The 72,089-nt window shown below is 36.4% G+C and overlaps 1 protein-coding gene and 1 pseudogene across 1 annotated transcript; both read left to right on the top strand.

Moving 5' to 3' along the window:
• The first annotated feature begins 43,470 nt into the window (after positions 1-43,470).
• PLSCR5 (phospholipid scramblase family member 5) lies at positions 43,471-61,468 on the top strand. Its single transcript, XM_057739790.1, has 7 exons — positions 43,471-43,483; positions 48,239-48,402; positions 52,724-52,766; positions 54,083-54,303; positions 57,246-57,407; positions 59,044-59,205; positions 61,430-61,468. Exons 1-7 carry the CDS (start codon positions 43,471-43,473, stop codon positions 61,466-61,468), a joined length of 804 nt encoding a protein of 267 aa, XP_057595773.1.
• A 4,563-nt stretch (positions 61,469-66,031) lies between these two features.
• Positions 66,032-67,794, top strand: LOC130855095 (tigger transposable element-derived protein 1-like; annotated as a pseudogene).
• The last annotated feature ends 4,295 nt before the right edge of the window (positions 67,795-72,089 follow it).

The following is a 72,089-nucleotide window of genomic DNA, read 5'->3' as shown; positions in this document are numbered from 1 at the left end:
TAAATTATTTTTTATTTTAATTCTGAACTTGTTTTTCTTTCTTAAGTTACTTCGTGTCATTAAAGCCTATTAGTGTTTTAACTAGAGAAAATTCCATTTCAACTTAATGCAAACAGTTACAATTTCTTTAGTTTAGAAGTTATGTATGGCTTCAGAGCCCATAAGTCCATGATGGAAAGTCTTGTATCCCAGAGAGTGCTTGATTCCCTCATTTCCAAATGGGAATGAGCTTAGGAGGCACTTGCACCAATATCAATGCTGGGTCTAATATTTTCATGAGAAAGCTATTTTTCAGAAGCTATTATGCCTTATGCAATCCAGTAACTTACTATCCTTTAATATATTTTTCTTCAAGAGAAGAAATCTTCAATTAAAGGGCACTTTTCCAAATTGAGCATGATATTTTAGTTTAATTCTATGTTAATTAGAAGAGAATGAACAGAGCATTCAGTCCTCTTACTGAGAACATGACACTTGGCATGTGCTGGTCACTGAACATCTCAGCTCACAGTGCACCTGACACCCTCTCCCAGCATCCGTGTCAGAACTCACGACCAGGTAATCTTCATTCTGACCCTCAGGGTAAGATGCTTTGACCTTTGTACCAGAGATTCTCTCAGCATTCAATATTAAATTATTTTAAAAAATTCTAGCAAAGCCAACCCATTAGTGAATATTGTAATCCATGTCAATGGGAAAAAAAGTTTAAAAAAATGTTTGACCCAGCTAGAAAGTCTATAAAATAGATGAGAAAAGCAAAAGTATTTCAAAATCCTCCTAGGAAAAATGCTTGTTAAGAGAAACTTGAGGGTTTGTTTGTTTTCTCTATTCATCTTCAAATTCTGCCTGAAACATCAAGAAAACATTCTCAAGAGAAAATAGGAAAGATGTAATATTTGAACTAAAATAGCTGGTCCAGAATACATGACTTCCTTTGCTATGCTGATATCTCAGTACATTTCCGCACAGAACTTAGTCCGTGAAACATCCATGGAATGAGAACATTGCAGGGTAAACCGTGATGGGAAGCTTTACAGGATGATTGACTGGTGAAGATCCATGGGGGAGAAGGCTCTCCTCCCTCTACATAAGCAACAGATTAGATGCACAGCTTCACTTCATTTCTCACCTTCGTCATTGGCCTTGTGGATGCACAGTATCAGCAAGAATAAATCCAAAGTTATGCTACCGCTCGTGACCTCAAAGTGCTCAAATAAACAGAGCTTCTGAGAAGTTACACACAGGGCAAACCAGGAAGTCACTCAAATTTTGATTTAGAATTCCCTGCACTGCCCCCCTCCCCCCCACCCCCCAAACACATACACACGGCCTTTCTATTCTCTGCTAACATATACTCATCATACCTCTGAGTGGCCTTAGGGTAACGAAACTCTTTTAGGGCATGAGGCCCGCATTTATCAAAATTATAATAATAAATGTGAAAATTCAGAGTTGTTCTGTTGATGTCAGTTTCTACCTCCTCTTCTCAGAGATATTATAAAAAGGATCTTAAACTCTGATCTTTAAGTCTAGGATCTTAACAAATGAAATCCTTACTATAAAATCAGATGTCACGACAGGTCTTGGGGAGAGATTTGGCGGCAGCCCAGTTCTCCACAAGTCAGACCACATAAATTGCTACCCGCTTAGCACAAAGATTTCATCTAAAATCAGTGCTTTATGAATTACTGTATTGAAGGACCAGGGGTTCCTCCCTCCCAATTCCCACCAGAACAACACTTTTGTTAAATGCTAAATCATGCACTTGCCTGTCTTGGCACTCTCAATTTCTGTACCTCTCTCCTCACGAAAGTGTAAAAAACAATTCAAGGACCAGGCACCAGACCCCACACCATGTAGGATTAACATCATTTTAATTCCTTGTAGCTGTATCAGCATCGAGGACACTTTATAAGGGAATTAGTGGTGCCCAAACTTTTAACTATGCTTAATTGTATTAACTGTCAGCAGAAAGGAAATGTAGTGTCCATGCTATTTTAAGTAACAGGGTTTGCAATACTATAAACAATGAAGTGGAGTACATGAGCAGGCTGAGGAGGAACTCATTTTACAAAGTCTTAGATGTCAGTTCTAATCAGAAGTGACCCTCTTCTGGCTGTTTCCAGGCAGCTAACTCAATCGCTTGCCAAGCCAGGAGCTTTTCTTGACCAGATACGGCTATAGCTGCCAGAGTTAAAAAAAATCAATAACCCTTTTCTAAAGCACAAGTAGATTGGAGATGGGAGATAGGTGTACATTTTGATTCAAAAAGCATTACAATTGAAAAGTTTTTAACTAATAATAATAACTTACCTTCTTCGAGTACTACATACCATGTATGCACCAGGTTTGTCCTACCCATGTCTTCTACCCTTACAACTTTGTAGCTATTATTCTTAGTTTATAGATATAGAAACAGAAGACTACCAGCAATGAAATTCTATTTCTATTTCTATCCTAATTATATTTCTTTACAAACGCATACACACACAGACACACACAAACCTTTATTCTCACTTCCACGCCTCAGACAGACACAGGCTGCCCAGCCCTTTGTCTCTTCACTAGACAACAGGCAATGTTTAGCACAGTGACTATAACATACACCATCCAGGACTCCTCTTTCACCTTTTGGCCAAATTCAGAGTAAGGGAAAGGCGAAAAAAAAAAGAATGTTAAGAAAATAAAGGGTAGTTCATACCACCTGATGGGAATTCTTTAATATTTAATAACAACAGATTTCAGCAGGTCCATATTTACTTTAGTTTTTATTATCCATTATGCCCTGATCTACATGTTTGAATGTAAGGTTGGAAATGTTGGTTTTCTGAATAGCCCATTTATCTTGGGAAAATACAATGTGCCAGAATCTGTATTTCTGAGGAGTTCCTTAAAAACATCCAGTATAAATCATTCATTTTCTGTAGTTATAGAATGGCCACTACCATTATGAAAGGAGCCTATATATATATTTTTTAATTTTGACCTCGTTTAGCTTACATGAGTTTGGTTGAAGTGTATTCATGCTGTTATGTTTATGGTATAAAGCCAATCCACCTGCACACTAAACATGTGCAAACAGACATTCAAATTTCTTTATAAAAATGAGAATCTATAATACTAAATGACTGAAATAAGAAAACTTTCATAATAGTTCAGTGGTTGGGGATGGGACATGGGGAAGGGTGTGAGGGAAGGACTACAAGGGGATGAGAGAAAACTGGGGGGGCGGATGGATATGTTCACTACCTTGACTTTGCTCATAGTTTTATGGGGGATATATACATACATATACATGTCAAAACATCAAATTGTACAATTGAATATATGCAATTTACTGTATGTCAATTATGACTCAACAAAACCACAGAAAGAAGGAAAGGGGGGAGAGAGAGGGAGAAAGGAAGGAGGGAGGGAGGGAAGAAACCTTTCATAATTTCCTAAAGGGCAATCAGTTCTGAATTAGATTAGGAATGAAAACAATAAAATGCCAAATTGCGTATTCACTGAAGTTTGAAACTTAGAGATGACCATTTACATGATGAAGAAACTAGCTGCGTTGATAGCAGAAGTAAGCTTTGTTTGCCCTTCTTTTAAATAAAGTAGAATAGAAATCCACATTAATGAGCCCTACATTTTATAATGAATTGGAGTGAAACTGATGATTTGTTCAAGTTTGTTCACCAAGTTCATTAACTTAATGTAATATACAGTGAAAAGAACCTTATCTACCATGATTATAATTAAAATGTAAATGTTCAGTATATCCATCTCACCCCCAACTCTAAACATCTAAAACACACCTTATGGTATAATTCAGCTACTTGCAAAACTATGCAAAATAATCTGTGTAGAATGATATTATATGTGGCCTGTTATTATTTGGAAACTATTATCTGTCATAATCATAAAAGTATAGGTTAAAATAAAGAGATAGCTTTTGGTATTCTATAGGCTTTGTTGTAATTGGAATTTTTTCTTACTCAAATCCTAATTTCTTTCACATACTCTTCATCTACCTCTTTGGCTAAACAGGACATCAACAGGCAGGAAGACAAGAGGTAAACGAAAACTGAATTTTCACTGAAAGAAAACATGAGCATTATCCAAATAGCAAAGAATAAAGCCCAAACATCCCAAAATGTCCTTGTTTTATTTAATTCCTAACAAGACACCACACCTGTTAAATTTTTTTTTTTTTACTTTTATCAGCTCATTTCCATCTCTTTGGCATCTCTGTTTAACTGTAAGAACAAGTGCCTAGTAAATGGGATTTGCAAAGTTTACTTGGCCAAGCCAAGTCCTCTGGCTATAATACTCTCTTCTCTGCACTCTATGTATGTGGTAAACATTTGCTCTCTCCTACCTTAGGGCAATTATAGGGACAGAACTTTAAGTAGGATATACGTTGATATGAATCTAAATTGTTGCTACATTTTCTGGTAAAAAACAAAACAAAACAACACAACACATTAAATCCAAAGGCTACTTATTTGACTTACTAACATCTTGTCCTGCTCTCTGCCAGCTGGAGGTGTTAGATGAATAAGAAATAGGCCCTGCACCCATATGTCCTTATTGGTTGTTTTCAAAGTAATACATACTTCCCTACTGCCTGGAAAATAATCACTGCTATTGTTCTCTTAGTGCGTCCCAGTCAGCCAGGGCTCTGGGACACCCTGTAATTCCCTGGGATCCAGCAACTAAAGGGTTAATGGCAAACACAGATGAGCTCCAAGCCCTCACTGCTGCACTTGGCCAGCATCTGTACCAGTTATTAGACATTTTTAACACCAACCCTGACCATAATGTCTATTTTTAAAGACTCTTGTTGGAGCCCAGAGGAGGAGGCGATTAATTCCAACCATGGAGAAATAGGAAGCTTATTGAAAGCAGATGAAATGTGAGTTGAGTCCATAAGTGACCAACATAAACCTTGCATCTCCTGTCTAGCCTTTTCTCCCTTGATGTTTCTAATTGCCTCTATATCAGGAAATAAAGCCATTGGTTTGCATATTTTGCTTGTTTGTTTGTAAGAATAGTGTGCCAAGTAAGAGAAAGGAGCTTCTGATCAAAAGCAGAGGGAACCTCCTGAAGACCACACAAGCCAGCAGCTTCAGTTGTGCAGAAACCATTTTATTTCCTGGCCCTCAGGTGTTTTCTGGATGGTTGAGATTAGAGAGCCAGGAACTTCCTTGTAAGTGGATACTAAACGCCTTTTGAAAATATTTGCAAGTAAAATGACTACTAAAGGCAATTTTATGAAATACAAGCCTTCTGAACTCAAAGTGTATTTGATATCTAGCTTTTTTATGCTATTGTACTTACTACCACATTTAGAAATGTTAATGACAAGATTTTATCCAGTATTTCCATTAGACCCATATCTTACCCAATGAGATTTTGCTTCTATTGTTGTTGCCTTTCAAATATGACTTAGAATATAAAAATATTAAAGTAATAATTATAGAGAAAAAGTAAGGAGACAAAAACTTTAAGCATAGTACCTGAAAGGTTCTATTGAGTAGAGATGTCCAGTATAAAAAAAAAAGCCATATTTTTACACAATATTAAAACAAGAAATCTTCAATGATAGTCGCTTAAAATGTCTGCAATTATATGGGATTCATAAGGGCCACCCCCTACTGTTTCCCATTCAAATGAATGGGAAGCACATGGGTAAATGACCGCCTGCAGCGCATGATAGCGGCCATAGTAAGCAGCTGTCACTGTAGCCCTGTAATTATGCAAGTATCCTTCCACTATTATATAATTAGAAAGACCTATCTTTCTTTCTTCCACTAGGTAATGTTTTTGTTGGTGTCAAGAGCTCCAAACTATCTCTACTTGCATCTGAGTTGAATATAATCAGGACAACATTACTGGGGACATTTTTTCAATATCATTTCTTGGGCCCTCTGAGAAATTTCTATCATAATAAAAAAAGCCTGTATTATTCCAGTTAACTTTTATTAAATAAAAAAAAAAATTCAACTTTTTCTATCTTTTGCCCAGTGATCAGCTCAGCTGGAACCTATCAAGGTGGGAGTTAGGAAAGATCAAACATGTTGAAAAAGTCTTTCAGTATCATAAGTAGATGAGCGAACCAAAGTAAAAGCTAAAGCACAGCTATTAAATATTTTTTCATGTCACTGTTATAATTCAGTAAATAGATTTTAAAAATCTAGAGGTTAATAAACCTTTAAAAGGTGAAATATTTCAAGATCACTGAGGAATGGAAATTTAATTGAAACTTAGAATATATCAAAAAATAAATTCACTTGCCAAAAATTAAAACATGACACTTTGTAAATGTTTACGGCTATCAGAAGGCACTTGACTAAAAAGATAAATGCTTTCACTTGACTCAGAGCTAATCAGCAATATTTGCGCATAGTGACTGAGCCACAAATTTATGGGTCTCTTTTATAAGAGGAGCAGAGCTGGGTGGTTGGTTGATCACAGAGAGCCAATCAGATAAGACTGTAACACTTGCATAAATATTAATTGCTATCAATCTATTTCTAGTTAAGAGCCTAAAATGTATGTCATCATTTCTAGTCTCACTAAGTACACACTAGCATTTAAAAGAGATGTTTTTAGCTTGTTAGAAACATCTTTATCACAAGTCTTGTTAAACACTTCACCTCATGCATTACTGAATGCATGTTGCTTTCATTCACTCAAATTCAACTGTGCTGAATGCAGTGAACTAGTGAATAGTTAGAAACATCTTTACAGCGTTTTTTTTAATGGGGTATAATTGACATATAACATTATTTTCAGGTGTACAACATGAGTCAATATATAGACACTAGCATTTCAAATAAAGACTAGCTAGAAAGGTCACATAGCAAATTAAGGAGAGTCACTTTCAAATACTGACAATCAGGTTACTGAAGATTTGAACTTAGCATATCTTTAGAAAAAAATAAATTTCATAACAAGTACAATATTACATGCTAATAAAATGTATTCATCACTTAACACGATCAGTTAATGATCAGACTGCTTTTTGATATTCTTAGCTTTTTTCCTATCTCTACTTCTTGTGTTCATTACATCAAAACAGGGCCATGTTCACTGCAATGTCTTTAATTTGAAGCTCTGCATTTCCACTGCCACTGCATAAACCCCAGCCCTCAAATATCTCCTGCCTGTATTAGTACCATAGCCTCTGTGTACCATAAGGAATTTTTGTTTTAAAAATAACCGAAAATCTTAACCCAAACAGGCTGGATCCAAAAAGGTCTCTACTGCTTAAAGAAACAAAAAAGTCAGGAAGATGATCTGTGTTGGCTTTGTTTTCAGCCTGGCAGTGTCCTTCAAGTGCTCACATGGCTGCTACCAGTTCTAGGCTTCTAACACACAGCTTCATCAAAAAGTCCATCAAAAAAAAGATGTGCCTCATTGTCTTTGGTTAAAATTGGGTTATTCTTTCCTAAAAAGATGAGATTCTGTTCTGATCGGCCAGCCCTGAATCACTGCCCACATCCAGGGTTGGAATAGAATCAAGAACATCAAAACCACATGGGCTCAGAATGAAAAAGAGATGATTCTTTCTAGGGCAGCACTAATAGAAATGTAATGAGAGTTACTTATGTAATTTTAATGTTCCAGTAGCAACATTTTAAAAGGTAAAAGGAAATTGGTGAAATTGGTATATTAAGATTTATTTAACCCAATATATCCAAAATATTGTCATTTTAGTATGTTATCAAACTAAAAAAGTATTAATACTTTGCTTTTAAAAAAAAGTTGGAGTAACTTTTCAAAATCCAGTGCATATTTTATACCCTCAGCATAGCTCAATTCAATTAAAACTTCAGTTCCTCAATTGCTCTACCCTCATTTCGAGTGCTGAAGGCACTGTGCCACTCCATAAACTCTTTCTTTTTTGAGAATGTATTACATTTTTTCTGTTAAAGATGAGCATTTCACTTGGTGCCGCAACTCTGTTTTATGGGCAGTACAGGTCCAGAATCTAGAGGGCACTTGAAGTGTAACATTATCCAAAGAAAAATGAATGCTATTGGTTAGCAAAACAGCAGATACATACTATAGCATCCTGATTGGGTTCCTTGTTTTCTGTCTGTCCATATTCTTGTCCTATCGATAAGCAGATCAACAATATGGCCAAGAAGTTAAACAATGTAGACTATAATTTACATCCTTTTATCAGTCAATCCTGATTTTTCCTAAACCTAACTTGCTACATTCACTATTTCTGGGTCTAAGTTCTGCCCTAGCCTGGGTTTTCATTACTGTACATGCTTACTCATCCTTCTAGGAGTGGGTGTCATTTGCAAGGGATAAAATGTCCTAGGGAACATTTGGAAACATGTTGGGGGCACATTAGTGGTTTTGGTGACTAGGATTTGTGATTGTGGTATTTAATGGGCAGGGGCCAAGGATACTAAACATTCTGCAATGGATAAGAAAGCCTTGTACAAGAAGACTTGCTCTACCCAAAGTGCCAATAGTGCACCCAGGAAAAAAATACCACTGGTCTATTGGGAAAAAAAAGCTCTCTAGGAAAAATAAATAAACAATAAAAACCATCCAGATTTGTAGAGTTAACTGATTTCCATGGTGTAAACATTCCCACCATGGCTGATTTCAAGCTGCCAACATGAAATTTTTAAACAAACGGATATAAAAATTATCTGTTAAATATGGCTCCTAATGCCTAGAAATATGAAAAAAAAGATATATCATGGTCACTTTTACCTGAATCATTAAAAATTCAGTATATACAACAAATTCACAATGATGATTACGTTCATCTAAAGAAAAGCACTGAGCTTGGGAAGCATAAAGTTGACTTTGGACTACAATTTAATGTTTTAATTTTTATGAACAGAATGTAGTAATGTAATACTTTTGTGTATGTGTGTATGTATATGTATATAAAACAAAAGAAAGCATTGACAACTCATAATATTTTGGATGGAGACAAAAATTGTGGTCCTGAAAGTTTTCTTCTCTTCAGTTTCCTTATATTTGCTTGAAGAAACATGAAAATGAGGTTTCTATTAAAAAGTACATTTTCTTCCATACAAAACCTTCAAATTTTGAACCTGCATATTTAATCTACTAATTCCTGTTTTACACTATATTAGGTCTGAAACTTAAATCCCACGTAAACCTTGAAAAAGATAAAATACTCAAAAGTCATATACTGAGAACTACCTAAATAACTTCAGAAAATCAATAACTTTGCAATTAGTTTTTGTTTTAACAATTTACATGCTAGTTGTCTAAAGATGTCCAAATTTACATTAAGAAAATAGTTTCATGATTTTTAACCTTAAATTAAGTGTAACTTTAAAAATATTTGTGCCCGTGGCAATACATAATGAAAAAGAGTGGTTGAAAAACACTTGAAAATGGCAACATTCTCAGTTTAGTGAGGAAGCAAGCCAAGTTAGGTTTTACAACGATTATATCTGGATTAAATATAAATTGGTTTCCATTTTTGTACCAATTTAGAATTGTGTGCATATATTGAAATAGTGATAAACGATATCATATTTTCTCTTATGAAATTAGATCCACCACAGATATATAATGAGGCTCATATTCATTGCCAGTACTGTCAAAATAAAACAAATATGCTTTTGAATTTAGAGAAATATTCTTATTAAGAAGAAAACCCAGGGTTTTTACTATGAAATAAAATACTTGCCTTCCTAGAGAAAATCAAAAACATGACATCATAATGCCCCCTATTGTTTAAAACAGGGTATGCATTCTAAATTGTTTCCACATTATATACAAATAAGTGAACATACTGGTAACTTGTGGTGACTTTCAGAGCAACAACAAATGTTAAAAAATAAATAAATGAATCTCCTAGTCTCTTACGAGAGCACTTCCAAATAGTTTAAGATTTGTAACTTGAATAATCTGCCCACAAAAAGGGAAATCCTAAGAGCTCCAGAAGATACAAATTAAAATCTAACTGTGACAATAACAGTAAACTTATTTTCATGTCTATATTAAATTAATGTGCTTTATATTTATTTCATTAAAATAATGACCCCAATAGACACCATATCTGCCCCCAAATTCTTAAGCATCACATAAAAATAGCCCAAAATACAAGCTACCTCAGAGGAAAGAGAAAGGTGTAATAGATGGACTGGCCACATGGTGGCAACATTTCACCACACAAATGAAAATAAACCAGCATTCAAACTGGAAATCCCCTGGATTTAAAGAAAAAACTTAAAATAGGGAGTAAAGGCTCACTTTCTTTACTCCTTTTATAATACTACGTTACTTTCTCTATAGTAAAGTAAATATTACCTAGAACCCTACCAGTATGCAGATACTAATTTTATTTTGTGGTTGAGTATGTCATTTCCCACGTTTAATCTGGTTTACATGCAATTTATACTTTATTTCAACTTTTTAAAGTATTCCATTAAATGTAAATTTCAATGTGTGAGGGATTTCTTGATTTTTCCCCTTGGAATAGTTATGTATTATTGAAGCCTGTTGTGGAGTAGGGCTGTCTCCGTAATCTATTCCAAATCTATGCCCCTGCTCAACTACTCCTGCAACCCCTCCCTGGTGGGAGAATACTACAGAAGCCGTGTGGACTCCACAGCTGTTCCTGGCATCCAAGCTGCAAACAGCCCTAGGGTTGGAGGAAATCTGATTATGCTTTAGTGGAAACACCTAGAGTGGGGAAATAAGACATTCCAGTTCTCTTGACAGCTGGGCCCAAAGTGGTTTTCTAAGAAAATCTCAATTGTTTTTATTATTGACAATTAAACAATTAAGTGCACAGCATTTAAAAGAAGCAAGAGGTAATATTTGATTTAAAATGGTGATAAAGATAAAACCAAGTGACGTACTTGTTTACTAAGTAGATACCTTCAGGTCACATGTTTATCTACAGTGGAAGTTAAGTCATTTTCTGAAGTCTCCTAAAATGTGTACTAGTCATTCATGCACATCTAAAAGACAATAATGAGTGATAACCTATTTATCAGCTTGTAGACCAGATCAAAGACCCAGTACTCTTAGAAAGTAACTGCCACCCTTGTATTATTCTACGGTCAGAGAGTAGGGCTCCAACCCTCTCACAAATGGGTACCCTAAGTTATTAGAAAGGTAGGAAAAATAGCAATATCTTTTTTTACAAACTCAACACTGCTACTGGAAGAGCAATCCAACTGCCACATTCTTAAAAACTGACCAACAGCAACATTCTGGCTGCAAAAATATCTGTATCTTATCACACAAACATGAATTATAAAAAACAATAGGTGTAAAAAAGTATGTAATGGAGACTAAATTACAGTTTGCATGACAAGTTAATAATGGCTCAAGAGGATGTCAGTAACGCTTCCAAGTATGCATTCCTGGGAAATACTTAGACATGAAAAAATTATGAATTGCCACATAACAAGTAACTTAGGATATGTGAACATCACAGTCAATTAAATATATATATGCATAATTATCTATTTATAATACATAAACCCATACATATATCTGAAATTACAGAGCAAAGATTAAAGAAAACATACTGAATTATTCATAAAATTTTTTATTCATAAAAATCTGTGTACTCCGACCCTACTTTTTCACAAGATTTTAATACCAGTACTCCCAGAGAAACTGATGGAGCAGGTATAGTACAGTGATTCAAACATTATAGAGGACACACACACACACACACACATATGAAGTGATGGTCTATTTTCTGGTTGCCACTGATGTTGCAAAATATTCCTAAAAAGTAAGCCCTGAGGAAAATTTGTGTTATTAGTAATTTATTTTTAATTTGTAGACAAACAAAAATTTTAAGATGCTTGGCCAGCCTTGTTCTATAGATAGTGGTCTATGGAAATATCAATAACCTTAATCTACTTGCTGGACAAATAAGATGTAAGGAAGCTAAGGTCAAGTTTTGCACTGCTGGCCTGCTGTAGGGAGAAGATGGGGAAAGGACATAAAAGTTTTGTACAGGAAAATTTTGTTGGCACTAAGAAGCACACACATATAAACATTGGTATTCTCATCACTTACTAATATTATATATGTATTGCCAAATAATTATAATTAAATTATAATTTGTATTTTATAAAAATAAAATTATCACTTACCTCTTAAATATGATTTCACAAAATTGCTCTGAAATCTCAAAATAGTAATTTTTGTCTCCATAGCGCATGCTTCTCACTACTAGGTAGCTCTATTCTGAAAGTCCCCCCCTTAATTATGTATATTTATTGTTATTTTCAGTGTATCCTATGAAATAGCAAAAATAAATAATAAATAAAAATTATTTATTTTAATATAATCAATATAGATTTTATCAGAATGACATGGAGAATTTCTTTATTGCTTGTGGAGCTCCCACATATCCTACAATCAAGAAACAGAAAGAGATGAATAATGCCTGATCCTCAGTTGAAACATTATGGGAAATAAATGCATAATGTCTATAAAAAGTCAAGCAGTCAATGTAAAAGCATGTAAATTAGAGATACAAAATAAATTCCCAAAAAGAAAAAAAGAGAAAAAATTAAAGATGATCCTCACTGGGAATTAGGAAGTGGGAGTGGGGATTCTTTGATAACACAGAGTAAAACGGTAGTAATTTAACTTGTAGTAGGGGTTTCCTCTTCTCTTTCAAATATTCTATATAGTTTTATTTCCCTATTGTGAACTGCTCAACAGTAGCATCACCTTGCTCTTAAATTTACATAAAGAAATAAACCTAAAATAATTGGGAAAAATAAACATAGTCTATGAATCTGCCCTAAGTGTAATCATGACTTTGTAGCAAGAAAATATTTGGGTGAGAAATTTTAGTTAACTATTTATAAGCAACCATTAAATGATGAAATAGTAGATGCAATGAAGGAATAAAAGGAAAATTTCAAAAATGTATGACCGGTGCTCATTACGTGAAAAGTCTAAACCAGCTGGACCTCAAACACTGTGTGATGTTCCTCAAACTCATGTTTACCTGGAGTAGGCTGTTTATTATCTTAAATACACTCTTAATGACTCATCTTGTTTGATGAAGTTTAGGGTGATGCACAGGAAAGTTTATACAGGATAATTAATTCAACTGTTTTGTAGCAACTACTAGAGAACCAATCTTTTACCTAATTACACATCTGTTAGGATAATTTGGGCTACACATTACATGGAAGCCAATTCTTGTCAATCCAAACAAAAAGGATGTGTGCTGGCCTGCGTAAAAGGTAGTCCAGAGTTGAAAAATCTCTTGCTTCTGTTATGTCATTAAAGACCTGCTCTCTCAGTCTCTTCATTCTGCTATCAACAGTTTAAACCTAAACTGGCTTCCAACCTTCTGGTTTTAAGGTGGTCACCGGTACTGATCGAACCACATGTTTCCTTGCTCATGACAAGCTCAAGAGAAAGAAAACACCTCTGCCCTAACCGCACAGCGTCATTCCACTCTATTGGACTAAGAGATTACATGCCCATTCCTAAGCCAATCCCTGTCACCATGGGAATGCAACGCACTAGCTGGCTTAGGCCTGCGTTCCTGACACTCAGAAGAGGAGCAGGATTTTCACGACTGCCTTGGACTTCGAAAGCTTTCCTCTTGAATTTAGACAATTTGATAAAGTGTATGACGGCTACACTGGGCGTGAGGGATGCACAGGTGTTTGGAAGTTGACAGCAATCTTGATTCCCCCACTGAATAAAGACACCAGCTAAGCTTAAATTGCCTACCATTCATACTCAATATTTACCATCTCAAAACTGAGTCACTATCTTTTAATATGTTTTTGTTTAGAAAAGGACTTTCCTTTGAAGGATTTTCTTCTCAATAAAAAGTGGCCGCCTGAGCATATCCTTTTATAATATAGAGATAAATAAAATATACATCCAATTTGATGAACAGACATGAAGAAAATATTTAACTTTCAAAGTAGTAGACATTTAATTCTATTCTACACATACATCATGTATTTATTTGCATACAAATTTTTTCCCAAATATTTAGCTGTTAAATTAATTATCCTTTCTAGGTAACTTTCTTGTGCATCACCCTAAACTGCATCAAACAAGATCAGTCATTAAGATAATAAACAGCCTATTCTGAGTTTGGAGGGGCAACATTTTGAGCTTCAGCTGGTTCAAACATTTGCACATAATGAACACTCATCACATTTTTTAAAAATTTCCTTTTTATTCCTTTATTGCATCTACTATTTCATCATTTAATATTTGCTCATAAATAGTTAACTAAAATTTTTCACCCAAACATTTTCTTTTTCAAAGTCATGATTACACTTGGGGCAGATTCACAATTTTTATTTTTCCCAATTATTTTAGGTTTATTTCTTTATGCATATTTAAGAGCAAGATGATGCTAATGTTTAGCACTCATGATGAAAAAAAAACTATACAGATTTGAGAGAGAGGAGGAAACCTACACATAAGTTAAATTACTACCTTTTTACTCTGTGTTATCAAAGAATCCCCTACTCCCACTTCCTAATCCCCAGCGAGAATCATCTTTAATTTTTACCTCCTTTTTTCTTTTTGGGAATTTATTTTGTATCTCTAATTTGCATGCTTTTACATCGACTTCTTGACTTTTTGTTAATGTTATAGACATTATGCATATATTTCCCATAATGTTTCAACTGAGGATCAGGCATTATTCATCTCTTTCTGTTTCTTGATTGTAGGATGCATGGGAGCTTCACAAGCAATGAGGAAATTCTCCATGTCATTCTGCTAAAATCCGTATTTATCTCTCATTGGTACTCCATAAAGGGAACATTTGGCTTTATCACCATTCAGCTCTATTAGGCATTTATTTTTAAAGGTAACTGAGTAGCCCAATGCTGGCTGTATGGTGGTTTGTCTAAGGTCCATGGTCCTAGTCTGCTGTGACCCTTGTAGAAATTTGCTCAGGGACATTCAACAATTATGCTTGTAATACCTGGACTTTTTCTTTCAGTTGAAGCTCTGAAGCTGAAAACTAAGAGGATAATTCTTCCCAATTTTAAAAGAGGCATCAGAGAAGCTGTGCTGAACTTGATAAGTGATGATCTAAACACAGACACCTTAGCCCAGCACCCATACAGGGGTAGATAAAAGGTAGTGAGGAGAATGATTCAAGGATGACAAAGAGAACAGATTTGGGGAGAGAATTTTCAGAGGTCCAGGAAATCTTCCAGTCCTATGAGGTAGGGAAAAATGTGTTTCCTACCGATTTCAAAACAAGTAGGAAGGATGTAACCCAGCAAGCTGGAGAACTTGATCTCGGATTTGCAGAGTTCATGGCATGCTGGAGCTGGTGCCTAATTCTCAGCTAGAGATGTGTTCATGTTAAAAATCTATCAGGAAGTATTTTGACACATGAATGCTGGGTGTGGGAAGCACCTATGTACTCCCTGTAGGCCACAATGACCCAGGGAGATCCCCAAGTGGTGGAATATGAATTGTTTTCAGAAGGATGCAGCAGAAAAGTTTGGTATGTTCTGTGATATAGAAGCTAAAGAGGAGTCTAAATTATCAGGAAAGAATGGCCTTTCCATTCTCTGTGCGGTTATGCCACTGATAAATACACAGATTCATTTATTGCATTTTGGGTTTGACTTTTAAGGATTCCATTTTCAAATTTAAATTAGTTTCTTAGTTATTGAAATATATAAATAGTTGAAAAGTCAAATCTATGGAGCAAAGTATATTCAGTGAAGTCTAGTTGTCATCTGATCTTTTTATTTTATGGCCTGCTCCTACATCCAGGTAGACGGATGGATAAATAGATTGGGATAATAGATAGAGCTATAGATATAAATACATCTCTATATATATAAATGCACATTTATGTTGTATATATCATATATACCCACCCACATAATACACACACATATGCACTTACACACACACACACATTTTATAGCTACGTAGTACTCCATTGTATGGATATATCATAGTTTATTCAACCATTCCTGATGGATAGATATTTGGTTATGTCCTTTTTTTTCCCCCATTACAAATAGTAGCTGGACTTAAGGTAATACTCAGAGAAGGGAGAGGGATGAGTCTGGGAACTAGGCAAAAAAAAGGAATACGTAAGGCTTCGAAAGCCATAGTAAGAATTTTGGACTTCATTCTAAGAACATCCACAGTCATTGAAAAGTCTCAAGCGGAGGACTGACATGCTGTTTGTTTTGCCTAGGACTGTGCGAACTGAAGAAAGGAGGCTCAAGAAGGTGACTACTGCATGAATTGCAAAAGCAGTTCTCTGTTTGGAAGATCATTACTATTTATGAAATATGTACTTTGCTTACCCTGAAGCCTACAATTTTAAATAATTTCCTAGGGAAGCAGGTTGCTAGAGCCAACTAGAGTCTGCAAGATACTTCTAAATAGGTTTCCAAGATTAAGATTTTAAATTTATATTGCCTGGTCTCAGGGCATATGTTTACATAGCATTTTAGAGTATATAAAAAATCCCATACAGATTATAAATTAAGAAAATACAGAGTAATTTCTATATGTTCACAAAGACTGAAATCTGAAATAGCTTTGTGTTCAATGAGAGTCCTGAAGATCATTTAGTTTTTCAGAATCTGTAAAGCTTTACCAAAACCATGCCATCAGCTCTCCTGTGGTACTGCACATTAGAGCTAATAACACACTTATGGCTCATGTAGTTAAACACTGATATTGCTTTTTCCCCCAGAAGGTCTTCTTTTTAGACATACAGTCATCTTCATTGTGCAGGTGTATAGAGTCACATTGCAGCAGCTGAAGTAAAATTATCAATATAAGTTCTCTATTTTACTCAACGCCAGATTTTCTGTCAATTAACCAAGTACTGAATTTCATTAAGGCTCTAACCTATTTTAAAAGAACATATAGTATTTCCAGGCAAACACTCAGGTTCTTTTTGTTTTCCAAGTGGCTTAAAGAAAACCTATAAAGAATTTTTTGTTGTTGTTTCCTTTTGTTCTTTTCTTGTTAGTTCTCTCATCTTTTGCCTTGTGGAATACGTGTAAATTCTCTTTCTCTAAAACTCGAAATAGTTACATTTTAATATTCTAGCTACAAATAATAAATCTTATGGGATTCCTGGTAAATGAAGTAAACCTTTATACTACAGAGGAGGAGGAGGGAAGAGGAGGAGGAAGGACGGAGGAGGCAAGAGGAGGAGGAGGAAAAGGGAGGGAAGAGGAGGGAAGGAGGAGGAGGCAGGGAGGAGGAGATTGGGAGGACGGGGGAGAGGAGGGAGAGGAGGGGGAGGGGAAAAAGAAGAAGAAGGAGAAGAGGAATCTATCTGAGCCCTTATCATATGCCAGGTGCTGTGCTGTCACGGTACTAAGGGATTTTAATAATCATGTTTTACGCTTAAAACACTTTTGTGATATATCTATCACTATTACTGTTTTAAAGGTGTGAAAACAAAGTTAAGGAACTTGCCCAAGAATCACACAGCTACTTATAAACGAAGATGTGCACCCAGGTATGGTTGACTCTAGAGAGAAAGTTACAAACCAGCAGCCTGGGGCAGTATCTAGGAGCCAGGTATAACTTCTTTTGTTGCATAACATATAAAATAAATTACTTTCCAATACTGAAAAGCTGGGATTATTATTTTTAAATGTATTTCTACCTTCTCTTAAAGATCAGAAGATTAGCAAATTCAAGTCCTCTTCCCCCATGGCTACAAACAGCTGGAGCTAAATAGTGATGTCCCCCGAGACAGAGGATGTGCACTTTACCTCTCCTGCTAGCCTCTGTGACACTGAAACTGAGGGTTCATGTCTTTTGCTTCTCCTGTGGGCACCATGGTTTTCTTACCTTCAACCCAACTCACACATTCATTGTCCCTGCCACGCCCCTGTATGTACCTTCCTGTCTGTCTCCTGCTCTAATATCAGTGCTGTTAGCCAACTCAGTGTGCTGTCAATACTTTCATCCATTCTTCCTTCTCTAAAGATGGCGAAGACAATAATTCCAACATCCAAGCACTTGGAGCTGAACAAAACAATTGTAAGGCAAGCAGTTCTTTTTGTTGTTGACATACACACTCATGAATACTAGTTAGCAGATATGGTGAGGCTTAACAGTTACTCCTTTTCCTTTCACCTCACTTCTCTGGGTTAGTGCAACGTCTTCATTTGACAGATTGCAATGGGTTCAGTTCAAAAAGACATCTGGGCCAGAAGGTACGAGCCTTGGCAGTTTTATCTTTTTCTGTTGCATCCTGAAGAGAAAGCACTATGTTGTAGCGCATGGAAAGGCAGACAGGCCTGGGATCACCTGACTCCCACCCTGCTTGCCGAATGCCCGCTGTTGCCTTCTTAGCCTCTGACACTCAGGTAAGGCTTTATCTTCAGGACACTTATTTCCACCAGCCACGTGGCTAGTTGCATGGTCCACAACACCTGTACCTGTACTATGCCTGTACAGAGAGGTTCTACACGACCAGCTGAAAGAGGAGGAAAAATCCAGATCTTGATTTGTTAATGGGTTAGCTTTCTATGTCACTGTAAACTGAAAATGGTCAGTGGCTATGTTGCAGCCATATTCATGGGTAGTCTTGGAAGATATTTTGGATGAAAATCTTAAGGGGCAGATCAGCAAGGAATGCATCTGCTCATCTACTTTGTGTGAGAAGTAGCCAAAAGTGAGACTGTATAGATTCCCAAGCAGTAGCCAATCAGCTGACCTTCTGGTCAGGACACTGGAAAGGACTGAAAGTTCAAAAATAAAAAGGTATGGGGTAGAGGTACATATTTGGACACATGGAGTGGACAAAAAGTATAAACACTTTGTAGCAATTTTAATGCCCACCAAAAAACATGCACCATGGAAAAGGGCATGGACAATTAAGTACACAAAATTAGTTGACCCACTGATATTAGCAAATCTCACCAGCAACTTCAGATTTAGCATAAAGGGTGCATTAAAGGAATGGTCACAGTGGCAGAGATGGAAGCTATGGATGGCACAAGCGCATGGACTCCCACTCGCCAAGTCCCATGTAGCTACTTCTGCTTCTGAACCTGTAACTTGTTCAGTAACAGAGACCAACTCTGTGCATCTGATTGTTGAAAACAAGTCTTCGCGTGTTTCGCATATGCTTGAAGGCTTTGCCAGCAGAGGCACTGGCCACTTTTGTTCAGGACTATCTTTTCAAGGATATTTTGTAGTGAATAGCCTTGGAAGACAGAGATCGTGTCTTCCACTGGAGTAAGGACAGGTTTGCTTACTATCCACTACTATAGTGGGAGCACCTCTTTCTGGGGAAAAGACACAAACTTACTTCCCATTATAAAATATGTGGGTTCCCTAAGGTTGGGGTTCCTGTCCTGCCCAACTCACTGCATAGGTATTCCTCTTCACAAACCCCCTTTGGGAACTGGGCTGGGGCAAAGGTGATGATACTCTGACTACTGCTGTTGCTGTACATAACAAACGGCCTGTTTGGTCTGATTCAAGAGTCTCGCATTTTCTGGCAAAATCCATGAAACCATGGCAGGCTAACGCAGCTTGCAAATAGAGTAAAATCTCAGCTCTTTCACAGTTCTTGACAACAATATGTCACTGTTACTTGAGGAGACCAATGGACCACTTGGAACATGTTGGCTACACTGGCCCCTTCCATACTAGAAAGGCCAACAGTCCTTCCCTCCCAGAGGAATAAATACCTATTCTGAGTATGGATTTGCCATTCTGACCTGCATAGTTTCAGTGAGCACGACTATCTAGGGGTTTGTGGGTTTCATATGGCATGCATCAGATAAGGCAACCTACAAACGTGGGCCCATGACCGTGGAATCCAACAATTATATCACGTACCAAACCATCCAGAAGCAGCCAACCTCACAGAATGCTGGAACAGCTTTAAAGGCTCAATTTCAGCATGGGTTCAGAGGCAATTCTCTGAAAGCATGGAACACCACTCTTTGGTAAGTATTAGATGCATTAAATCAGAAGCATCAATACGGCATTATGTCTCCAACAGAAAAGTACACAGATTAGAGAACTGAAAGGAAGAAGTAAGAGTGACCATATATATACCATCACTCCCAATGACCCAGTGGGGATTTTGTGTTTCCCATCCTACAATTCTGTGCAGAAATGGAGGCCCTGAAAGCCAAAAAGAATATACTATTATCAAGGTAATCATCAAAAACTCCATTACATTATAAGCTACAGCTGCCACCAAGGCACCTTGTCCACCAGGACTCCTTGTGTCCAGAGACCAGCCAGCAGACAAAGATAGAAATCACCATACTAACAAGGGTAATTGACTCTGAGTGGCAAGAAATGGTCAGGCTGCTTTTACACAATGGGGACAAGAAGGAACACGTGTGGAACCCAACTTATCCACTTGGGTACCTCCTGGTACTTCCCTTGCTCCATTGAACAGATACATGCAGCGACTCAGGCCTGATAAGGGCATGATCATCAAGAGTTCAGACCCTCAGGAATGAAGGTTCACGTCACACCACCAAGTAAGTAATCAAGATATGCTGAGGTGATAGCTGAGGGCAAGGAAGATTTAGAATGGATACTGTAGGTGGAGGAGGATGAGTACCAATGAGATCAACTGCAGTGACTGAGGCTGTAGTTCATCGTATAAATTTCTCTCTTTTCAGTTTCCCCTCAGGAAGACAGATGCATGTGAACCATGGAGGAGCTCCTCCCCAAAGAAGTGTGGAGCAGTAAATCTGTGCAGAGTGTGGCAGCCATCCAAACGGACCACTCAGATCTGTTGCTGGACGAAGTGTAATTGATTGGTGGCCCAAGCTGTTGCATTTGGAATCCACCAAAATAACTGTGCTGATGCCACACTTCCCATGTGCTGCTTCCAGCCAAAGACTGAACACAGAAGGGACTCCTCTGATGGGCAACTTTGGCTCAAATACTCTCTACTGGCTTAGCTGAAATTTTCTTCAAACTGCAGTGTAAGACCCTCCTTCCTTCCTTCTCTCCTTCACAGGAGTCAGAACTACATTAGAATCAGAAGGCTTTCCCCACTCCTCCAGCCCCTTTTCATTTGTCCCTCACAGATGTTTCCTTCAATATATCTGTCACACATCTAACCCCATCTTGCTGTCTGCCTCTTAGAGGACCCAAACTAACACAGAGGCGTCATTAATAAGTACATCAAGAATAAAAGACTTTGTTAAGTCAGCACTACCAACAGTGATCTTCCATTAGCTCTCCTGGATGTACTCGTTAGGAATTCTGTGAATCTGTGTCAGAAATAGAAGCTGAGTACTCTATCTCACAGCAATTCTATAACTCAACTGTGATACTGTACGGCAATTTTCTTGCGGTCAGAGCCAAGATTAAACTTTTTGTGATCAAGAAGAACTGCCCTCAAACACTCTTTTTGAATGTTGAATGAATTTGGAGATTACCTTTTGCTGTAGACTTGATAATATTTCTTAATTAATTTGACCTAAATTACAAGGCAAAACTATAAGTACGGACATCAGTACTTACACACAAAAATTACACTGCAGGAGTGTCAGTTTGATGACAATTAATATTGTTTGAATCATAAGTAACGTCAAGTTGGTTTATAAACTGTCTAGGTTGTCAAAAGTTAAGATAAAAAGAAATACCTCCGTTACCACACAATTTTGAAGGAGCTATACTTTTCAAGCTCAACCTAAGTTCTAATACTAACAGTTCCAAGTTCAAAGGAAATTTCCATGTTTCAAAATTCATTTAACTATGTAAGTGAGGAGCTTCCACCTAACCTTCAATTGAAAGGGAATAATCTGAAATGTAATGACATATACTAACAGGCAAATATCTAGAGAAGAATCTAACAGAATTCTGAGTGCCTTTTATGTGCTCATGGATTAATATCAGTGTTTGGCACAACATATCTCTGTGAAAAGATATTTTCAAAGATGAAATAATAAAATCTCATTACAGATCATCATTGACAGATGAACACTTGCAATTGATTTTGATGACAGGAAACACTGACTTTGAACTCAATTAATGAAAATTATTCTTAAAGGAGAATTCCATTTTTCTCATTAATATGCTAGCATTACCAAAAATTGTCTTCAATTATTATGTTTTGAATGTCATCAATAAGATTTGTGGAATCCTGATTTCTCACTTGTTGTTTACTGACCTCTACAATCCTCTCACTTTTGCCTCTTGGCCCACAAAGCCTAAAATATTATCTGACCCTTTCCAGTGCAGGTTTTCAGTATGAAAGATTCAAAAACAGAAACCATATGCGAAGTCATGATTGTTCTTCCTTGTATTTTGATATTAACTAAATATACTCTACTTTCCAGGATGCTGCTTGAGAACAATTCTATGATGTCTTCAAATACAAACACATTTGCAGCAAAGCAGATACGTGAGGGGAAAAGTTCTATGAGGAGTTTCAAATGATGCCATTTAGATTTTCACAACCCAGTTCCCTTAATCTTACACAGCCTGAAGCCATCATTTGTGGTTTGACATAAGACAAAATTATTTGAAATTGTTCAACATGCTCCCTTATAGTAGTACTCTTAATGACATCGGATGCACTATTAATCTAATCGGTAGATTTTATTGGTGCCTAAAATGTTTTAGTTGTATTTAAGATAAGTTTCAAAATACAAGAAGATACCAATAACAGGTATCTAGGGTAAAATATATGACTATGGAGAAATTCTATGTTTGGGCAGAGCAGGAAGCTCTTCACAGATTCTACCTGCCTTGCTGCATGGTCATCCCTTGTGGCATACCCAGAAACTTCCATAAGTTGGCAAGAAAAACAATGGGAGTGAGATAAATATGCAATTTATACTCAACAGAACATGTAATATAAAATATTAAATGAACTCTTGCTCACATTAATAATCTTTAAAACATACAATGTTAAAACTATGGTACCACTACTAATGAAGTTTTAAAAACATATGCACACCCAAGATAAAGCTTTAAATGAAAAATAATGACGATTAGTTATATTACTCTTCAGGATGGAATTTAAAGTGTTACTAAAATTATAAAACAAATTAAACCCAGCCTGTTAATGCTTTAAAAAATTTTTTTTTTTTACTATTTTAGAAGATAAATGCTTTGTTAGAATTCATTCATCTCAAACTTATTCCTTCAGCATGCTAATTAACAGAACAGGATCATGGTTTTGTTAATTAAAATAAGAAACCTCGGGGAATTGAAATTAATTTTGAAGTCCTAATAGATACTCTGATATCAATAAATCTCCCAGATGTTTTGTTAGCATTATATGAAAGTGGATGAAGGCATTCTTAGCTTGACTTTGGCGAAAGTGAGAGGGAATGATCCATTTTAGGCTAATCACAATGCATGAGGTAGATTAATGTAGTTTTTCATTAAGACTAATCTCCATGGATATGTTAGAAATTTCAGAATAAGCTTTCAAACACTATATATCTAAGTCGTTTGTTCAAATGCGATCCAGTTTAATAGTTACTGAAAGCTATAACCATCTGGCAGATGTTTTCTGGCCTATGTGAAATGAGTTGAGGGGCTCATTTCTGTTTCCATTGAACACATGTCCAGGTCACCAGAAATACCACCACAATTTGCACCCTAATTAGCATGTTGTGGGCTGCACGGTAATGGAACATGGGCTACTCTCCAAATTTGGAAATGAATCTATTCAGATACAAATAGAAATGCCCTTGTAGGGTCAGCATCAAGAGAGCTTACATTTCTGTGTAGTGTAAATTTCAAAAACAAAAAGATTTTTTTTTTTGGCTTTAGGTATTCATTTGACATTTTCTCTGAAAAATTCTTCTTTCTCACTAGTAATTTTTTTATAAAATACAGAGTAAAGCATATGTCATTTTGGTTCTTAACATTTTGGAGAAAACAGACTCCTCTGAGAATCTGACAAAAGCTACAAGAGCTTACCCCATAAAATTAACTGATGTATATATACCAACATTTATAAACAATGTCAAAGACTTTACAGATTACCATCACCCTAAAACAAGTAAACGATCTTAGAAACTATGATAAAGATTTTCACTGTTACGTGTAGAATAATATCAATAAAGAAGTTCTGTCATTACAATAATAGTCCCAATAAAAATACATGGTAAGAATTTTTAAATAAAAAGATTCAATAAAATTTTTAAATAAAAAGATTCAAAAAAACTTCTTTCATATGGTAGTGGGATGGTAGCCACAAAATTCCAACACTTTCTTAGGTTGGTAGGTCTCTAATGTCTGAGGCTACATTTCTATAAATATATTTATTTGGTCCTATAGGCCAGAGGTCTCCAACCTTTTTGGCACCAGGGACCGGTTTCGTGGAAGGCAATTTTTCCACGGACCAGGGTGGGGGAGGATGGTTCAGGTGGTAATGCGAGTGATGGGGAGCAGCAGATGAAGCTTCGCTCACTGGCCCTCTGCTCACCTCCTGCTGTGTGGCCTGGTTCTTACCAGGCCGAGGACCAGTACTGGTCCATGGCCCAGGGGTGGGGGACCCCTGCTATAGGCTATACGTCCAGCAAAAGTCACTGCATTTTACATGAGCCCTTCCATTTTGTTTATAAATATCAAGTACCTGCTCTAAAAGACCAAATGGAATGTCTTTGACCTGCAAGCCGAATAATTATATAAGTTTGAAAATGCAACTCAGGAGAGAAAACAAGAATTTTCTTTGAACATCAAATTTATATTATATTTAGGTGGGTATTCTATGCTTGAAAAAAAGTCCGCTTATTTAAGTCAACAAATCTATGTTGAGTTAAAAAGAGACAAAAACAGGATAGAAGGAGTTGCTGTCCTTTGACACAATGAGTGAGAGATGAACATGAGGAAACAGGCAGAGATAGCACAGCACCGGATAAGCCGTGGTGGGGAGGAACAAGATGGCCCAGTAGCCCTTCAGAGGTAAGCCTGAGTGAGTGCTCAGGATCTCCGGACCTAGAACTCCTGGAGAGCCATGTGTGTGTTTTGTTTCATTCTAATTCTTATGTCCAATATGATGACTGGCCAATAGAAAGGCACATAATAGAGATTTTGTGTTGAAAATTCAATTTGTCATGGAGTTGATGATGGTGGTGGTAGTGTGTTTATACAACTTAGAAAACGTCAAAGTTCTTTGAATAATCAATATGTATAATTATTTATACAATTTTTGCAAAATGTGTTATACAAATCAAGAGATCAAAAGAGAGGTATGGACTAATATTATGAATTTGGGAGTTAATAGAAATTAGAGTCCACATGTAGATCAGATTGTTCAGGGAGAGAGTATAGAATGAAAAAATGAAAAAGAGGACCAAGGATGCAGCATAGGTTAACACCAAAATTAAAAGTTAGGGAAATGCAAGAATGCCCTTAGAGTCATAAAAGCAAAACCAGGAAGAAATAATATCAAATAAGTCAAAGAAGGAAAGTGTTTTGAAACAAGGGAGTTGTCAACCCTGTCAAGTGCCAACAGAGGTCAAGTGAATGAGAATTTCAAAGCATATTTAGGTTTGGAAACAAGAGGGCCATATGTTACCTTGGAGACGGCTATTTCAGAGACGTGATAGGAGTCTGACTCATAAAGCAGAAGCCAGATTGTGCTTGTCTAGGTAGAGAATGGTGGGTAGTGGGTGGGGCGAGCAAGCTGAGGAGGCAAATAGTGAGGTATGTTTCAGGAAGCTTCCATTCAAACAAAGGAGACAAAGACTCTGGCACTGCAACTGACACAGACACCAAAGAGAGAAATATTGCTCCAGATTTTCCTTCGTGTGACACGTAAATTGCCGCACAAAGGATTTCACACAGATTTAAGAACCCTCTGCCAGGAAGGGGAGGTCAAATAAGCATTACAGTGAAAGACTAGAAATGGTTTCTGGAGTCACCTTTCCTCCAGGTTTATCTGTCCAAATTGCTTGTAGAATGTGCCTGAGGGTTAGGAAATGCAGCACCTAAGCCCTGGAGACCTTTTACAACTCTGTAGCACTATTATTATTATTATTTTTTAACTTTAATTAGCCTTCTGAGGAGCAACTTAGAAAGGTCAATGTACCATTTCTCAGATAAGTCCTGGTTATAAAGAATATAAAATATGAGGGGAAAAATTAAACACGTATGACATAGAAGTCCTTAACCTCAATTTCCTAATCTACAAATACTTGCACCAAATACTACTACAGTGTTCACATTCCTTCCTTGCCATTGTTTTATTTCTACTTCACTTAAATAATTGGTTTTATTCTGTGACTTCTCTTGTACACTAATGCATGCAAATAAAAATGAATTAAATCAGCCAAAGAATAAAATTAGATGAAAACATGTGATTCCTTCCCCCTCCTTTTTTTGGCTAAATAGGACAACTTTTAAAACTGAAGACTCTCAAATTTAGCTTTCCCCCCTTTGTTTACCTTAAACTAGTAGAGGATCTAAACCTCTCCTTTCCTCTGGCACACTAACCAAAGGGACAATGTGGGCCTCTGTGAGATCCCCTATGGTCTCCTACTTTGTAATCCTATTTTAGTTACAAACACAAGAAAACGCTGTTTTGGAAATCCTGCCATTTGGGACAACATGAATGGAGCTTGAGGGCATTATGCTAAGTGAAATAACTCAGACAGAGAAAGAGAAATACTGTATGATATCACCTAGATATGGAATCTTACAAAGCTGAACTCAGAAAAACAGATAGTATCATGGCTGGTTACCAAGGGACAGGGTGGAGTGGAGGTGGGGGGGGGGGAGGTACTGGAGAGATGCTGTTTAAGGGTACAAACTTGGAAACAGTAGATAAATAAGTCCTGGGAAGCTAATGCACCATATAGTGATTATAGTTAACCATACTGTACTATAATCTTCAAAGCTGCTAAGAGACAACTAAAAAGAAATCATTGTGTGATGTGAAAGAGGTGTTAACTAAGGCTACGGTGGTACACATCAGATTGCAATATATACATGTATCAAATCATCACTGTGTACACCTTAAACCTACTTGCACAATGTTATATGTCAATTATATGTCAATTAAAAAGATTTTAATAAAGATGGTTATATGAGGAAATAAAACTGCTTGGAATTATTTTTCCCTTTCTTTATGCTCTTGGTGACAGGGTGACTTAAGGCTTCTGTGTAACTGGATAGGCAGGCTTCACAACTCCACCTGCCCAGGGAAAATTACAGATCCCTTCTTGACTCAGCAGAGGCATAGAAAAGCAATATTCATACAATAACTGGACAGGATATGGTTGCTTATTAATGCAGTAAATATCTCAAAACTGTTCTCTCGGTAAATGTAAGAGGGTGATCAAAGAGACCCAAGAGAATCGATGAATGCCAAATCTTAAGAAGGAATGTGAAAAGAATCTCTAGTCTGGGAGGTCACGTTCTACTCTGTTTCTCACTTTCACTTTCCAAAAGAACTGTTTGTATCTGATCACATGTTTGTTTAATGAAGTGTCTGGCTTTAAATGAGTTAATGAACCTTTGTTTGTGGAGCAAAATAGGCAATGCTGGTTTTTATGTGAATAGCAAGCTGATCACTGCTTCATTTCTCCTTAATTTTAACACCGTTTGAAAGCTTTATGCCACTAATACATTAGAGGTGATTTTGAGGGAATATTAAGAAACTGATTACACAATTTTTAGAATTTCTATACCAGCTGTTAAGAAAATTCTGAAAGCAGATCAAAGCAAAGCTGCTCTGTTTGAAAGGAGAGAAGAAGGAGTCCAAAGTCTCCCTGCCCAGCCTCACGTATACCCCTGGCCCCACTGTGCACCCCCCACCCTGCCCCTCACACTCAGAAGCCCCTGAAGCCTACTCTTGGAATGTGAGGATTTCCCAGGACACATTCAGAAATTCACTGATCTAGCCTATCACCTTCTCACATTCCTCTCCTCTCCTAACTCATTATCACCTTCAACTGTGTAGCAATCAAAGAACATTACTGGAACCAAATTTTGTAGAAAACATACACAGCACTTGTAAAACAGAGAAGATCACTTGCCTTATCAATTTCCTGTGATGAAATTAAATTAATTTCTCTCATAGCATCACATACAAAGATGATGAGTATAAAAAATTAATAAACAAAAACCTCAGTTAAATGGAGGGGCAGCCCTCATGCTCTGCCATGACAGCAGAGCCTAAGAGGAAGAAGAAAGACTCCCCCTTCTTGCCCGGCAAGATTCGCAGCCGCTGAGAGACAGTCACAACTCAGCGGATGAAAAGCCTGGACATTTTGTTTACTATAGCCCTTCAACTTCCTTTTCCCCCTGTAAAAGAGCTGTCCTCTCCATTCATGCTGGGAACTTCCACACGGCTCAGCATGGTTGCAGACCCCAAATTGCAATTCTTCGCTGATCCTGAATAAACTCTTTTTTGGCAGAAAAATAACCGGCGGTCCCTTTGTTTTATGTTAGCAAGACCATGTGAATTCTCTTCCTTCCCCTTTTCCTCCATCAAGTACTCCCTTTTTTCAAGTGAACCAAGGACTCCAGTGATGCCCCAGATTTTTTAAAAGAAGAAATCTTTATTTAAAGTCATGATTTCTGCAGTAAGAATCATTTTTTGTGTGTTTCTCCAACCATAGGAATAAGTATTCTAAATAAGGGCTATAGAAAATGGAATTCAAAGGAATTCTCTGATAGAGTTTTGGGACCTGAAGTATCTTGATAGCTTCTATGTTCTAAATTCTATCAGTGTGACCTTGGTGATGCAAGGAAATTTAAATACATAGTAGCTTTTACTGGTTAGTGTTGTATTATTAATAAAAGATACCAATAATGGAGTCTTTCTTTTTACTCTAACATAAGGCAGCAACGCATGTGTATGATGTCACCATATCTAACAAAGGCCATACATATTATAGACATGGTAGATTTGTATATTGATTACAACAATTTTTCTGACAGATGAGAGTAAAATCCTCATTCTATTAGAGGACTGGGGCAGGGAGGGTGGGGGGGACTCGAGGGGGGGGAGTCAAGGAAGGGAGGGAATACGGGGATATGTGTATAAAAACAGATGATTGAACCTGGTGTACCCCCAAAAAAATAAAAATAAAAAAATAAAAAATAAAAAAAAATCCTCATTCTATCAAAATCACAAAAGGGTCTTAAGGTGGGAGTTTTATGGCAGATATTTTCCTTTTGCCCCTAAAAATCCATTTTCTGTCCATCTCCACCTTTCCCTATCTTGCTGCCTACTCAGAAAAACGGATTTCTTTGTTCTACAAAACAGAAACCCCTGTCTTCTTGTTGGAATTTAGCCAGAGAGGAGCCAGGAGATGGGAAGGTCAAGGAAGGGAGAGGTCAGAGCAGCTGTTTCCTTTTTACAACCCCCTCATGTCAGCCAACCCCACCCACGTCTCTCTCTCTCAGTTCTTGTTGTAAGTCACACACTTGTCCCTTTGGGGCTGACTAGTAGACTAAGGGGTATTCGTCCTAGGTCCCTACACCTCCAAATTTAGAAATAATGGCTTTGTAAATAAAGAAATATTTCTGACCTTGTTCTATTTTGAAGGTGCTTCTGTTTCCTCTTGGTACCCTGATCGCTGGGGGTCCCTTCCTCATTCATATACAAGCAGGGCACGTGATGGCCCTTCTTTGTGCTCATGCTCCAAATTCAGGGCCTCAGGTCCACTGATACATGCCTCTGTACTTCCTCCCTAAGAGAAAAAAGGAAATAAAGGGACAATCTGAAAAGAAGAGAAATGGTTACAGGGAATAGGACCCTCCTAGAAAATCTAGTACATGTGTTTATGTTCATTGGAGAGAAATAGAATTTGGAGAGAAATAAAAATTCTTACACATTCCTTTTTACTGTGAAAAACACCTTTCCAAAATCCAGAACAACAAAAATCTCGATTTGCTATTTATTTCAAATGCTTAGTGCTTAAACCATAAATATCAAACCATACAAAAGTTTCAAAATAGGAGTCTTATATACTAACTTCCAATCCCTGGTTCCATGCTCTTTTTAACATTTACATTTTTTTCAAGATGGATATCAGAAGTTATGCTTAAGAATATTCTAAAAACATTCAAATATCTAAATATATATATGTAAAAATATTTATACAATTATTCTAAAATATGCTTATGCTTTAGCTGCCTGATTCATCAATTTAAATAGTACCTCTTGAGTCAACAATATTACATTAGCTATTTAATAAAATCACACTTGCTTTCAGCAAACATTATATGGATAAATACATACAATTGCTTTTATGCTTTCAAGGTTTCTAAAATTTACCTTCTGTCATTTATCTATAACCATGTCCTCTGTGTTTTATCCATAAGTTGATTATAAAAACTGACCAATAATAGCATTTATCATATGGCATACAATACTGCAGAATCAAGTTATATAGGGGAAAAAAGGAAACAAATAACCTTAAGCTGCTAAATATATGCCAAAGGGAAAATATTCTCAGCATCAAGGTCAAATTAATTTTCCTTTTAGGTACTCAATGAATAGCTCAAAACACTACCACATGACTGTGCTTGTTCCTCCATCTTGAATCATAAATTCAGTTATATGTAATTTTAAATGAGAATTTAAAAAATCATACTCTAATCCATAAGTTATACACAAATACAGTATTATTTCTGCTCAACTTTCAATGTATTTATTAATCCTGAGAAAAATTGTTAATGAGAGTGAAATTATAGCTTCAGGAAGGTTACCTTGGTAACAGTTTGGCTTGGTTTCCATGGTTACAAAGAGTACAGCTGAGAGGCTCAAAGAATCACAATTTCCTTTGATTGGTAGACTCTAAAAAATGATGATTTGGAAAGTGACAGGGGATTAAAAAAAAAAGAAAGAAAAAGATTTCCCTCATGAGGAAAGAGACATTAAGTGTAATAATAGCACACTGATGGTCAGACACAAGACAGGGCTTTGAAATTTAATGAAACCTCCCTTCGCCTTTTCATAAAAAGAATTGGACAGACTATCTCAATTTATAACAGCATGAATCTGCAAACCAAAATTCCTGCCCCGATTAACTGGCCAAAATATGTTAGATGGTTTATGAAGAATTTTTGAAAAATTAGTTTAAAAATTTACTAATTGACTTAAAAATGTAAATAATTCAAAAGACTAAAATACATATTTTTGATTTCTCTTTATTGTTTTCTGGGTTTGAGTAGGAAAAAGTAATATGGTGTAATAGAAGTATGGTGAGTGATAAGGGTATTAAGAATTCAGAGTCAGGGATATCTCTGTAGCTAGTTGCATGTACTTAGGCATAGCATTTTATTTGCAATTATCAGTACTTGCTATCAAAAATAACATAGAAACTGAATAACTACCTAAGCTACTTGTTGGAAAATACTATAATACATGATTTTAAGATCTCTTTCTGTGGCTTGAATCCTTTGATTCTAAAATATTTCCTCCCAATTTGAAAAGCCCACTGAAGAGATGTGTGAGCAGCCTAGTAAAAATGTGGACAAAAGCTCTAGACGTTTAGCCCCTCCCTACTGTGTCAGAGCCTCATAGGAAGCAGGAAAGATGTCTAAGACTCTTCATTTAGATTTTCCCAGCAGGAAGGGTGTTTAAAGGAAAGATGGAATGAACAATCTTTCCCAGAGTTAACTGTCTCCAGCTGGAAGGGAAAGCAGTCAAAGACAAAGAACTTAAAGAGCAAGGCAGATCCTCTGAGAGACAGGAGTGAGGCCCAGCAAAATGGATGCACTAAAGGCCATGGGTCTAGACACCTTGATGGCAGTCTCCTGGTCCCCTTTACCAGGCAATGCCCCAACCCCTCAAACTCCAACCGCTCAGTTCATAGACTAGTCATTCTAGAAATTCTGTGGGCAAAAGCAACAGTTTCCAATTGTGTTTCTCTTCCTGTGCTTGGCGAAAATGTGGAAATGGCAGCTGGAAGAAATGACAAGAGAACGACCCAGCCAAACCTTCTCAGAAGCAGAGAAGGGCTCTAGGATCCCGATTGACTTTGGATACAAGGGTATCCACCACAAAACAGAAACAGGATACACAGCCAACTCAGGACATTGAAATGGATACAAAATATCTGACAAAAATGGAGAAAGAAATACGAGACCAAATCCTGTAGATAAGGTATCACAGAGTCCAGGTTAAATTCTACTCTTGAACTTCATGGTCTCGGACTACATAATAGTAATAGATTGTGAAGAAACAAAATGTAAAACTGGAGCTCTGTGAATTTTATATCTGGTCAGAAAATAAAGTCATGGAGGATTTATCCACACTACATCTAATAGATTAGAAAATCTTGGTAGAGCTGGATAAAAGATAAAAGCATTTTAACACTGCAAAGATGCTATTGGAAGGAAAAAGGAAGGAAGGAATGAGAGAAGAGAGAAATGAAAGAAAGAGAAAGAGGAAGAAAGAATCTGGCTGAAAGGAAAATTGGAAGAAATGATAACCATGCAAAAGTGAAGTAAAAAATTAACTCTTGAAGGAAAAATTATCTAAAGAAATAAAAATTTCTTCCTTTTCCTTGCCCAAAAGTAATATAAAGAAAACACAGACCCAAGATATCAAGATACTAAGTTTACAGTGATAAAATAGCTGAATAAAATGTAAATGCAGGGTTAAGGACCAAACTGAAGGGGCAAAAACAGCATTACGGAACTAAGAAAGAATTTGAAAATAACAGGTAATTCCAATAACTAGATTACACTAGGTAATATAGGTAAAATAGATAACATAAAAGATAATACAGAGAGTCTTGAGATGATAAGGTGAATGCAGAGGAACAGAACAAAGTGATGAAAGCTATTGGAAAGAAGACTAGATACAGAGCAGGTAATAACAATGAAACCTAGGATAACCCTTGAATCTGAAGTAAAGAGCACAATGAATGGAACAGAGAAAAATACTTTTAAAAGAAAAATTTTCTCACATAAAAGAATAAATGAATGTGAACCACGTGGCTTGCAGGATCTTAGTTCCCCCACCCAGTCCCCTGGCAGTGAAAGCACAGAGTCCTAACCACTGGACAGCCAGGGGATTCCCAAGATTATGTGTTTCTAAAAGAAGTGTTACAATACAATTAGCTTCTAACATGACAGTTAACTCCTTGAACTTCAAGGCTAAAGAAAATATTCTTCATTCACCTAGGTAAAGAAAGCAAGTCACTTATAAGGCAGGAAATGTCACTGTCCTTGGACAACCACACAAATATTGAAAAAACCATAGAGCGGAGTCTACAGAGATCCAAGAGGAAATCAAGTATGATCTAGGAATGTTATGCACAGCCAATCTGTCAAGCAAGTGTAAAGATAACAGAAAGAAATTTTCAGATATGCATGATTTCAGGAAACATGAGCACACAAGGCCTTTTTTAAGACACAACATCATGACAAATACAGCCCTCAATAATACAGGGAACCTGTGGTAAAAAGCTAACGGTAAACATTGAAAATTTTATATATAGAACTAAGACCAAACATTAAGATATGGTATAGAAAATAACTTTAGACTTTATTACATACACATGACCAATATATAAGTTTAGGCTTTATAGAATAGAAAAAGAATCTATAAATTCCAAGCCAAGAAGGAGAAGAAAGGGGGGTTGCATAGGAATATTAAAGGGGGTGGTTAAGATAGACTTCATATAAAAAGGTGATATTTAGGTAAAAATGTAAATGAGATGAGGGAGTTTACCTGCAGATATCTTTCAGAAGAACATTCCAGATAGATGTTATGAGCAAGGGCTCACTGCCTGATCTGCAAAGAAGCCAGCACTATGGCACCAGCTTTTCAGAAAAGAAAACTTTATTTTGAGGTTGACCAGCAAAGAGACAGGAGGCAAGCCTCTCAAATCTGTGTGCTGATCCAAGGTTAGGGGTGAAATTTAAGGGGTTAGGGGCACTCTCAAACTTGGAAGCTGATTGGCTAATATGGAATTAGTATGTATAAGCTAGTCATGCTGCTGGAAGCTAGATTTTCCTTATGGAAGGACTTCTCACTTTGTAAAGGGTTCCAGTGGCAACATTTCTATTCACTGAGTTCCATAGACTGAAGATTCCTGGCTCTGGGGTCATGCTGGAGACAGGGTTTCCTGTCCTGCACCTACGCAGTGCTGTCTATGTAAAACAACTCAAGGTTTGATTTATCAACAACCTATTTAAGCAGGCAAAAACAGTTTAAGATAATGCTACTTCATGGAGGGAACAGTTTAAGCAAGTCCTAAAGTGGAAGACTCTCTGGCATGTTCCAGGAATAGCAAGGAGGCCAGTATGACGAAAATAGACTACAGGGTCTGTCGAATTCATTCCAAAGTTTGAGGAACAGGATGATATCATCTAACATATATTTTCAAAGGATAATTCTTGCTATTGCATTGAGAATTAACTGTACGGCTCAAGGGTAGAAACAGAGAGTCTATTTATGAAACTACTGCAATAATCCAGGCATCGAATTATCATGGCTGGACTAAGATGGAAGCAGTGAAAGTAATAAGAACTGGTGGAAGTCTTGATATATTTTGAAGAAAGAATTTCCCGTGTGAAATATAAGGTGTGAGATAAAGAGAGGAATCAAGAATGACCCACAAAATTTGGCCTGACTGGGAAGATAGGGTTATCAAGGACTAGACAGGTAATTGAGTTTGAGATGTTGTCATATAAGTAAAGAGTTCAGAACAGTAGCCTAAGCTAGAGATATATTTTGGGGTAGTCAACATTTCTATTGTATTTAAAACCATGAAACTAGACAAGATCACCAAGGAGGTGAATGTATAGGAAAAAATGACTAAGGACTGAACATTGGGGTACTCCAAAGTAAACATCTGAAAGAAGTGTCACCAGCAAAACAGACTGAGAATGAATGATCAGTAAAAACCAAAAGAAATGGGATATGCTAAAGCCTATTAAGAAAAGTGTATCAGCAAATGAACCTATCTATACAATAGACTCACAGACATAGAGAACAGACTTGTGGTTGCCAAGGGGGAGGGGTAATGGGGGAAGGATGGATTGGGAGTTTGGGATAAGCAGATGAAAACTATTTCATATAGAATAAACAACAAGGTCCTACTGTATAGCACAGGGAACTATACTCAAATTCTGGGATAAATGATAATGCAAAAGAATATGAAAAAGAATGAATATATATGTATAACTGAGTCACTTTGCTGCACAGCAGAAATTAACACATTGTACATCAAGTAAACTTGAATAAAATTTAAAAAAAGAAAAGTATGTCAGGAGGCACACATAATCAACAGTTTCAAGTGTTATCAGTAGATCAAGCAAAAGGAAGCTAAAAATTGACCACTGGATTTCAGAACATGGAAATTATTAACCTTAACAAAAGTAGTTTTTCGTGGAATGGTTAAGGCAAAAGCCCAAGTGGAGCAAGTGAAGAGAACACGGAAAGAGAGAAGCCAGAGGCTGTGAGTACAGAAATCTCTTTTGAGGAGTCTTGCTACTAAGAAGAGCAAAGAAATGGTCTATAGCTGACAGGGGATTTGGTCAAAAAAAAAGTTCACATGGAAGTTATAACAGCAGTCTGTACCCTGATGGACATGATCCTGCAGAGAGTGAAACTTGATCCTGTAGGAGAGAGAGAAAGGAGAGAAGTACTGGTGCAGTGTCCTTAAGTGTGCCTGAGAGGAGAAGATGCAGTACACACGAGAAGTGAGCAGCATGGAAAAACCATGTAGGAATACACAGGGGAAGGCAGGCTATATGTGTGTATAGTTGTTGACAGGTGGATGATATGGTGATAGGAGATTCTGAAGGTCATCTTTGGATTGCTTCATTGAGAAAACGATGCAGTGAAGAAGGATGCAAAGTCATAAGCTGCGAAGAAGGACAGGATAGGAGGTGTCGATGCTTGTTTAGAGAGAAGCATGAAACTGTCATCTAGGACAGTGGATGAAAGGGTAATCTGGCAGCACTGAGAAACCACTTGATTTTGAGGTCATGAATAAAACTGAGAATAATATGCATTGTTTTGTGTGCTTTGTTTATGGTAAGGTACAGACCTTTAGTAAAAGTGTTGGAATTAACCAGGTTTTTTTGTTAGTCGGTTGGTTGGTTTTTGCTAAGTGCTATGAAATAGGAAATATGTATATTCAGGGGTGTGATTATAACAACTCTCCATAGAATTTAGGCTGAGTAAACAAGCAAATGAGGATGTCAAGGGGGGCAAATGATAGGCAGGATGGGAGGCCTTGGTGCATCAAAAGGTTGTTTCATTGGAAGTATCAGAGAGAGCAGCCCAGAAACAGAGGAAGGAAATAGAGGATAAGACACATGAATTTGATATTATGGAAGGATTGCATTCACTAGTCACAAAAAGTATCTACTTTATACACCTATAAAGGGTATATCTTTTTAAAAAGTAAGCTGAGGTTGAATAGGAAACAAACTCACCAGAGGAAAGTAAAAGGGCAGGCACTGTTGGGATCATTTATTGTATATTATATTTTCCAAGTGTTGAGATAAAACTAGTATTGAAACAGGTGACAGAGAGTCAGGGTCTAAAATCGTTGAGAAACGAAAAGCAATTATCAGCAGATACCAACAAGGGAGTAAACTCTGTTCTGTTTCTCTTTTTTTAATGAACACTTTTACCACTCATGATGTGCAAGGGTTTCTTTGTATATACCTGGACATGGAATCACTAGGGTATGAAGTTTGTGTCTCTTCCAATATACAGTTGACCCTTGACCAACACAGGTTTGAATTGTATGGGGCCACTTACACATGGATATTTTTTCAATACTATACAGTCACCGCTCTGTATTTGAAGATTTCGCATCCACTGATTCAAGCAACCATAGGTTAAAATTTCCATCTGCTGTTCATTGAATCCCTGAATGCAGAACCCATGGATATGGAGGGCCAACTGTACTCACTGTACCATACCAGGTTATAAAAGGGACTTGAGCATCTGAGGATTTTGGTTTACTTGGGGCCTCCCAGAGCCAATCCCCTCTGCTACCAAAGGATGACTATACTAAATGATGCCAAACTGTTTTCTACATTATTGTGGCAATACACACATTCACCAACATTGCATAGGAACTAACACTGGTCCATGTCCTGCCAACACTTAGTATTGTCGGTCCTTTTAATTTCTGCCATTTCAGTGTGTAATAGTATCTCGCTTAATTTTCTCTGTTTACTACTGAAGCTGAACACAGTACAGGTCTGTTTGTATAATATTTCATATGTTTAGAAATCATTAATATATAGTCCCATATTATAAGCATTTTTTAACCTAAAAATACACACATAAAAGTTAATAGTAATGATCTGGGGAGGAAAGGAGCTGGTGTGGGAGGAGAAGATAATATTTTACTTTTCATTTATCATTTTCAGTATAAAGCACATATATATTTAAACAAACACATAAGATTAACACACAACTTTTAATCTGTCACCACCCAAGCCTTTCTCTGGATAAATATGCCAGAATTTCTATGTCCAATACAGTAGCTGTTATCCACATGTGGTTATTGGGCACATGAAAACTGATTAATGACACATGTTGAAATTATGTTTGAAATAGTTGGTAAAATAAATTAATTTCACCTGTTTCTTTTGTTTTTAATGTGGCTCCTAGAAAAATTTGTTACATATGTGCCTCAAAATATATTTCTATTGACAACACTGCACTAGAATCTATTTAGTAAGCATAGAAAAACATGACTAAGGAGATTTCCAAAGAAAAAATACAACTATACAAAACATAAATATACTTCGCTTTAAGTCAACACAGAATTATTTCTAGATATGTCAGAAACACTAAGCATACTTGTATATATCTTATTCAAATCATGACTGACTATAATTTGAAGTCAGGAGCAAGATCATAATTCTCATCAATTTTCACAGTTCATACATTTGCTCGTAGACAAAATAAGGAAAGGAAGATGTCCCAAACCACAAACAATGCTTTTGGTAACATCTATTCCCTCATGCTTGGAGTTAATATTTCACGAATGCCTACAATGGGTCAGGACCTTGCATTAGACAACAACAACAAGAAAAAGGATGTTTACTAATAACAAACACAGGCCTTCCTTTTCCATCCCCATTCAGAGAAGCAACATTCTCCACAGCTTATAGGACACATCCCACTCTTTCAGCCACCACTTTGCAAAGCATGCATTTAAATCCAGTCACATTTTCAGGATGACCTAGCCTATAAACAGCACCAGAAGAAAACACCAAACATGCACTGTTAAGCATAAATTAACTCTAACGTGTGTTGTCTATGTGTTTAATGTATATTTGTTTATAATAATTATCTCAATTTCTTGGAAACTTTGCTCTTGGGGGGATCCAAGCTTGGGGAAGCTTATTTTTGAGGCTGGAAATATGAAGGAAAGGTGCTGCAGAAAACAACTGGTGTCCTCTGGCGGGCACTGAGTTGCAGCTGCACTGGCTGTGCGTGATATGGCTGCTGTCAATGAAGGCAGTTGTATGCAGAGCACTGCTGGGCTGTCAGCTGCAGCAAGCGAAGGGCTGGCTGCAGTATTTTGGTAATGTCTGAAGATGCAGGCAGATGTTGGGAGGACAAAATGACCACACTGAGCAAGGCATAAGAATCCAGGCACGAGGTAAGTATATTTAAAATAACGGTAGGAACAAAGAGATTTTAAAAATGGTAAAGCAGTTCTTGGCGGGGACCATAGGGGTTTCTGAAGATTTTAAATGTCTTCTTAATTCTCCCTGTCAATCTACTTGGTAGCTCCAATTTCCTTCCTTTCTCTCTCTCTCTTCTCTTCTCTCTCTCTCAGAGACACACAGAAACACACACCTTGAAGGACATCTAAATAAATAATTGTTGATATGTCACATGTCTGTAGAGTACAGTTTTCTGCTTGTTGTGCTCTTTTTCTATTAACGTAGCCTAGAATGAGCCAGAACTCCTGAGAATATTCCCATTACTTTTACACCTTTTAAAGAAAAAAAATGCCATGATGAACTGTTAAAAGTTTACATTATGCATAACAGGTCAGGCAAATGCCAGAAGTCAAAGTACAATAAAGACATTACTTCAAAGAACTCCATTCAACTTAACTTCATCTTACCTGAAGAAAAGGTATAAGGCAGAAAATTTTAAAAAGAACTTCTATGACAAACTAAACTTTTGCTTCTGCCTCAGGCTTTATAATCTACTGATTACAGGACAACCTTTGTCCCAGGGAGTCTGTGCACAGGACTCTAAATTAAAAGTCTTTTTTTATGTCATCTTGGTGAGTGGGGACCCTTCTAGATATATTTGCTCCAGAACCAGCTTCTCTTAGTTTTACACAGATTCTTCTCTGTAACTAGAATTCTTTTCCATTTTTTCCTAGTCCTTTAAATCAATATCTTTTTAAGTAGGCAGAAACAGAGAGTGTAAGAAATCTCTTATTAGCAACCAAGAAGCATGACCCAGTATACTATTCTTTCATTATTTAAGAAAAAATATCTTAACAGTTTTTTTTCTATTTTAAAGTCATGGAAGAAAGGAAAATTAGACATGTACATGTGAAATAAAGAATTGCTCATTTGAATGATGCTTTACTGATCCTGATTAGCTTTGCTTTTCAGACAGAGAATGAGTTACATCATTTTATTTTCAGGAGGTGGTAACTGACTCTTTAAAAAAATAAAAGGAGTATTGCCTCTCTATGTTGTGATCCTCCATAGAGTGGAGGCCATATCATTGCATCTCAGTAGGCTCCGTAATGATATGCACCTAGTAAAAAGTTAATAAATGATTATTGAAAGAACGAATGAAGCATTGTATCAAAAGGGCAGGTTGGATAAGACAGTAAAGAAATGCACTTTGATAGAAGGTTTGCAACGTGTGGATAGATGGCTGCTGAAATAGGAGTTGCACATTCCCAGGGAAGAAACATCCAAGTTTACATTAAGGGGTCGATATCTCACATTTAACGGTGTAGCTGCAAATCAAATAACTCTGGAAAAAACATTTATACAATGATATTTCTTTCCATATTTGTTTTAATTAATGAATACACACCCTGCATAGTTTCACATTTTAGTATGGAAAATTACAAGTCCAGAGATTAGACTTATGCATAGAAATGCATCCCTTAAGTGCTGCAAGGTTGCTAAAAGTGGATTCACATTTTAGCAGACCATACTATGAGACTCACTGAATGAAAGGAGTTATTTTATCACTAAATTACAGTCCATTTACATGGGATTTCCCACCTGTAGCAGGGCTTTTATGACCAGCTATTCTTAAAACTTGTTATTATTTATTCTTGTATGATATAGCATGATAGGAAGAGCTGAAAACATAAATACACACAATCATATTTACATTTCTCAGATTATAATGTACTTAAAACTTTTAGATGGTGCCTTCTCATAAACTAATACTTAGGAGTCCCCAAGATATCCCCACTATGATGACCAAGCAATGTTGAAAGGGATACGTGGAAATGGGAACTCTTATTCCTTACTGTTAGGAACATAAATTGGTACAAGACCATTGAAGATCAATTCAGTGATACCTAGTAAAGATGAAGATCTTCATATCTCATGAGCCAGCATTTTTATTTCCGGATATATATCTTCAAAAGGACTGCTATGTGTATAAGAACCACTGCCTTAGGTAATGGAAGTAACTAAATGTATATTAAAACGGCAATAAGCAAAAACTGTATTCATTACACTCATAAAATGTAATAACATGCAGTGACTGAAAACAATGAATGTTATGCATTATCACAAATTGTTTAAAATGTAATTTTCAGTGACAAAATGTGTTTTAGAATTATACCTAAAATAATATTTATAAATTAAGAAAAACAAATAATTCTCTCTCATTTCATATATATATGTATATTTAGTTATATATGTACATATATATATTTATGTATGTATGTATATAATTTCTAGGAACACATACTTTTATAGTAAAACCAGAGGCAGAACAGCCATTAAGCTAATGAAACAGCCTCCAAGTCAGTTCATCACAGTCCTTGGTCCTGCCCCAGACCTGTAGGCTTACATCTTAATCCATTCCACATTCTTTCCCCAAAGGATGTCATCTGGAGCATACCGCTGATTTTGTTTTATTGTGTAACAGGTAGCTTCTTTTGTCACTATAAAGGCTTAAATAAATTGGCAGTCTCTCCCTTTGTACTGAGAGAGACTATTTTGGGGAGCCCTTTCAGTCATGAAAATTTAAGTCAAACATCTAACAGCTAAATAATTAAATAGTTGGGGAAGTTCTGAACAATGATGTAACAGTCAATAGATGGACCTTCCGAAATAGCTGTGATAGGTCCTGTGAAAAGGCCATGAGCAGGGTTGATTGTGTCAAGATTATGATAGAATTTGTTTCCATTTCCTTTTGGCTGAAACTGAAGATGGGGGATACAGTCTTTTCCTTCAGGGGAGACAAGGACAGGCAAGGCAGGACATGCTGAGTGGATGAGCATGAACGAGCAGCAGAGCAGCAGAGCTGAGGCTCAGGAGAGGGAGGCTCGTAGGGAGTTTCCTGGGAAGGGGGCAGGCCCAACGACCCTAGGTTTTCTGATATTCATTTTCACACCTCCTTTTTTTTGTACTGCAATCCCACTGTTATCGTCAAGTCTTGGGTTATGTCTGTTGGACATGTCCACCTTGTATTATCTATATTTCATGGACTCGAGGGAGGAAACTGAAAATACTGCAGCCTGATGGCAAAATAAAATTGATACTGCTTGAAAAAGCCCAGGGCTTCATAGCACAGAGCTAAGAAGTTGGTGTAACCATTTTGAGTATTGAGCGCGGTCCCGGTTCTTCCATAGAGGTGGTAGGTGTTAGGGGAGGTGGAATGAGAGCACTGTGAAGGTGAATGGCAGCAGGAAAGCAGCAGGAGTGGATGTGAAGCCAGCTCGTGGAGCAACATCTCCTGTCTGCAGGAGCACTCAGCAACAGGACACTTGAATCTCTGGGAGGTTACCTTAAGGAGGGTTTACGAGCCTCTCCTTGAGAAAGGCTGGGAAACAGAAAGGAATGGAGGAAATGGGAGACCTCAGGTTTGTATCTGCTGGGCGTTCAAAAGAAAACATAATATTGGTGCTGTCTTTGGCAGGACAGAGGAAGAAAGTGTAAAGGAAGAAACGGGCAATGCCTACACTTCATCAAGTTAGATGACCTGGAAATCTTTGTTGCAGGTCAAATATTGAAAGTGAGTCAAATGGCCATGTCCAAATGCATAGATGGTTGGCCTTATATAGGCCAAAATATATGTTTAATTCACTTAGGTTTTTCTATCTTGTTTCAAAATTGGTGCTCCACTGAAAGTCAAAATTAACTGGTCCATTATAACCATAATTTAAAACACCATGTTTGATAGCGCTGAGAACAACTTAGTTTCTTTGGATCAAAGATTTTCCAAATCCCCATGGCAAACATTAAGAAATTTAGGAAACATATAATTTAATTTTAAAATACTAATCATATCTGTATACCTTTTCTGCAAAATGTTAACTCAAATAATGGCAGCTCATTTCAGCCTCAAACACTTCAAAACAACAACAAAAAGAAACATCTTTTCGCAAAGTAAGAAGAACCCAAACTTTTGGCTCTCTACAACCTGTGAGCTGACTTTACAATTCTTCATCACTATCCATGCCTTCTCAGGCCACTTAACTATTTTTAGAAGTAGACAGTGTTGCTGATAATGCATTATATCCTACAAGTTCAACCTTTGCAAATCATGCCATCCAGGGCAGCTGACTTGGTGAGCAAACTCTCCATGGTCATTTAGAAATATGACCTGTCTAGTCAAGGTTACAAAGAATTTTTTCCCCCTCAGTACACAATGCAGTTAAATATTACCTGTATGTTTCACGTAACTTTGTGAGATTATTGAAAGTTTGTATTTTCAAATTCCTCTGACTGATCAAATTCAAATAAAAATGAAAATAAAGGTTTATCTATGTATGTAAATACTAAGAAATAATCCTTTTTGTTTTGTTTCGTTTTGTTACAGGAAGAGAGAGTGGGGAGAAATTCTGAGAAAAAATGACTTTTGCTGTTCATTTTCAAAATTTAAAAAAAATTATTTAGAACTATCAGAAATTTACATGTGATAGAATGTTTTATCACAGACTCTGGTACAGGAGATTTCTAGAAGTTAGAAAAATAGAATATTTCTGATGTAGTAGTGAAGGCAAAAATATATATTCCAAGAATTTTTAAACACTAAGTAGAAATAAAACCCATAAAAATGAGTATTGCACATTTTCCTTCCTGGTTTTTATTATTTTGAAATTGGTCCTTCAGCCACCAAGTGGGATGATGGTTTCTGAGTAGTGTTTACTTTTACTTTTGATGACAGCTTTGTCTCCCCCTGTTGTTCAAAATAATAAAATACTGCACTCTGGAAACAGCAAGGCTCTCCCTTTCTCTGGTATTTGTAAGCTGACAAGTAGACAGACACCCTCTGAAGTTTTATGCCTGCTGTGTTTTCCTCCTTGCTGCAACAAGAAGAGCTTTTTCTTTTAACCTCGCTGTCTTTGAAGAAGTGACTCAGACATATTCATGGCCTCTAAAGGTAAGAGTAAATATAGGCAGCTATTAATTTTTTCCTTACATTATTACTGAAAATATACAGTTGTAAGGGTGTTTCAGTTGGTAAGACTGTCATTTAGAGCTTCTGAACGTTGAAATTTTTAACTTTGAACTCCAAGGAGCATGTTGCATTAAATTAAAAAAAAAAAAACTCTATCTGATAGAATGTAAAAGTTAAGATGTAAACAATGTTTTCGTTATCATACATATAAACCTGGTGACAATGAGAAAAGCTGCAGAGCAAAATTTAAAGTGGGAATATTTAATGCCAAACATAAAAGACAAGTTGATATTTCCAGTTTAAAGGGATTTGTAGAAAACTTTTCACACATTACGTTAAAAAGTGTTAAAGTACAGTTCAATATTTTTAAATGTCCCATTGTTGTTTAAAATATGTGACACAGCCATTTATTATAGAGAATTAAATGTGTTTTTGGGTAATCCTAGTAAATTTTAATTCACTAGAAGTAAACATTTCTGAACTATGAGGCAAAAATCTTTCAAAATTTCTTTGATGGTAAGTTATATCTAAAAAGCCAACAGAAACTAACTAAGCAAGCAGATTAATTAAAGACTTTGGGAGGGGTAACTGATAAGTTGTCCTCAAATCCCTAAAACGGTATACATATCATTAGTGTTGCGTCACTTAAAGAACTTCTCAGAAGACAAGGGATGTGCTTCTTTTAGGTAATGGGTTGCAATCTCACAAGAAATACTTGTGAAATGATATAAAAATGAAATGATAATGTATTTTCTTTCCATTATCAGAAGAAACCATTAAACTCTAGGCTCTAATGAAAAGTTTTACCACGAAGAATTATGATTAGTATAATTGGTGGAAATCTTTTAACTAATTATAAATAGGATAATAGAGTCCACAATTTAAAATATCCTAAATGAAACTAATGATCCATTCAGAGAAACGTGTGCTTATTTGCTTCCTGCATCAAAATAGACTCAGATGCTATTTAATTTGGAACAAAGGAAGTAATTTTTTCACTTTTTTGTCAACATGTAGTGTATACCAGTCCCTGAGTACCACTGGGGAAGCTCAAACTGTAAAATATAGACATACAACATCAAAATCATGAATTTTAATATATGTGTGCTTCATTTTTATATTTGAAAACAAACAAACAAAATCTTGGCAAGTTCTTTCTTTCATTTAAGACTGACACTACGACTTAGTCCAAAACACTTCATCACTATATCAAATAAGAGTTACAGCAACAACTGTAGCTGGTAAGGTAAAGAGTTGCAGAGTACGTGAAATATTTATAAGCTAGTTATACATTTTTAAAAGAGTAGATAGAAATTCAAAGCGGGGTAGGAATTCAAAGGAGTTCCTTCTTCATCTGGTAGTCTGAGTCTTTGAAGAAACTTGTGACTAGAAAGCAATATTATGATCAAAATATGATTAATCTACCAAAAAAGCAGTGATGTTCAGTAATGATAAGGGCTCAAGACTAAACTTAGAGGTAAAACTTCAGGTAGGAAACTAACATTCTTTCTGCAACCCACTCAAAATATTTAACAGGTGAAGTGGGTTAAATATCTGTGAGCGGTCCTATACTAAAAAATGAAGTTTCCTTTTGATTTAGAAATCTGGTTTTAGGGGGCAAGTCAGTTTATCATCATTATTTACCTAACCTAATTTTATGTCTTTATTATTATTTTGTGTCTTTATTACTACTATTTGAATATATTTAAAGACATTATTTATAAACATTATAATGTCATGATGTTCTCTGGCCATGAATCTGTATTTGCAATTAGCATTTTCCCAGGGAATACAGGCTAATTGGACATTTCACACATTTCGTAGCCAGTTCAATCAACACCACTAAATCAAAGGACAGTCCAGATACCAGATGCCATTAGAACTGAGGAAATATTTGTGTGGTTTGGAGTCCCCTGGTTTAGTATAAATAAACACAATTTAAGAACAGGTTGGTCTCAAACTTTCTTTTAAGTTTGAGAAAAAAAAAATAGGAGTTGCCAGGATGATTTAAACTAAGCAGAAGCTTCAGTTTAGATCTTCAAAGGCTGTGCTGCTCCAATGTGAGCTTAAATCCCAGGAGAGCAAGCAAGTAACCTCAGAATGGTGATCCCAGCAGTCTCTGACCGAGCCTCTACTCCCCAAATAAAGACTTTGGGCTTGGACATGATATGCTCTGGGCCCCAGTGCATTAATGCCTCTGCACCTGCCGTGAAATCTAAGGACCTAAAGACCTGGGTCAGAAACGTAGAGCCACTTGTCAGACACTCGGTAATCTACCACATTTTTCACAGCAAAAGAGTTTACAAGATAAAATTGGACTAATCTGCTAATCTTTTCAACAATAAAATTGGCAATAAGAATCTAATAACATTCTATCAGTTATTATTAGAAATTAATCCCTACATGTTTTTTTTTCATTGAAGGATAAAGTCTGTATAGTTAAGAGCATAAAAGGCACCAAACTTAAGCTCTATGATTTTTAACATCAGGATGAACTTGTGTAACCAAGGTCAAGATATAGACCATTTCTGGCACCTCATAAAGTTCCCTTTCTCTCAATAGCCACACACCTCCACTCCCAAGATGAACCACTATTCTGAATTTTATCATTATGAACTCGTTTTCCCCAGATCACGATTTTGTCTGAAAGTCAATGATAGCAGTGCTTTTGGCACGAATGCCAAAGAAAGGTGTTTGTTGCCTTTTACTATTTTCTGGTTGTGATTGCTACAGTGGCCATTTGCTCCTCTTCCAAATCCGACATGGCGTTACAAAGTCTTCCTCTCAGTTTACTCAGTTACTCGCTTTTGAGAAGGGGTTCTCAAGAACAAGAGGCATTCTAAAGCCTGTATCCTTTGGTTCTGCCCCAAATGTGAGAGTAGTTCAGGATGGGGGCCTTTGGGGAAGCAAATTGCTAGCATATTATCAGTATGGAGTTCTAATTGCATGGGCCCAAAAAATGTTTGTTTCCATTTGGTTCTACCCCTGAAGTACGTCCAAATTCTGAATGTCACAGACCCATATAATCTTAAGAGATCCATCTCAGTCTAGTCCCACAACCTTACGGTTAAATAAATAAATGAATCATGTGGCAATTAATGTCCCTCATTAACACCAAACGTACACAGGACCTTAAAGAGCCAATCATTACTAGAAACAGTTCATGCCAGTGTCCAAAGGACCACTCCTTAGGTGCCTGTTTTCCTTCACCAGTGTTTGTTTTTTTGTGTGTGTGTTTTTTTTTAATTCCTCTCAGGGCTCATCCAGGCGATGCTTGGGAGGCGATGGATGAAGAGTGCTTATGCAAATCTTTGTGCTGTTGTTATAAATTTCTTCCTCATACTAATCCAGAATCAGTTTCCTTGTCCTTACCATTCATAGGTCTTTAAAATAGTCTAAATTACTTATCTTCATAATGTCCCCTCTGATATGTGAAAACACCTATTATGAACCTTGCTCCACACCCACACTGAATCTAAAACAGCAAAGTGTAAACCAAATGAATGCACATGTGAGAACTCTATGACAATTTGGCTTAATAAAGATGAGAAATGAAAACACTGATAGTCTTTGAAAAAAATAATGGTATCTACTGAGAGAGATGGACAAATGGCAGTCCTGTGAGAAGGGACAAATAATAGTAGAAAGGTAATAAAGTATATTTTTAACAAAGAGTTTTGCATGCACCACTTACAGGTCTTATGCATAATATCACAGAGGCTCCAGACTAATTCAGTGTAAACAGTAAGTGTCCAAATTTTAACCTAAGAGATAATTGAAATAGGAACAATTTTACCCAGCAATAATATAGAAAACAGGTGATTATGTAAATAATTAAAGCCAAACATTTTAGAATTCTGTAATTGTTTTATCCTTTGTAGTGCTGGGTGACCTACAAAGGGATTCACACTGTCAAAAATTTTTTGGATGATTTTATACCAAACACTGAGAAATCAAAGCTAAATTACATATTACTGCCCTTAAGAAGCTCATAAATTAGTTACAAATATTCTCATAGTATATAGAATTAACCCATTAGTTCTCAAAGTATATATCATCAGATCAGCAGCATTAGTTTACCTGGGAAATAATTAGAAATGCAAATTCTCAAGCTCCACCCCCACTCCAACAACTGAATCAGAAAGTCTGGAGTGTGGCCCAGCAATGTGTGTTTTAATAAGCCCCCAAGGTGGTTCTGATGCAAGCTAAAGTACAAGGACCACTGAATTAAATCTAGCCATACAGTATGATTGATAAAAAGAGACAACAATCTTTGGAAATTATGAGGCACCTTCATAATACTTGAGGAAGGGAGAATATGCTTGAAAGTCATAATTATGACTCAAAACCTATGTCTAAGGTTATCCTTTTATGAGCAGAGTATATCTAGTTCCTTTTGCCATTGATTTTCCTTTTGTAGTGTATAATCTTTCAGCTCTTTGAACAGAAGTTTCACTTGCCTTCAAGAAATAGATTTTCTAAAATCATTTATTTTGCCCAAATTATCCAACTTTTCTCACAACTACCTCTGGCAGTCTTCCCCATTCCTCTGTCTCTGCCTTCAGGGTCCAGTGGTGGTGACAGTGACGTAGGGAAAATGAAGGAGAGAGCACTAAAATGACAGCCCACTGTAGGAGATACTCTACCCTCAGAATTAAGAAGAAGCAAGTATTATAAGACAAACTAAATAAAGTGGCCTACATTTAAATATAGGCTGGGATTGTCCTTCTCTTGCAGATGCACAGAACCAAAGAAGCAGAGGGCTGCTTGATTTTCTTCCAGGAGCTTCAGACCCAGACCGTGGCCTTCACATCTCACCTTCCAATCAAGGGAACCAAGTATGGCAGCGGGGTCCCCCTCCACCAGGGAGTCTCCCTCCTGGTCTAGAATATTTAAGCCAGGTGCTTTTATCTCTCTATCTCTATGAAGTTTTTCCCCTTAAAATGAATTTACACTTGGTTTCTTGCCTTGCAATCAAGGTTGAAGAACTTTAACAGAAAACTTACTGAGAAAAGCATGAAATTATAAAATCTGTCTTTTATTTATTTCTATTATTTGGGAAGAAACTTATGTTTTATGACCACTTCTAATTTCCTTATTTATTTGACAGAGGGAAAAGACTAAACATTTTTGATTGAGCTGTTTAGCACATTTATCCTTTTTCTGCTCATTGCTCAGTGTCAGCAAATTTATTTTGGAGGAACTAACATGTTTAGTCACCTACAGCTATTTAATTAAACGCTATTGAGTACCTGTTATAATCAAGGCACATAAATGGTATAAAACCTAGTCCCTCTCACCGAAACGTTCTGCAGCCGCACTGGCAAAGACAAAAAATGTTGACAAAAAATGCAAGACTGGGTACTACAGCCAGATAAGCACACAATTTTAATTTGTGCAGGTGTACAGAGAAGAGAAAGGTTGCTAAAGATCAGAGTACTCAGGAAAGATTTCTGCAGTGAGCTGAGAGTTCAATATCTTCAACTCAATCTCAAAAGGGGGACAGAAATCCAAGAGAAGTCAAGCTATCAAGTTAGCATCATTGTCTTCTGATGCTGTTGCATCTCTGGGCCAATTTGCTTGAAAGGTCATATTATTATCAGGTATAGTCACTGTTTTAGTCATTGGAGGGTAAGCAACGATTCAAGCCTTATAACAAATCAATCAAGAAATATCATCATCTGAATTCTATGGCATGTAAATAGCAATTGATATTTACGTATATTATTGTTGCTTTGTATTCATCCTACAAAAGATTAGAAATACACTTACACTAATATTGAGATGTCAGCACATCTGCTGCAATTTTCAGCTTATTTGGCACTCTTTCAAACTATAAAGTCTATCTCCTTTATCAAAATCAAATCTCTGTGTTAATTCCCTTAAGGTGCAAGAGATTTCTGTTATGCCTGATAGGGTTTAAGCTGCACGCAGCATATGTTCCTGGGAAAATGTTTATAATTGCAGATGCCTTCTCCAGAAACCCACTGGCAGACAAATGTACTTCAGAGACTGGAGAGCTCAGGGAGATATGTAAAAGAGCTGGAAAAGCTAACCTACCATCTTCCATCTGCAGAAAGGATCAGCTGTAATAGCTGACTAGAGTTGATTAACTGCTGCAAGCTGTTTGGGAATGTTGTCAGACAAGGTTTCGCCAAGTATAAACATGATATAGCAGTGCCAGAGGGCTGAGGTTTGATGATCACATATGGTCATCACATATTCTTCTTCCATCCATGAATGATGACACACCCGCAGCCAGATGCTTGACATGAATACGCTTTTTTCGTATTTGATAGAGAAATGAACCCATTGGCCTCAGTTCTAAAATGAAGTCAATTTTCCAAACGTATACCTTTGGTAATCTTTTTCAGAAAACAAAAATATGCCACAAATTGGGGGATGTTTTACTTCAAAGGGAAAGAAAATTTACAATCTTTTATTAAAAGAACACTTATTTGCTTTAAAGTGGTGCCTATAGGACAGGATGAATGCACATTTTAAAAGTGTAATGCTACTAGTTTGTAAGAAACATATATACAAAGAATCTTGTGAGTTAACTTTCATCTAAAACCACAAGATTAAATAAAATTATGAACATTTGAAAACAGTACATGCTTCAATAAACAAACAGGAAAACATTCGATAAAAATCCTTCTAAATTAAAAAACAATGTAAAATTTTTAAAAATCGTCTATTCTCCTTTAATCAAGACTATCCAATGGCTACTGAAAATAATGTTTCCATTAACAATTTGAAAATAAATTCCCCAATGGAGCGTATATATACATTTATGTGTGTACATGTATGTATATACATATATGTTGTTCATGTAGGTTAAACCTAAGAATAAAACCAATACATTCTCTTTCCAGATTGGAGTAACATGTTCATAATAGTCAATAACATTTTATTCTATAAGCATCAAAAGATTATTATAATTTAGTCACCTATAGGTGAGAGTAGTGAGTTAAAGTCTACAAAGATACATGTAAAGATCCCATTTATTTTGAAGTACATATATTAAATGCATCAATGATACTTGTAAACCTGATAAGTTATACATGAGAATTGATTCTTAGCTACACACCCAAGGCTGTAATTAGGTTTCCATTCTATAGCTTTCATACTTCAGGAGTCCTTTACTTGCCCTGACACCTGAATATGTGACACAATCTGCTTAGACTTCCCAACAATTCCTAGTTCATCAATTAATAGCAAAAGATGAAATGGACTCTTTTGGACCATGGTTTATAAGTGGCCTGGGGCTACTTAAAGGAAACTACAAGAACAACCAAAACTAAGACCCTCAAATCCGGGAGGTTTGCCCACAGCGACAGATCCAGTCAAATGTTATTACAGAGGATGGGTGAGTAAAAGAGTAAACAGGGAGGAAAGGTACTCAGAAGTCCCATAGCATCACTTAAGAACTGTTTCTCCCAGTTGCCAAGATTAGTTTAGCGAAGCTAGTAGAGCAGAGTAGAGAGCACGTCAAAATCAGCGGCATTACTGCCTGGGTTCAAATCCCAGTCTAAGCACTTATTGGTAAACGCTCTGTGATCTTGAGCAAACTACTTTCTCTCTTTGGGATTGTTTCCTCACATGTAAAATGTAATGATATCTAGCTTTCTGATGTGAGGACTAAATCAGACACTATGTCAAAGTATCTGGCACAGTGACTACCTCATGGTAGTCATTAAGTAAACAATTGCTATTATTAGATATTAGAGAGGCACAACTTCCCTTTTCAATTAATAGTCCCTAAATTTCAAGGCTGAAACTTGACCTATGACACAATTAGCCAAAGTTCCTAAACTCAAACTTTACTTCTGCCCCACTTCTTCCTCTCTAAATTACTCCTACATAGATCCACTGCTAAATAATCGTACACATCCTTTTTGAAGCTTACCTCTTCTTTTTCCTCAACACTCCATTTTCCTCAAAAGAGAAGAGAACTAACAATACTACACAACAAAGACCAATTTGAATATTTTTTTTAAGTTTTTTGTCATAGTTGTTAAAATATCTTAGAATATCTTAAATCATAAATTTTGGAAAAAATATTTTTGTGAATCTTGAAAAGGGGGCCATGTGCATTTTTATCAATAATTAGATTAAAGAGAAGAAAGTGAAATTAGTTTTTACCTCCACCTCAGAATGTACAAGCAGAGTGAAGGAAATAAGGTAACTTCATATTTTCTGCATTTGTGATGCCCAATCAATTCCAAATGTTAGTAATGATTACTTTCACTTAAAAGTTATCAGTCAGCTTACTAATGTGAAGGAAGAATAAAGTAAAGAAAATGTTAGGACAAAATAGAAAATGAAGCATTCAAATGAAGCACAATAGCAACAAACAGCATTGTGTCCAGTGTTCATGATTTTACCTTAGTGAATCTTCAAGTACTGAATATCAAAATTTAAATATACACAAATAAAATTCCTTCTAAGAACCTATTAAATATTTCCATTAAAAAACAATTAGTATCGTATTCTGTTTAATAAGTCACTTCTCAACTGTGGCTACTTTATCTCTATAAATTAACTTCATTTCTAATTACACAGGCAAGTTTTACTATGTCACGCATTTAGTGGCTTAACTCTTTTCTGCTTAAATTGGTATTTTGTTGGCATCGGCAGGAGTCCTGGTTTCTTTTCCCCTAGTCCAAAGGAAAATGTGAACGAGAAAATTTTAAAGAATAGCCTTTTGCGGTTTTAACAAAGGCATTTCGTCACTGTGAGGACTGAGTTACTGCATGACAGAGTGAAAGGAGAGTTAAGACAGAGCGGAGAGGCCAGGCACGCAGATCATTATTTTTTGTTTCATTTTGGTTCACTTCTTTTGGGGGGGGTGCATAAAATCTTATACATTCTTATTCAGAGACTGTTTAAAAATATTCTCAAAAGTATTGTTTCCAAGAGCTACACTTTCATCTGATTACCACAGAAAAAACACAGAGCTAATCACAGTTCCTATTCTTATTCTGGGTAATTCTGCCTTGAAATTTTCAGGGTTCTTGTAATTTTTTATTTTTACTTGAATAAAAACCATGTTGTCTTCTTTTTAAAATGTGAGCTGTTTTCAACCATTTCCCCCATAGAGAACATGAAAATCACCTAATTTCATGTAGTCTAGTAAACAGGTTAATAGTAATAGCTGCAAAGCTTTTCAAAGACCTGTGATGTAATACTTTTTATTTCCTTTATGTCATCTTTTAACAGTTAGACCTGATAATTATACATCAGCAGGTGGAGCTTCTTGGAAGTAAGTATATTATATTCTATAATTATTAAAACTGTTGAACTGTTTTAAGTTTCAGAAGTTTCTTTACATCTAAATATTTTATAAATGATAAAGTTAAATGCTTAGGATAGAATTAGGTTAAAAAGAGCACTAGGTCTATTTTTTAAAAAAATATTGAAAGTAAAATCATTAGTCTGATATAAATACAGATAAACCTAAAAGCATAAAACTCCCTAAGTCTTTGATGATATTGTCATTAAGAATCTAACATTATTATTATCTTTTTAATAAATTTATTTATTTATTTATTTATTTTATTGGCTGTGTTGGGTCTTTTTTTGCTGTGGACGGGCTTTCTTTAGTTGCGGTGAGTGGGGGCTATTCTTCATTGTGGTGCGTGGGCTCCTCATTGCCGTGGCTTCTCTTGTTGCAGAGCACGGGCTCTAGGCGCATGGGCTTCAGTAGTTGCAGCACATGGGCTCAATAGTTGTGGCTCATGGGCTCTAAACGCAGGCTCAGTAGTTGTGGCACATGGGCTTAGTTGCTCCGCGGCATGTGGGATCTTCCTGGAGCAGGGATCGAACCTGTGTCCCCTGCATTGGCAGGCAGATTCTTAACCACTGCGCCACCTAGGAAGCCCCCTCTAACATTATTTTTAACCTTAAAGTAATAAAGCTATTTGGTCATTTCCATGGGCACTAATAATTTAAATTTTCTTAACTATTTCAGACATGGAAATCAAGGTTGAGACTAATAACAAAAAACTATCAAAACAAAATTCTACTGTTTTATCATATTGTCAATGATTCATCAAATAGCCAAATCACTTAACAATACACAAATTTACAATGATGACTTCTCAAATTACGTGAATATTTTTTGTCCTTAATATTCTATATTACTCCTGAACAAGGTCAAAATTGTAATAAATAGATAGCATGCAGCTGTAGATATAGTACCAGATAGTGATTTTAGACAAAATCATTACTATCACTGTGCGTTGTCCCAGTAAATTCCATAATGATAGAATTATTATTTGCGTATTTGGTTCTTCTTTACAGCATTGCTTTCCTAGTTGAAAAGTGGTACTGCATATGTCCAAGTAGATCATATATCTAGAATCAAAATTTATTAATTGCGCAGCTTTGTTCTCAGAGTTTATTTTGGCTAAATCCTCAAAATTTCAAGCATGGAAGTAGATTTGTCTGAAGAAGATTCTATATATTTAATAACTGATCACTCTGTTATCTTTTAATAACACCACCCTTTTTACTTCTATAAAGGTTTAAGAGTAAGCAACAGCATGATTTTGATAATTTTATTTTTTGCTCCATTAGTGATACTTGGCACTGAGACCTCTAACAAATATGAGATTAAAAACAGCTTGGGACAAAGAATTTACTTTGCAGTGGAAGAAAGCATCTGCTTCAATCGTACTTTCTGTTCCACACTGAGATCCTGCACTCTGAAGATCACTGATAACTCAGGTCGAGAGGTGATTACAGTCAACAGGCCCTTGAGATGTAACAGCTGTTGGTGCCCTTGCTACCTACAAGAGGTCAGTCATTGATCTGGGTGTGCTTGTATTTTTCCATGTTTGAAAAGATTAGCAATTATTTCCTTCATAAATGGCATTCATCTGGAGATATGGGGCAACTAACCTTTCAAATAGTTGAATTAGAATGTTGCTCCTCTAGGATCAAAACAGCTTGAAGATTTGGTGACTCACTAATTTTTTTTTTCCTTTCCAATCAAAAACTGTAGTGGCTTCCACAATGTTAATTGGTGGAGATGGCTCATGCATCATGTAAATGAGACACATCCTCCTGAATGTCTGCATTAGCCACATAATTATAATACCTATAAGTTCCACCATTAAGCAAATCTACCCTTTGTCTTCTATTATTGGTGCAAAATTCAGGGAGTGCTGAGAGATACTAAACTCTTCCAAAGTATTCTCTTGGGTAGGTATCATTTTTAGTACAGAATCTCACATTCTATTCACCTATTTATGACAAAGCTCAAGGTTTAGAAAAGACTATGTTCTAGAGGGAATCATTTGATTATTATGTTTCAATATATAATAGATTTTCATTACTATTTAATAGATCTATAGTAATAACTTTCATTGACATGAGTTAAGTTGATACAGAACATATGATTACATTGATGTCTAATATAATGACACCTCTATATAAGTTAGAAGGAATAGATTTCACTCTATATTTTGCAATTCAGAAAACTGGGGCTTAGAGAGTGGAGGTGCCTTATCTATGACCACACATCTAGAAAATACCATAAATGGGACTTGATCCAGGTGTCTATTCAAGCCCAAGTTTCTCTCTTGAGGACCTATGTATAAATAGTCTACTTAGCGCAATGGGAAATAAATATTAACATGGAACTCTCCTTAATTAGAGAAGTTTCTAACAACATATATTGAAGCTAATTCTCCAACTGTTTATAGGCAATTACTTAGCTAAGTGATAGGATTGCTAAGGTACTCATATAAGGAGCCCAGGAATTTTTATCCTTTTACTGGGGCTATTCAAGATCTAATATGCCCTAAGATGCTAAACTTAGAATAATCCAAAATATATATGCCCATTTGAAAATTTCTGATAATTGATGTTTTATTTCAAAGTAGCCCCATGTCAGATAAATCAAACATAAAATGCATCCTAATACCAATTAATATAGGTTTTAATTTGGTTAAAATCAAATCAATTTCTTTAAAAAAGATCCTAGAACCAATCTATATAATTCTAAGAAGTCTTGTTGAAACCACCGTTGTGTATAAAGAAACATTACGGACATGCACATAAGACTATGAACTTAACAAATAAGAAAAGACAAAAGGAGATCAGATGATGGAGAGTTGGTTTGATTTTCTCCAACAAACACATGAAAAGATGCTCAACATCACTAATAAGTAGAGAAATGCAAATCAAAACCACAGTGAGTATCACCTCACACCAGTCAGAATAGCCATCGTCAAGAAATCTAGGAACAATAAATGCTAGAGAGGGTGTGGAGAATAGGGAACCCTCTTGCACTGTTGGTGGGAATGTAAGTTGGTACAGCCACTATGGGAAACAGTATGGAGATTCCTTAAAAAACTAAAAGTGGAATTACCATATGACCCAGCAATCCCACTACTGGGCATATACCCAGAGAAAACCATAATTCAAAAAAAAGACACATGTACCCCAATGTTTACTGCAGCACTATTTACAATAACCAGGACATGGAAGCAACCTAAATGTCCATCAACAGATGAATGGATAAAGAAGATGTGGCACATATATACAAGAGAATATTACTCAGCCATAAAAAGGAATGAAATGGAACTATATGTAATGAGGTGGAGAGACCTAGAGTCTGTCATACAGAGCGAAGTAAGCCAGAAAGAGAAAAACAAATACTGTATGCTAATGCATATATATGGAATCTAAAAAACGGTACTGATGAACCCAGTGGTAGGGGAAGAATAAAGATGCAGATGTAGAGAACAGACTTGTGGACATGGGGAGAGGGAGGAGGGGAAGCTGGGACAAAGTGAGAGTGTAGCACTGACATATACCCACTACCAAATGTAAAACAGATGGCTAGTGGGAAGCTGCTGCATAGTACAGAGAGATCAATTCGATTATTGGTGATGACCTAGAAGGGTGGGATAGGGAGAGTAGAAGAGAGGCTCAAGAGGGAGAGGATATGGGGATATATGTATAAATTCAGCTGATTCACTGTTATACAGCAGAAGCTGGCACAACAGTGTAAAGCAATTATACTCTAATAAAGATCTGAAAAAAAATAAAAGCAAACAATGTTCACCATTTTCACCCACTTCCAGCTTATTTTACAAAGTATTTGACTACATAAATATGTTGAAATACAATATTATGGACAATAAAGAAATTAGGGGAATGGAGGATAATGGGGTAAAATACTAAAGTCAGCCCTGAAAATTTAAATGCTATTCTTTAAAGCTTTGGACAAAATGAAACAGAAATCAAATTGGTGTGTAACAACTGTAACTCTGCAAGAAGTATTTGTTTGTAATTGATCACAGAGAAGACAGAAGCTGACAATCCAAAGAGAAAAAAATTCGTAATAATCAGTATGAGGCTTAAAAATAGATATGTGCTGTGACAACAACTGAGAGAGAATAAATATGAAGAAACTCCTAGGAAACAGCTTCAATGCTTGACCAACTATTGTACTTGGAACAAAAATGGCAAAGAAGTCAGAGTCCCAGGGCCAGAAAACAGCTCTGGGATAGGTTCTCCTCCAAGAAGGAAGGTCAAAGACAGAGACTTTTAGTGCAGAACACATACCTACAGAGTGAATTTCTTTGTTTCTATAAATTATAAAAAAAAATATAACATAGAAGCAGATATTTAGAATCTTTTATATATTGTGTAGAAGTAAGCTGACATTATAGGAAACAAAATACAATAACCAAAGGAAATCTTGTTTTATTATTATTTCTTCTTACAGTTAGAAATCCAAGCCCCTCCTGGTACTATAGTTGGTTATATTGCACAGAAGTGGGACCCCTTTCTGCCTAAATTCACAATCCAAAATGCAAACAAAGAAGATATTTTGAAAATTGTTGGTCCTTGTGCAACTTGTGGCTGTTTCGGCGATGTGGATTTTGAGGTATGAATTAACAAAATGAAGAACCTTTTCACTTAGGTCCTGATTTTTTGCAACATAATTCAATTTTTAAAAAGTTCAAATCATGAAATATCTCTGAAATAAATTTAGAAAATGATATATTTGTAAAATAATGTAATAAGTAACACTGTACATGCCAATAATAACTCATAATTCCAGAGACAGTCAGTTCAAGAATTTTTAAAACATACTACAAAAATGTGATTTATGTGGAATTACAGTACCTATGGTATAAAGCAAATATATTTAGTTTAAACTCACCGAAATTACATCTTCTTTCCTATATCCCTAGTGGTAACATATCCCAGTTCTGATCTCAAGAGCACACTCCATTAAAATATCATTACTTTAAAGCTATGTTTGTAAGACTTGCTAACTTCATTTTGTAAAACAATCTATTATCATATAAACATATTTGTGTAAATTGAATGTTAAAAAACAATAAGTACTGGCAAATTCAATGTGTAAAAATATGAACTATCTTAACAGATTTTCCTAGAAATATATCTTATATTTGATGTATTTCTTTTTCATTTATTCACTTCATTCATTCATGTATATCCCACATAAGTTATTAAGTTTGCAGGATTTCAGGGAACACTATTCACCTAGAATACAATGTACATTTTGCAAAATGAGCTATTATAACCCCATCGCACTCCAAAAAGACTTGGCATAACTTTCCTAAGAGTAAAGGATAAAAATATGCCCTGTGATTGAGGAGAACTTAAGAGTTTTAGTATTCATGGTCTAGAGATGGCCTAAGTAACTTTCTCTGTTTTCTATCTTCTACTCCCATACAGAAAATGAAAGTTTATATTGAATCACTTTCAGCCTTTGAATGAGAAACAGGGCAAGCAAGTGAACAGTGGATAAAGTTTAACTGTAGATTCCTTCTTGCTGAAAAGAACTATACATTTTAATGCCAAGTTAGTCTGGATTTCCTGTGTGGTACATTAGCCCAGAGAATTTTTCAAATAAAAAACAGGACTTAGGGTTAGTTATAAAGGAATGACCTAGTAAATTTCTGAGTATAATATAAATGAAATTAAGCAATGATTGATAATATTTAAACACATATTAGTAACTATAAAATCAACAATAAAAATTTAAAAGGTTATAAATTATATTTAGAAATTGATTTTTTCTAAAAAATGTCCTCTAAAATCTTTCTCAAAAATACTTGTTTTTCCTTTTTCTTTCTTTTTTCTTTTTCTTTTCTTTTTTTTTTTTTTTTCAGATGAAGAATTCAGGTTTAATATCTGAACTTTAGGTAAAGGAATTACCACCCATAGTTAGACTATGCACCTGCTGCCATCTTGTGGCAGCCTGGCCTTAGTTACTTATTGCTATTAAATCCTCAATCTGCATACAAAAAGGAAAAAAAAGGAATCATGATGGATTAAACAAAACTGTCAAGAAAGTAAAATTCCTGAAGAGTAAACTGGAAAGTTGAACCTGCAAACCTACGCTTATATAAAGGAATGAGTACCACCCAATTGTCATTTAAAGATGGTGACTAAAATAATTCCCCTCTCTCATGAAGTTAAGCACATGAAGAAATGTAAAACCATCTGTTTTAGCTTCAGATTTACAACATGTGATTTTCTTTTCAAAGGTGAAGACCATTAACGAAAAGCTTACCATTGGAAAGATTTCAAAGTACTGGTCAGGATTTGTAAATGATGTCTTCACCAATGCTGACAACTTTGGAATTCAGGTTCCTGCAGATCTAGATGTGACAGTCAAAGCAGCCATGATTGGTGCCTGCTTTCTCTTTGTAAGTGTGGTCTTAAAAAGTAAAGGTGATTTATTTCTTTCCATTTCACTTGTCAGTTACTGTAGAGCCAATCCTGTTTTACACAGCATTTACTCCAAAGAGTAAGCTTTATACATGGAAGGCTAGTTTGGGGCCAACATTCTTTAGAAGTCAGAATGAAGCAGCTTCTACTTCTATTAGGCAGGCCTCCTCCAATGGCCCTCGTATCCCGTCTTCCTCAAGGATTAATGCCCCGTCCACATCCTATTCATCATTTCTCAAAACCTGAGTTACCCTTCTCTTTCAATTTTAATTTAGACTCTTGGCTTATTTTCACATGCACTGAAAAACATGTAAACATAAATATCACATTCTTTATCCCAGGTAAAGTTCAGGACTGTTTAATTGCTTACCAAGGAGTTAGGTGATATTCAGAATGTGAAGACTGCAGTTTTCTTGCCCTTCTAATATGTACATAGATACATCAGTAAGACAGGCATGGGTTAATATGCATCAGTTTCCATTATTACAAATGTATGGTATCTTTGTCCTTTCTTCCCAACTTACAATTTCATTAAACACACTTTCTTCTAGATTGGTGACAGGAGAACAGAAGTCAAGTAATACCTGTGCCAAAGGTACTGGCCTTTGGGCTGGCTTTCCCTGTTCCTGACTTTCCTCCTAATATCTCCCTCACTGCTTACCATTTTCAGTGCACTAACAAAAGCTCACGGAATTTTAAAATAAACCTACATTCTTACTCTCGTATTTTTTTATTTTTCAAGGTTTTAGGATCCTAAATCTTATGGTTATATTAATGTGTGCTGCTGTGGGGGTAAAAAAAAGTGGTCCTATTTACTTAGTCTCTTCTAGAGACACTTGAGAATTATAAACTAAAAATACTTCCCTGCTGACATCACTGATGGATACTTACAGTTTAATTGAAAATATATATTGGGATTTTTTTCTCCAGCAGCTTTAGAGAAACTATTTTAATTTACTGGTTCCCTATCATTGGTAGAGGGAGAATTAATACCTAGAGTGCTAGGTTTTTATACTTACTAAGTCGTCACTTACCCTCAATTCCCATTTTCTAACAAAGTCCAGTCAGTCTTGCCTGTCACCTAACACTCTGTCAATCTCCTTATTGGTTTGGTAAGGCTTTTAATTTGCCACTTCCTGCTCACCGCTTCTACTTTTTGACCATTCAGCATTTCGACACCAAACATGCCAGCAATCACGGGCAGGCATGCACACAAGCGCACGTGTGCACACACGCATGCATGCCCTTTCCCCAAAACCTTAATTTGGCCTTTCTGGTTAAGCCCCCTCCTTAATGTTTATATTAAAAATAGATTATCTTTTATCTGCCCTACTGACCTATTTTATGTAACAAGCTGATGGCAAAAATGCACTGTCAACAGTTCCTGATGCCTGTAAACTGAAGAAGCACTGATCTAGATAACACCCCAGTCATCTGAAAAGATAACTTTTTAACTCCAGGGTCTGAGGGAGAAACATACTCACTGAGACTATCAGACAGCTCCTATCCATTGCTTTTCCCCTCCTTTTTACCATAATCTTATAAAATAGTTGCCCTTTTTTGGCCAATATAGCTTTTAAGATAAACGGTCACCAAGAATTATGTCTTTAATTTTTAAATGCTGTCTCCATTGTATTATCTTGTGGTGAGTGATCTGTAGAAAGCTGTTGGTGTGAGGATACTCCCTGATCCAAACAGCAAAAGTCACAAGTATAACCTAATTATTGGTCTCTTCTTGTTTGAGGCGACCACTGAACAGCCCATAGCTCTGACCCGCTCCCCCACTTCACTCTGGAATAGTTTTCAGTACTTCCTCAGATGACTGCCGAGTTACTGACTACAAAGTCCATGATGATGCGTCTGTCTCTTCCTGTTTAAAGGTCAGAGTCTATTACAACTTTCCACGCTGACCCAGACTGCCCTACAATCTAATTCTAAAAAGTCTTGATCACTCCAGATTTGACTGGTGATACCACACTGATGTAGATAAGGTTTCCAAGTTACTTGCACTCTGCAAATTACACATCTAAGTGTCATGAAGCTAAAAACTTTTTGATGTTTCTCCTCCTGATAAATCACATGTTCCTGGAGCCCCACTGGGAGACATAATTGCTTTATGTAATCAAAGCTCACATGCGGGACTCTTGATCTTAATTGTTGCCTTTTTGTAAATTCACTCATATTCCATTTATTTACTTGTAGGATTTTATGTTCTTTGAACATTCACTGGCTGGATTATAACAAGCAAGATGACAAAAACAATAAAATATGCAGAACACATTTCAGTAAGTAAAAGGCAAGTTTAAATGATCTCTTTCCCTTTGAAGAGGTCTATATTTGACGCTGTCTAATTCTTTTTCATTTTCTTCTAGAAATCCCCTGGGCTCTGGATTTCATTTCTGAGTGGTTTGAGTATTGGCTTTTTTTGTTACAAAATGTTAATTATTACATTTGTTAAAGCATAATGTAATGAAGCAATTATCTGGTTGTCAATTCATGAGAGTGAAAGACAAGACGACTGGCCCTAGCACAGTGTTGCTTTGAGAGATTACCATTCTTTCTTTTTACCCTTTTGAAGTTATTGCATGGTAAGCATGAAAGATGAGAGCTAAGGCTTGCAGCATCACTGATGAAAATTCAATGTTTAGAGAGCACTTTGAAGTTTTTCTGGTACTAGGGCTGGTTACTAATCAAAAGGACTGGATTTCTAAAGTATTTTTTCATAAGTAGTCTTTTTTGCTTTTTTTTATTAACCTTCTTATTGTAGTGAGACATTTTTATGTTATACTGGAAAAGCTAAAAGTTGGGTAAATAATATGTTTAAAGATGAAACGGAAGATAGATGAAATCAATTTGTTTTAGTGGCAGAAGGCATAGTTACATTCCATAGAAAAGATAATATTTACAAAGCAAAGCATGCTTTAAATACATACTTGTGCTAGGGATTTAAATAAACATATTAATAGACTTCGAAGTTAGTATCAATAAAAGCAGTGGTATAGAACAGGAACTTCATCTATTTGCAGCCAAAGTTCAGTCAAAAAAAGGGATCTGAGGCTCTGAAAAATAGACATCTCCAGGCCTTAAAAACAAGCAAAAAAAAAAAACCAAACAAACATATAAATAAAGCCTTAATACATGAGGCAAATGCAGAAGTCAGGAAGCACAGCCAATTCAATCAACTCAATTAAGGCCTTCCATTTTAATGTTTTTAGAGTCCTCCAGATTAGTATGTCTAGTTTTACACACATTTCCAAAGTCCATGTAAAACGAAAATTTTTATGAATGAAGTAGTCCTTCTCCCCTTTTGAAAATGAGGAAACAGATCTGTTTTAAGCAAAGCACCATGTAGGCTCTACTTTAGAATTATACAAATACTACCACATTTCTATCCACATATAAAGGTGTTTAGAGAAACTCTAGATAATATCCCACTTAGTAAAGGGAATGTGTTCCAAGCATCTGCTACTAAATTAGTTGTTTGGAATTAGGAATCTATCATCTAGAGATAACACTGTATGTGATGGTTAAGTTCCCTAAATAGTCCACAAATATCTGTGTAGTTTTGGGTTAAGCGCTTTAGGTTGTGTAAGATGGAAAGGAAAAGAGTCTCTCCTCCATTTTCTGGTTCAGTTTCCTTTAGCAGGAAACTTCTAGGTGAAAACCTTTGCTGAGAGCCCCCTCCCTGGCATGCAGGGACTACACATTGCCTGAAGCAACCATCAGTGACCTACTGGTGGGACAGAAGAGTTAAAGCAGAAAAATAACCACCAAAAAATAACCATGCTTCAAATCACATGCAGCCTTTCCCCGAGTCATCCCAACCACTCCTTCAGCGGAACTGGTATCACCTTCATGTTGGGAGCACTGCGGTCATGGAGGGAAGAGAAGTCCCATGTGCTATGATAGACAGCACCTTGAGTCTAGCTCTGCTGTGTGCTAGCCGTGCATCCATGAACCTGGTCTCTCTGAACCTCCTCAGGTTTCCCTTTTGTGACTTTGCAGAGCTGTGGTAATGGTTTAGGGGAGCACAGCGTTTTCTCCAGTTCCCCTTTACGTGTTTAACTAATGTGTTTGTGATTAATGGCCATTCACCAACCAGCTAAAGGCAATGGCAGTTTTTAAACTGCTGCTTATTAACCAGTAAAATGGAGAAGATGGCTAACATTTTCTGTGGGCTGATTACATGCCAGACACGATGCTTGCTATGAATTCCTCATGGGGTAACAAAACAAAGTGAAACAAAGGAAAATCAGGCAGTATGTGGAAGACTGTCTGGAAACCTCTCTTTTCCCCTCCTACCTTGCACTCCATGTCGCAAATGTTCTCTGTAAAGATGATCCTGTTTTCATAGCTTATTCTTGTCCTTACTTTGATTTCCAAAATGAAAGATTTTTGTAACTGATTTCACAACAGCAGAGGTTGAGACTTTCACAGTGGGGCAAGAATGGGAGAAACAAAACACCATTTGTAAATACTGCCTTTTAATATGACAAGCTGTTTTGGATTTTTAAATATTTAAGTGAACTCTAAAACTAGTGAAAAGAGCAACTTAACACCTATATTTAATGGAGATTCCCCAAGCACAAAAATCCTTCTTAGAATATAACACTTATTTTAAAACTGGCCTTATTAAATGAAAACCTGCTACAGTATTTGCTCCTGAATTGGTGCACTCCGACAAATTAGTATCCATCCTTTCTCTCCTTCTTAAAGATGAAATTGATCTTTAAATGTCTTCTATGCAGCACTTTTCCCTGTACCACCACACATGAGCCCACGAAAGACTAGGGAGGCTCTTGCCTTTCAGTGAAAATTTTAACAAAAAGAATGCAGCTCTAGAAGGAGATTGTTCTCCTGCACATCACTGCTTTTCCTTGGCCCACTACGCTCCCAGAACACAGGTTCCAACTCTGTTTACCCTGAAATATGCTGGGAAAGTCTTCAGCAGATTCAAATGCCTCCCATTCATTCATTCTTTCATTACTTTAGTAATTACTGATTTACTCCCTCCTATATGCTAAAAATAGAGCCCCCCCACCCCACCCCCGGCCCCGGCCTTACAAAACTTACAATTTAAAGAGATGGCTATTAATCCAATAATGACACAAACAAAGCTTAGATTTCCAACATGAGAAGTGTTTCCAGGAGATAGACAAGGTTCTAAGTAAGGCAGGGGTATGTGACTTGGTCAGGGAGTGAGGGAATGATTGTGGATTTAATATGTGAAGTATAAATCAGAGCAGGAGGAAGAATGTTTTAGGCTGAGGTACTAACATTTGCCAAAGTTCTCTGATGGAGGTAGAGGAGGACATGGAAATCTCAAGTGACTTGAAGAAAGCCAGTGACTGAAGTTCAGAGTGGTACAAGAAGAGGATGAATGGGGTCTGGAGGCCATGTTGAAGATTTTAGACTCTGTCCTATTAGCAAAGCATCTGATAAAAGTTTACAAGGAGAGAGTTGACTGATGAAAGATTAGATTGGCAAGAGGCCTGGAGAGGATCCTGGTGGACCAGTTAGTGTTACTAAAGTAGTTGAGATTACAGCTAGCGGTAGCTTGGATTAATGTGGTGCTCATGTAAAGGGAGAGACATCAGCAGATTCAAGATGTATTTAGGAGGTGAAATCACCCTTACTTGATGCTGCGTTGCAAATGGAGATTCAAAGGAGAAAGGGGATTTCTGGCCTATAACATTTAGTGGCAGAGAGAACATTAGAAGAGGATCTGGTTTGGTGGTAAAGAAAGTGCGTGGGTTCAGTTTTAAGCACATTAAAACTGTAATGCCTCTAAGTCTTCCAAAAGGAGATGTCAAATAGGCAAGTGGGCATCTTTTCATCTACTGCATTTCTGAAGAGAGAGCTGAGTTTATGAGAACTATATGGACTCACAGAGATCTGAATAATCTCTGCTTTACTTCAAAGATACGGCTAACAAATATTTTAAAACCTAGAGAGACAATGAAATCATTCATCTAAATAACATTTTATGGAATTACTTCTGTGTACTAGGCACTGTATTAGGCAGTGGGGATATTATGCTAAGTGGCCATTATTCCTACTCTAAAGATGCGTTCAACAAATACTCGTAAAGTTCATATTGTCTGCTAGGACCCTGTGTCAGCAATAAGTCGCAGCAGTGAACAAAGCAACAAAGTACCTGCCCTCTTAGAGCTTACATCCTAATACAGATAGATAAGAATCCAACAGGTAACAAAAATACCATGTAATTATAGGTGATCATAAATACTGATAAAAAGTCTATCACTCAATACCTAAAACAATAAATTGAATGTATTGCTTGCTCAGGCAAGGGAGGGCTGAGCTTATAAGACACGATTTATAAGCAGAGGACTTATAAAAGGTTTTGGAAAAGTGTGGTGTTTAATACAGGCATACCTCATTATCCTGCACTTCACTTTATTGCATATTTTACAAATTGAAGGTCTGTGGCAACCCTGTGTTAAGCAAGTCTATTGATGTTATTTTTCCAACAGCACTTGCTCAGTTTATGCTCAATTATGTCTGTGTCATAAGTTGGTAGTTCTCACAATATTCTAAACGTTTTCATTATCATTATGTTTGTTGTGGTGATCTGTGACTAGTGATCTTTGACGTTACTATTGTCAGCTGTTTTGGAGCACCACGAACAGGGTCCGTATAAGATGACAAATGTAACTAATAAATGTTGTCTGTGTTCTGACTGATCTACCAACCGGCTGTTCTCCCATCTCTCTTCCTCTCCTCAGGCTTCCCTTTTCCCTGAAACACAACAATATTGAAATTATGCCAATTAATAACTCTACAATGGCCTCTAAGTGTTCAAGTGAAAGGAAGAATTTCATATCTCTCACTTTAAATCAAAAGCTAGAAATGGTTAAGCTTAGCAAGGAAGGCATGTGGAAAGCCCAGCTAGGTTGAAAGCTAGGCTGCTTATACCAGTTAGCGAAGTTGTGAATGCAAAGGAAAAGTGCTTCAAGGAAATTAAAAGTGCTGCTCCAGTGAACACATGAATGATAAGAAAGCAAAACAGCCTTATTGCTGATGTGGAGAAGGTTTTAGTAATCTGGATGGAGGATCAAACCCCCCACAGCATTCCCTTAGGCCAAAGCCTAATCCAGAGCAAGGCCTTAAATTTTTAATTCTGTGAAGGCTGAGAGAGGTGAGGGAGATGCAGAAGAAAAGTTTGAAGCTAGCAGAGGTTGGTTCATGAAGTTTAAAGGAAGAAACTACCTCCATAACATAGAAGTACAAGGTGAAGCAGCAAGCACTGATGTGGAAGCTGCAGCAGGTTATCCAGATCTCGCTAAGATCAATCAAGAAGGTGGCTCCACTAAACAGCAGATTTTTCAAGGTAGGCAAAACAGTCTTATATTGGAAGAAGATGCCATCTAGAACTTTCACAGCTAAAGAAGAGAAGTCAATGCCCGGCTCAAAGCTTCAAAGGGCAGGCTGACTCTCTTGTTAGGGGCTAAGGCAACTGATGACTTTAAGTTGAAACCAAAGCTCAGTTACCATTCTGAAAATTCTACAGCCTTTAAGACTTATGCTAAATTGACTCACCCTGTGCTCCATAAGTAGAACAATGAAGCCTGGATGACAGCACATCTCTTTACAACATGGTTTACTGAATATCTTAAGCCCAGAGTTGAGACCTACTGCTCAGAAATAAGGATTCTTTTCAATATATTACTGCTCATTGACAATGTACACGGTCACCCAAGAGCTCTGATGGAGATAAACAATGAGAGTAATGTTGTTTTCAGGCCTGCTAACACAATAGCCATTCTGCAGCCCATGGATCAAGGAGGCATTTCAATTTTCAGGTCTTACTCTTTAAGAAATACATTTCGTCAGGCTATAGCTACCACAGAGAGTGCATTCCTCTGATGGATCTGGGCAAAGTAAATTGAAAATCTTCCAGAGAGAATTCACCATTCTAGAAGCCATTAAGAACATTCACGATTCACGGGAAGAGGTCAAAATATCAACATTAATAGGAATTTAGAAGAAGCTGATTCCTACCCTCATGGACGACTTTGAGGGGCTGAAGACTTCAGTGAAGTCATTAACTGCAGATGTGGTGGGAATATCAAGAGAACTGGAAACAGAAGTGGAGCCTGAAGATGTGATTGCACTGATCCAATCTCATAATCAAACTTTAAGGGATGAGGAGCATAAGGATGCTTATGGGTGAGCAAAGAAAGTTTCTTGAGATGAAATCTATTCTTTGTGAAGATGCTGTGAAGATTGTTAAAATGACAACAAGGGATTTAGAATATTACATCAACTTAGTTGATAAAGGAGCTGCAGCAACAGAGTTTGAGAAGACTGACTCCAATTCTGAAACCACTTCTACTATGGGTAAAATGCTATCAGACAGCCTGGTATGCTACAGAGAAATCGCGTATAAAAGGAAAAGCCAACAGATGTGGCAAACTTCATCACTGTCTTATTTTAAGAAATTGTCACAGCCACCCCAGCCTTTAGCAGCCACCACCCTGATCAGTCAGCAACCCTTGACATCAAAGCAAGACCAACCAGCAAAAAGATTACAACTTGTTGAAGGCTCAGATGATGGTTAGCATTTTTTTTTAGCATTTATGCATTTTAAAATCAAGGTATACACATTGTTTTATTAGACATAATCCTGTTGCACACTTATTAGACTACAGTAGAGTATAAACATATGTTTTACATGTACTGAGAAACCAAAAAATTTCTGTGACTGACTTTAACTGCATCAATATTTGCTTTATTGCAGTGGTTAGGAACTGAACCCACAATATCTCCAAGGTATTCCTGCCCTGCTTGATTATGATTCTTTGTTATAAAGTACAATCAGTTATTTTTTGCCAGGGTGAAAACTTTATATTCCCAACACCATGAAGAAAATAATTCCAGATAAAGAAATAGGGAAAAATTACATTTGTACATGCTGTTACATGTGAGCAGCAAAAGGAAATAAGGCAACAATTCATAAGAATATTGGGGAAAGAGAGTTCCAGGCAGATGGAAAAGTAAGTGCAAGTGCTTTGAGTCAAGACACTGCTGGACAAGTTTGAGAAACTCAGGAAGCCAAGGCAGCTGGAGTATAGTAAAGCAAAAGGAGAAAGGTTTGAACTGCAAAAGGAAAAGTGGCCAGGGGCTAGATCATATAGAGTCTTGCTTAGCAAGATATGGAAGAGTAATTCACAAACCCCAAAATTCAATTGCATGTGGGATGTAAGAAATATTAAGAACTCAAAGATAAAGCCCCAGTTTCTACTGCGGCCATGCCACTCACCAAAACAGGTGCAATTCAATTTTACAGGTGCTGTGATAAAAGAATATGCATGAAGGCACAAAAAAGAGAAAATTAAATATATTTAGGGTGAGAGGTCAGAACCCCTAGAAAGTAGATAACAACACCTGCGATGAATGTGTGTCCTCCAGGCCAGGTCGGGTCACAGCCAGGAAGTATATGGCTGGGAGAACGTTCCAAGGCAAGAAGAACACAGTATGAAGACACAAAAGTGGGAAACATTCTCAGCACCAAGAATGAAAAACACTCAGGAATTCAGGATGCCCCTAGTAAGTTCACAGTTTTCTTGGACAACGAGGCCATACTTTCCCACTCAGCTGTCCTCCAAATTGTAGCACTAGATTATGATTCAAAGAATAGCTTCTTCTCCTGGATGTATGTTCTATGTCTATACTTAACAAAAGTCATCCTCTAAGGGCTGTGAAAAATTATTTAGACACTAGACTGAACTCAGAAACTGAGTCTGAGTGAACTAACAGGTCAGGGAAAAACAAAACAAACAAAAACCTTGAATATTCTTCCCTATCCAAAATATCCTGGAGGAAATAAATTAAAACTCATCAGATCAATCACTTATATTTCCCTACAAAAGAGAGGTTCTGATAGATGTTCTGAAGAATCAGAGTATAGCCGAGACAGCATGTGTAGCAGTTCACTGAAATTCTGATTCACTGGAACCTTAATTAGAGGTTTATATACATTTATTTTAGATTTGTTGTTTTCCATCAGAAAGAGAATAAACCTAGAAAATAAAAATTTTTAATACTTCAAAATTTACTTATGTTTTTCAGTTCTGTCATAATCTTTAATTGTCAAAATTACAGGAAAGTAATTCTTGTTTATAATAATTTGAGTTCAGCAATTTTCCCTTTCTATAAACTGTGTTTTTTGTCCTTTATCCTAACATTTTGTTTTGGAATCTGCAGATTATCTTAAAAAGTTTTTTTTTAAATAAAAATTCTCTAAATGCAAATGGAGTTTGTCTATTTCTTATACTATGACATTTTTTGCCATTGAAAACAAGTGAGCATTGTCCTTAGTGACACGTATGATAGTTCATCCAACTGCCCAGGTGTTAAATTTAGACACCACAGATTTAAATAATTAAATTAAATTAAATTAAATTAAGGAATCCATGATTTATTTTTATGAGAAAAAATAAAATAATTAAAACCTTGTTAAAGAAAAGGAGAGGGACTTCCCTGGTGGTACAGTGGTTAAGAATCTGCCTATCAATGCAGGGGACACGGGTTCAATCCCTGGTCTGGGAAGATTCCATATGCCACAGAGCAACTAAGTCCGTGAGCCACAGCTACTGAGCCTGCATGCTAGAGCCTGCAAGTCACAACTACTGAGCCCAAGTGCCACAATTACTGAAGCCCACACATCTAGAGTCCGAGCTCCGCAACAAGAGAAGCCACTGCAATGAGAAGGCACGCAACAAAGAGTAGCCCCCACTCGCTGCAACTAGAGAAAAAAAGCCCATGTGCAGCAACCAAGACTCAACACAGCCAAAAATAAATACATAAATAAATAAATTTATTAAAAAAAATAAAGAAAAGGAGAAAAACCACATTAGTTCTTGCTGAGCCAGTATTTTATGACTATCTACTAAATATTATTATCAAAATAATTGAAAATGTATTTTCTGGGCATTTTCCATTTAATTATAAATATCTGGTTTTTAAGGAGCAGTTATGATAGAAATATGAGATTTCAAATATGAAAATATGGCCTTTTGCCTGAAACTAAACATGATGAAATAACTTGTTTCATGAATGTATAAAATCTAATATCAATGGGCCTGTTTTAGATATTGTGCTATACTCACCACATGCAATTCTCATTTAATTTCAATGCAACACAACAAAGTGATTTTTATAAGCCCAAAAGCACAGATGAAGAAAACAATGCTCAGGAAAGTTAAGTAACTTGCCAAATTTTACAGAGCTGGTAGCTTTTTGTCTACCTTCTATGATGAGAATATGAGCAGCAAAGAAACAGTAAGAGGAGAAAAACTTTTAAAATATGCAGAATGAGGTATTACAGTGCTCTCCTTCCTTTGCTGTGTGGGGACTGGCACATGGCTCACCTCGGTGGCAGACATGAAGTTGGAATTCTCTGCTGACCCTGAATAAACCCACATTTTTGCTGGAGAAATATATAAAATAAAATAAAATAAGATAAAATAAAGCAAAATAAAATAAAAAATAAAATACAGAGACTGAGAATTCAGAAACCTAGGACAGAAACATTCTCATCCCTTTAAGACCTGAATAAATAATATTCTCAACAACACACGAGCTATCTCTATTTGGAAAACAACATATAAACAATAACCTAAAATCTTTCATCCATTGACAATATATCTCTGGTGTCATTTTTGTGGATGCCTCTGTGGTTACTAGCCTATATAACAGATTAAGTTGGTAACGGGTAAACCTGAAAAAAAATCTCTTTGAGAAAAAGTTTAAATTTTATTGGAATAATTTTTTAAAAAATTTTGTCAAACATAATAGATTTAGAAAATATTTCCCAGTATCAATAAATCATAAAGGCTATTTTAGTCTACCATTTAATTGCTTCTTAAAAATTAATTTTAGCCTAATTAAATAATCAATAAATATAATCTCAGGATTCATTTTGGTACCTATACTATATTCACAAGTACTTTGTGATGTAAAATGTAAAATATATTGCATTTTTAAGTAATGTTGAAAGCTAGCAGTCAAAAATACACAGAAAGACTAATAGAGAAATTAAACGACTCTTCCTTAACTAAGCAAGTTGTTCAAAACCCGTTTATGGACGTACAGGTAACACACACTTTTAATGTCTCGCAGGCTGCAGATGGAAGCAGCACTTCACATTATCAGCTCTGCTCAGCTACACCAGCAGACTCATGGAAATACAAATGTCTACTGAATATTCACTTTGTTCTTTCTGTAATCTGTAAAAGAAAATGTGCTGATTTTGTATATAGGAGGGTGAAATTTGATGTTGTTTTTCCTATCAAACAAGAAACAGACCATTGTGGTTGCATTATGCACAACATAAAAGTTCAATAATTACTATTTTTGATGACCATACCAAATACAATTTCACAATTGCAATCAATTTAGTGAATGTATATATTCTTATTTTTCCAAGGAAACTGAGTCACACTGTGCTATCAAATAGTTAATTATAGGCAACCATTTAAAGATTAAGCATATAATTAAAAATTGATTCCCAAATCTGATTTACTATTTCTCACTTAAGAGATTTAAAATTATTTAGAATCATGCAGGAAATCTCTTCACTTTGGTCATTTGTTTGTTGCATCTTGATCATCTTCACAGGTAATGTACAGGCAAAGCTGCGGCACATACGTGGAGTCAAACCTCTTCCAGAACTGGTGATTCGAGGTCATCAAGCAAGGGTGAGTAGGTCTGATCGTGGATGGGAACATCCCACCATTTTAAAATAGGCTTTTAAGACAATAAAGTGATAGGAATTTAAAAACCATAATTAATATTTTATCCAGAATGGTGAGAGGAGGAGGAGAAATAGTAGGAGAAA

The sequence above is a fragment of the Hippopotamus amphibius genome, chromosome 6, assembly GCF_030028045.1.
Source record: "Hippopotamus amphibius kiboko isolate mHipAmp2 chromosome 6, mHipAmp2.hap2, whole genome shotgun sequence".
NCBI lineage: Eukaryota > Metazoa > Chordata > Mammalia > Artiodactyla > Hippopotamidae > Hippopotamus > Hippopotamus amphibius.
This window is presented reverse-complemented; position numbering and strand designations above follow the sequence as displayed.

Coding starts and splice junctions, on each gene's coding strand:
- PLSCR5 (XM_057739790.1), top strand. Junction 52,767..54,082: donor GCAGGTGGAGCTTCTTGGAA/GTAAGTATATTA, acceptor TTGCTCCATTAG/TGATACTTGGCACTGAGACC. Junction 57,408..59,043: donor TCGGCGATGTGGATTTTGAG/GTATGAATTAAC, acceptor TTCTTTTCAAAG/GTGAAGACCATTAACGAAAA.